The 72,089-nt window shown below is 42.0% G+C and overlaps 2 protein-coding genes and 4 long non-coding RNA genes across 9 annotated transcripts; 4 read left to right on the top strand and 2 right to left on the bottom strand.

Moving 5' to 3' along the window:
- The first annotated feature begins 9,827 nt into the window (after nt 1-9,827).
- Nucleotides 9,828-11,437, top strand: LOC112848061 (uncharacterized). The gene is made up of 2 exons (XR_003221980.1): nt 9,828-9,975; nt 11,263-11,437. It is a non-coding gene; the product is annotated as an uncharacterized LOC112848061 (long non-coding RNA).
- A 9,850-nt stretch (nt 11,438-21,287) lies between these two features.
- On the bottom strand, nt 21,288-34,189 carry LOC109203768 (uncharacterized). Of its 3 annotated transcripts, none has more exons than XM_019363470.2 (3): nt 33,936-34,189; nt 33,338-33,620; nt 21,288-21,516 (listed from the first exon to the last, which is right to left on the bottom strand). In XM_019363470.2, exons 1-3 carry the CDS (start codon nt 33,992-33,994, stop codon nt 21,364-21,366), a joined length of 495 nt encoding a protein of 164 aa, XP_019219015.1. In that variant the 5' UTR covers nt 33,995-34,189; the 3' UTR covers nt 21,288-21,363. The 3 variants fall into 3 exon arrangements, with proteins under 3 accessions (XP_019219015.1, XP_019219013.1, XP_019219014.1); XM_019363468.2 differs by having other exon boundaries at nt 21,290-21,516; nt 33,898-34,189; XM_019363469.2 differs by having other exon boundaries at nt 21,292-21,513; nt 33,898-34,189.
- Nucleotides 34,190-35,187: 998 nt separating this feature from the next.
- LOC109203786 (uncharacterized) lies at nt 35,188-36,381 on the top strand. The gene is made up of 2 exons (XM_019363498.2): nt 35,188-35,393; nt 35,573-36,381. The coding sequence occupies exons 1-2, from the start codon at nt 35,319-35,321 to the stop codon at nt 36,233-36,235; spliced, it is 738 nt and encodes a 245-aa protein (XP_019219043.2). The 5' UTR covers nt 35,188-35,318; the 3' UTR covers nt 36,236-36,381.
- An 8,273-nt stretch (nt 36,382-44,654) lies between these two features.
- On the top strand, nt 44,655-45,168 carry LOC102082845 (uncharacterized). Of its 2 annotated transcripts, none has more exons than XR_266503.4 (2): nt 44,655-44,964; nt 45,049-45,168. It is a non-coding gene; the product is annotated as an uncharacterized LOC102082845 (long non-coding RNA). The 2 variants fall into 2 exon arrangements; XR_266502.4 differs by having other exon boundaries at nt 44,664-44,964; nt 45,052-45,168.
- A 1,133-nt stretch (nt 45,169-46,301) lies between these two features.
- LOC112848080 (uncharacterized) lies at nt 46,302-46,859 on the bottom strand. Its single transcript, XR_003222026.1, has 2 exons — nt 46,546-46,859; nt 46,302-46,456 (listed from the first exon to the last, which is right to left on the bottom strand). It is a non-coding gene; the product is annotated as an uncharacterized LOC112848080 (long non-coding RNA).
- Nucleotides 46,860-46,892: 33 nt separating this feature from the next.
- LOC102082982 (uncharacterized) lies at nt 46,893-47,601 on the top strand. Its single transcript, XR_266506.4, has 2 exons — nt 46,893-47,031; nt 47,116-47,601. It is a non-coding gene; the product is annotated as an uncharacterized LOC102082982 (long non-coding RNA).
- Nucleotides 47,602-72,089: the final 24,488 nt, after the last annotated feature.

Below are 72,089 nucleotides of genomic sequence, written 5' to 3'. Positions count from 1 at the left end.
TCCTTCTGTCTCCCACCACCTGCACTGGGTCCAGGGTGCATCCCAGAACAGAGCTGGCCTTCCTGATGAGTTTATCCAACCTCTTCCTCTCAGCTGCCGATAAACTGCTGCTCCAACATACCACACTGTAAAAAATGACAGATGGCACCACAGAGTCATAGAAGGTCTTTAAAAGCGCTCCCTGTACTCCAAATGACCTCAGCCGCCTCAGCAGGTAGCGTCTGCTCTGACCCTTCCTGTAAAGAGCATCAGTGTTGTGGCTCCAGTCTACATGGTTTATGATGTTCACCGGTGTCAGTGTGGTGGGTCTGCGTCTCCGGAAGTCCACCACCAACGCCTTGGTTTTCCCGGCATTGATCAGTAGGTGGTTCGTGCCAGCAGAAGCTCTCTACACACTGTTGTTGAGCTAATCTCAAGGCCACATGAAGTTTGGAGGTGGAGGTTTGTAGTAACTGACTGCAGAAAGTTGACAACTCTGCTCACTATGTGCTTCAGCATCCACTGACCCCCTGGTTTGTGATTTTACATGACCTTCCACTTTGTGGCTCAGTTGATGTAATTCCCAAAATGACAAGTCATTCCCAATCACTTCCAATTTGTTATAGTACACTGATTTTATACATAACACCACTAACAGCTGACTGTGGAATATTTAGTAGTGAGGAAATATCACAAGTGGACTCGTTGCATAGGTGCATCCTATCATGGTAAATGGACTGACTGATTCTTATGTAGCGCTTTGCTACTCTCCTGGAGCGCTCAAAGCACTTCACACAGCATGCTACATTCACCCATTCATACTCCAATGAATGCATTGGAGAGCAACTTGGCTTTAGTATCTTAGTATCCTAGGTACTTGATTTTGTACACTTATTTTTTTTACATTTTATACACTTGTGTACATTCAAGTGATTAAAACACTTGTTTCAAAGATTCATATGTGTGAGTTAATACTTTAGGCAAAATATTTTTCTGCCTTTGAGCCAACCCTACATTTAGATCATGTTCTTTTTTTTTTTTAAAACTGAAGGCCAGTTTTACATCAAGGATGATAACGTTCAAAATGTTTACAGAGAACATCAGAGAAAAGGGTTTAGTTCTTGTCATATTAGAAAGATCCTAAAATGAGCATTTAATGCTTCAAAGTGAATTGGAATAGAGTCTACATGATTAGAATCAACTGGTGCTTTCAACTGCCTTTCAGTTGAATGTGTATAAAAGATAGCATGTTCATTTCAGGACATTTCAGGAGATCAGGCGCCACATTTCCCCTGGAGCTCTTTGACAATGACATATTCATTCATATCCTGATTAACCAGACTGACTAAGAAAAAAAAGGTTACACTGTATCTTATCTTGCTTGAGGCTAGCGAATGCCAATGAGGTGATTAAATCTCAAAAGCTGTTAAGTGAAGTCAAATTGGGTGTACAGCAGATATCCTTCACTTATATCAATCTGCATGACGCCCACTGGCCAAGTGCTTTCAAAGATGAGATGAACAGTAGTAGAAGTAATCATCTGTCTTTGTAAAGTCTCTAAGGGAAGACTGAGTTTCTCAAAGGACACGGAAAACCCCAAAATACCTAATTTAATGTGATTCTGTTCTTTCTGAATGCTTCTGGCACAGGCAATATGCGTTGCCAGCAAAAACCAGATCAAATTTAAGAAGGAAAAGAATTGTAGACATGTATAGAAGGGACAACAAAAGAATGGAAATATAGGCACCACTAGACTAGAGTTTGTTTTCCTTCTTTTTTGCTCTGCCTTAGCTTCAAAAACAGCAGACTGTATTGCATCAATGTCAGTTTTATTTCTATAGAAAATTAAAAGTAACAAAGTTGACCCACGTGCTTTACAAGTTAGTTAACAGACAAGTGAAAACAATCGACAAAAATGCAGAACCATAAGAAAGTGCATGAATGGACTCAAGCGCAGGACTCTGTTTGTGAAACGCTTGAACAGTTTATTTACAAAAGACACCAGGTGCTTTATAAAAATGTGCAAAGGAAGACAGGGGCTCCAGGGAATCCAGGGACGGGAAGGGAAAACCACACTCCTGTGGGTCACACGCACGAAATGCTCCTCTTCTGTCACACTCTACTCTCCTCTTCGGTCACACACGCCACTCGAAAACACTCACAAAAGCACTCCAGGGGAAAGGCAGGCACGGGTCCAGGAAGATCTGCTTACAGGGAGAACACGGTTAGTAGCCAGGAACAAAATCACAGGAAAAGGAGGAATTAACTAGAGAGAGCCGGGGCTACACTGACAAGAGTCATACAATGATCCAGCGATGAGAAACACCGAACCACCATCTTAAATAGTCACCAGAATATGGAATACACGTACCAGTGTTAAACTAAACTACTCAGGCTGGGCATACACTGTACGGTTTTTGGCCCATTTTGAGACGATTTTTCAGTTGTGCGACCATTTTGGGGATCAGCCCGAGTTTTGCCTTAATCGTGTGTCGTGCATCGTGTAGTATAATAGGGTAACGAGAAGCGATTACCAGCTCCCGATCAACAATCATTTGGTCATAAGAAAATCAAACCTGTTAGAGATCCTGTCGCCCACCATGAGGGTATCAAAGCAACCTCTCACACTGCGCACGTGCAAACACAGAAATGAAAGTGAAAAAGACAGAGTAGCACGGCAGTGCAGTGTGCGATCTGGACACAAGTGATGGAGGCACAAGTTGTAGAACTTTGGCAAGCTCATCCGAGCCAGTCGGTTAAATCCAATAACAGACCTTTATTCATTGACAGCAACATAAGACCATACAAGCCAGGTCTCCACGGCTCTACTCTGTCCGTACATACATGTGCGGGGATCGGTAGTCGCCGTCGCCAGTTGGTCACAACGGTAAGGTTTCCTTTCAGAGAAAAGAACATGAGCAGCATGGAATGGCTGCCGCTAACAACAGCACACTAGGCACACTAGGAGACTCCCACAACTACTACAATAGTAGGGCAACCCCCCTAGTGGTGCTATAACCCAAAAGGGTTGTTACAGTGTGGATGAGAAATACGGAGTTCGTCACGCAACTTCAAAGGTATGTGCCTTTTGTCACATCACACTGTGCGCCACGTTATTGTTTACATGAGATGAATTTCTGTAATGACAGATAGAGACAAAATACTATTACCGTTAATCTGACTATCTGCAGTTTTTACACGCTTACATGTACACACGCAGAGCGGCACAGAGGCCCGGCTATAGGCAGCTGGCTGAGGCGTCCGGAAAAGGAGAACGGGACCGGAGATTGCGGACGACCGCGCACTGGAGAGAGTGATCGGGGCTGAGCAGAGAGGTCTGTGTTGGTGCTGAGGGGAGGTAGGTTAGCTCATAGATTGCAGACTGTTAGACTTGATGGATAGCATTAACAACCTGCTAGCTGCAAATAATCATGTGCAGTTCTAAAAGCAGTACCAAAATGATTAACAGTAGGGTGGACATTAAGGTTGGGCCATATGTAAAAATTTTCCAACCGACAATCGTCAGTCTAATAAATGACGATAGGCGATAAATGACGATAGCTACTTTTTGGATTATTCATTTATTTGTTTATTTATTTGATTGAGATGCACCAAATTACACAAAAGACTTAACTTTACGTCAGGGATTTTTTTTTTTTAATGTTCGCTGGAAGAGACATTTTAATTTTTAACTTGTATAGGGGAAAAAAGAAGCCAGTTTCTCTTTGTTTCCCTCCCCACCATTGTGTTTTTTTTTATTTAGATAAAGTGTTTTTGTTTTCTTCTGAACATAGGCTGCTGCCTTTCTTTCTTCCTGTTATGAGTTTGAGTAAATGAATCGCTGCATTTGGGCACACTCTGAGGCGGGTACATTTGCTCATAGCTGAAGAGGGTGCCGTTAAAACAGCGCTATTATTTTTCCCATTGACTGTTTCTCTTAGCTTCAACCAGCATTATTACCAAATTTACTCATGGGCAAATAACTCTTGTAAAAACAATTGGCGAAAGGGTCAACCTATCCTTGATAGTCAATATATTCGTCCGTTCGCCCAACCCTTGGACATTAGGTAAGGCTGCACTTTTGCAGTGATTTCGTATAGAGAACTATTTCTGTATCAGTAATATGTTTTCTTTTTGTCTGTCTTTCTATTTTTCCAGAGAATGCATCCCAGGGTCATGCATAGTTTACTCAACGCAAACACATTGGATGATGGTGATGAATAAAGTGGCAAAGACACAACCCCCCCCCTCTCAAATGAGCCATCCTTAGCACTCCAGCCATCACCCAAAGGAAAGTAAATTGCTTGGTATTTGACTTTATAGTCAACGAAATGCAGCCCGAAGTGCAGCCCTTTTCTACTGTTAAGAACACCTCATTCTGTAAGATGGTTGAAGGACTAAGTGGGGCAGGACTCCTGTGTGAAGAAAAACATTCATGAGACACATTGAGAAAACCTTTCCAAAAATGAAGAAAGCAATAACTGAAATTCTTCCACATGCGCAAAATGTGTGCACAACAGCAGATATCTGGACTTGTGTGCCACTGGATGAAGTCAGTCACCTATATAGGATCGCAGACGATCTGATATCCTCGTGTTGGTGTTGTTCCCACATCATCATAATTAATGTTGTTCCAGGTTCAACATTGCAAGTGACCAATCACCTTCTTGTGACGTCATAGTTTTGCGACTTCGAAAAATACCCGCCTTAAAAAAAACGTACTTCACTTGCGAGAAACCGTCTCTGTCTGCCGATCCAGCAATTTGAATTCCTTTCAAGATACTTTTCTTTAATAAACGGTAAGCATTATACGTATTTTCCTTGCAACATTGAATTCATCGCCAGGCTTGCTGTTTGTTTGCTAGTGATAGGCTACTTGACAACAGCATTAGCTATCCAGTGTTCTCTAGACCAGCAGTCCCCAACCCAGGGAAACCGAGTTAACGATAAAAACGTGAAAAAAAAATAACGATAAAAACCCTGAAAACCATAAATTTCTCACCCGAGCCTCAACTCTTGTGCCCGGTACCAAATGACTCCGGTCCGTGGCCCAGGGGTTGTGGACTGCTGCGCTAGACAGAGAATTGAGTGTCAATGTATTATGATAAAGTACAGGTAAATTTAGCTGTCATAAAAATGTTGTCAGGCAAAATCGCAGTAGCTTTCTTGATCATTTTACAAACATAAGTAGAAAGAAATTGATCTAAATAGCCTAGCCTAATGGTTGTGTGCTGAATCTATGAATAAAAATATCAACTGTAAACATAATTAACTGGCCCATAGCTGTGGAAATTGACTTGAATTCTTCAGTCTATGGAGATTAACCATACATGCCAACCCTCCTGATTTTTCTGGGAGAATCCCGAATTTCAGTGCCCCTCCCGAAAATCTCCCGGAGCCACCATTCTCCCGAATTTTTCCCGATTTTCCACCTGGACAACAAAATTGAAAAACCATATTCCAGAATTCATAGCGCGGCCCAGCCAATTCCAGTTTCCAACAATGGTGGCAGCTACTTAGTTTTAATATTACTCTTATTACTCTTTTTGGGTCGCAAAATAAACTTTTGACATATTTTCAAGCGAGAATGTAGCTGTGTAAACTTCAAATATCTGGGCCGACAGCAAACTCCCGGCACATCGTTTTTAAGACCCCCCCACGGTCTTTCGCTACATGTTAAACATGATATATAAGTCACGTAGATAACTTAGAAATGTTATTGTTTGGCTTTTTTCAATGTTTTATTTGTTCATGAGTAACAAGATTAGCTGAGATTGGCTGAGAATAAAGTTAAGAGATTAGATTAGATTAAATAAACTTTATTAATCCCTCGGGTGGGTTCCTCCGGGGTTTTCACACAGCTGAATAAACGTCAAACAGAAAACTGATTAAACAGAAGTGTGAGATGGTTGAGAATTTACGCCAGTGTCCAGACAGCAAGGAACAGACGGCAGAGTTTCAGTCCACCGAGAGAGCTCGTGACGTAATTCTGAAGGCTAGACCGTCCAATTTCACAGCCGCTCACTTCCAGCCTACCCAGCTTTTGGAGGACCCGGCCCACTTAGACCGCGAAGGCCGGGTCCTCAGCTGGATGCAGCCTCTGAATTTGGACACCCCCGCTGTTTCCGGCCGGACAATAATAACGGTGACATTTAACTTATTTTACCTGATATATAAACACTGTAAAATTCAAGTTTTTTGTATATATGTATATGTATACCCCCCCCCCCCAGCCCTTTTAAATGTCTCCCTAATTCTGAGGTCTCAAGGTTGGCAAGTATGAGATTAAGAGTAATTTAAAAAGGGCTAAATTTGTCTTGCGCCATCATGTAAAAGTTGGCAGAGACGCACCATATGGAAGTTTAGGCATTTCTTTTGCCCCTGTTTGTTCAAATTTAATATTTACATTGTATTGAGAAAAACCCCAAAACAATTTAAAATGAATGCATATCGACTAATCAAACTTATGTTATTTTTCCACCAGAAATGGACGATATCATTAGAAGAACTGTCCTGAATGACGAAAAAAAAAAAAAAGAACTGGAAAAGATACACAACTTTTTGTTTTCATGTGTCAAAACGCCAGGAGGATTCAGTGTTGTGTTGGAAAAACTGAACTCATTAACCCTTCATGGCCATTACAAATGTTTCAATGTGGTCTCAGGTAAAGACAAGTAAATAGACTATTACAAATTCAACTGCATCAGAGCTGGAAAAGAAAGTCAGAACGGCTACAGAGCAGTGGGCTGTAATCATCCTCTGGAGAAAATGAAAACCTTTTGGAATACAAGACAAAAAAGAGAAGGGTTAAAGCCAAGTATAAGCACAAGTACAAGTAGACTCTGAATCTTGTGTAGACATTTCAAAGGGACTGCTTCAGTTACCTCCCTTTATTAAAACCTAAAGCTGAATAGCGCCTTAACTTTCTGCCAAGCAACAGATGAAAAGAAATCGTTTGGTCTCTGTCAAGCAGGCTTTATTTGTAATGTGTTTTATTCATTACTTTGGGTTGGTTGCTGGTTTTTATAGCACTTCTTCTGTGCCCGTTGTCTTTAATATTTTTAAATGTTACTTTTTTTTATATTGCTATGTATTATAAATAAAGGATTACTTATTACTATTAGAGGTCTGCTTTTGTAATTGTTGGTATTATTCATAAAATATGCGCTGTTAAGTTTTTTGCTCCATAAAACAGTACTTGTCAGTTTTTGGACATGGAGTATCAGCGGTTGAGGTCCCTTGGCTCATCCAAAATGGAAGTAAAAGGTTTCAACATCCAGCCTTTTTATGATTGAATACAAAGTATAACAGAGTTATTGGTAAGTGATTTTGCTAATAGTTAATCATTTTTAATTGTAATTAAGAGTATGACTAAGTATAAGTTTAACAGTAATAATGAATAAGAAAATACAGCCAGAGTAATGAAATGAGTCTAATACCTGACCTCTCTCTGAGATACAGTAAAAAGTGGGATGTTTGTGCCAATGCTGACCCTGGGGCTCAGAGTTTCTCTGTGTATGTATTCAGGAATATTAACTTAGCCAGTGTCGAAGGGTTTGACTTTTTTCCTGTTGGATTGTATCAAACAGAATGGGGATAAGTGCACCAGTGGCCAGGCCGTGCCCATCCTCCTCTCTCTCCTTCACCCCAACATTAATATTGGAAACCAGCATAAGCTCAGAGTAGATTTGTCATGGTCCTGGGTCATTTTGACCCAGCGTTTTGTGTTTCCTTTTGGTATCACCTTGTGTTTTGTGTTAATTCTGATTTTGTATTAGTTCTTAGGGTTTCGTTCTGGTGTTTAGTGTTTTATTGTTCCTACCTGTGTTTTCCCCCCTCTGTGCTCCGTTTGTGTCCCTGAGTTTGTGTTTGTAAAACAGTTTGTGAGTTTCCTGTTTTACTTTATTGGTCTGTGTCTCGTCGTGTTTAATTTGGATCAGCTGTGCTCCCCTCCTGTGTGTCATAACCTGATTACCTTGTGTGTGTATATATGGTGGGTGTCAGTCTGTGCTCTTTGTCGGCTTGCCTGTGTAACTCTGTGTATTTCTGTGTTGTCTTTGTCCTTTAGTCTCCGTGCTCGCCGTGTTTGTATGTTTTCAGGTCTGTTCTCTAGTTCTCCCCAGTTTAGGTTGTCACTTCATTTTGTGCACACTTCTGTTCACTGTCACTCACTGTAAATAAACTCACTCGCATCACCGCCGTTGTCTGCAACTTGGGTCCTCCTTCACAACACCGCATGACTGCTGCCCCAGCCGTGACAAGATTAGATTTTAGTATAGTGCAAGTGATTTGGTTTTATGATTATTTTATGATTTGATTTGATTATTGATTTGATTTTTCCTGTGCTCCAGCTAAATTACTTAAATAAAATATCTGGCATTCAAAAATTATAAACTGTGGACATTACCTTTTTAACCCTTTCTGAAACAATACAGGTAAAAACCCGCGTATAAAAGTTTACATAGGTATAAATAGCTCTTTACTCTAGCCTTTAAAATGACCAGATCCCTGGGGCCTGTTTTCCAGGCCACTAAATTAAACCCAGTCAATTACCAAGTGCACAGATCAAAAACCTAGGAGGCCTACTAAAAGTCCAAAAGACCAAATCTTTAATAGAACAGACAGGCAGAACTCACACATTGGGAAGTCAAACAATAATCCAAATGAGTAGCATATGTACACTCAAAAGTAAATAATTATCAGATGGTTATTACACCAGACAGACTAAAAAAAGGAAAACTAATAAGGGAAGACAAACAAACAGGAAATAAAAATGACAACAGTGTAAACATACCAAAACTCATAAAATAAAACAGGAAATTGACTAAAAACCCAGGAGTGTGACAGAAATACATTTATATGAAAACATATGTGATTTGTTTCTTTCTTTGTAACATTTGTGAAATATGTGTTATAACACTTATTATGCTGTGTGGATTAGGAACCAAACATTCTGCAAAATAGTTAACTTAATAGTGATGTGTCGGTCGCGAACGAAACGGCTCTTAGAGGCGACTCTTTGAAGTGAATGACGCGAGCCGGCTCCTTATTGGGTGCCTGCTTTTTAAAAAAATTTCTCTCACCCTCCAGTGTTGCCAACTTAGCGACTTTGTCGCTATATTTAGCGAGTTTTCAGACCCCTTAGCGACTTTTTCTTCTAAAAAGCGACTAGCGACAAATCTGGCGACTTTTTCTGGTGTTATTGGAGACTTATTTATGACGACTTTTTGACGTGAAAACGCGTATCGCTCTTACTCTCAACAAGCAGCGGTGCTGCCATGGGCACTTCACCCGTGCCAAAGCACTCACAGGCAGAGGATAGTCCTCCCCCAGCTGCTATCAGGGTAGGAAATGTTCACATCTATGCCTCCAAACGGCAAATGAATCGCGCATGAGCGAAGCCGCTGCTCCCACACTGACTGTAACGCAGTCAGTTCTTTTACTGTTATGCTGTTTTGTGGATCACAAGGTTTAAAACTACTTATAAACACACACTCACACACACAAAGTAACTCCACCAGAGTGCCAATTTCGGGTCACTTTTGCCGGTCCAAACCCGGATAAAGGAGCAGGGTTGGAATTTTGACATTAAAAAACAATAATTACTAAAAGAAATGTAATTTGTAGATCTAAATAAATTCTAACTGCATTTATTACGTTTTTTACTCACTTTATGTCTCTTCCACGATGTTATTTCTCTCTCCAACAACGTAGGTTACAATTACATTAGCATGACTAATTATGCAAATTAGGCGATGACGTCATTTAGAGACTTCTAGCGACTTTTATGACAGCCAATAGCGATTTTCCTTACTGAGGAGTTGGCAACACTGTCACCCTCTCTCTCGCACTTTTTTCTGCTTCACTCTGCACGTGAGCCTTGTGCTTGCGCTGAGCAGAGGGGGGAACGGCGGTAGTCACACTCGCAGTAGCACAGGAACAGCGGAAGGAAAGACAGAGAAAGAGAGCCAGGGACAACAACGTCACATTAGAAAGGTAATCATCCACAACTATTTTCGGTTGCAGATGATAAAGGATTCAGAAAATTTATTCATGCAGGCCCACATGACAGAGAATGTGCATCTTCTTTTTGTTTTGCATATTTTAATTTATATTTTATTGTGTTGTGGTTTGCAGTGTTTTGTGTTGCTTCACTTTAATTTTTTTTTAAAGGAAAAAGCTGAAAATTTAAATAGTTAAAAGTTGAAATGTAAATAGTTGGTTTTTCTTTTATATAATTTATTTATTACATTTTATATGGAGTGAATAAATCAAAGTATATTGAAGGTGGCCCCTAGAGACAAAGCACGTACAAACTCCAAAACACGTACAAACTCAGAAGCACGTACAAACCCCAAAACACATGCAAATTACAAAACACGTACAAATTCTGAAGCATGTACAAATTCCAAAGCACGTACAAACTCTAAAACACAACGGAAGTGCTCCAGGATGCTAGGGGCAGTGTTGAGCTTTTGTTACCTAGTGGCTACACAAGCCAGGAAGTACCAGCGACCAGATTTCATGTGTGTTAGTAACAGGTAAATGAACATTTTTTATTTTAATTTTTTTCTCTATTTGAATATATATGAGTGTTTGTGTATAAATACACAAACAATGCACATATGCTTTCAATTGTGTAATTTAAGTGATCTAGGTAGCTCTGCTTTGGAAGTTCAGTTAACGCTAGCAATTTGTTTTGGAGTTTGTACGTGCCACCGTATATATTTATATATAAACATATATAAATAAACCATGTTTTTTTTTTTTTCCTTTTGTGCATATTTTTATATTGTTGTTGATAATAAATTAATTAAAGCAACAAAACAACCTGAAGAGCCGGTTGGGAGCCAAAAGAGACGGCTCTTTTTAGAGAACAAGAGCCGGAATTCCCATCACTAATACAAACTTTAAACAACAGTAAACAATTTTATAGATTCTGTTTTACAGATGATATTGACAGCAAACAAAATTCAAGAAAGGTTTCATTATTTAAGAGATCCAGTTTCTCACACAGGAAAGAAATTACAGAATCCACTGTTGCAGGACCAAAGGTATGTGTCAACAAACTAGAGGTTGATGAATCAGTCAGTTTCTGTTTCAGGTTTTCTTGGATTTTGCAAAGATTCTGTCTGTTATTAGAAAGTTAAGTGTGTTAAGAATATTAAACCAATAACCCAGATAAGGGGAAATGACTCGTAATACCAAAAAGGGTACGATTTTCATATTAATCTACTAACTTACTTTGTCATATCTGCACTTAAAGGATCAATGCCTTTACAGACCATGTTTCTGTCAGGGGTCGTGTGCGGAGGCGAGGAAGAGATGACCCACACGCAGGACTCTTGGTGCAGAATGAGGAGGTTTATTGGAAACGGGGACAAAAGATGACAGGATGGCTGGCGGAACTTAATGGACTGGTAGACTAGCTGGCTTACTGAACTGGACACGCGACAGGAACAACATCACAGGAACATCAATGACACGACACTGGACTGGTTGAACTGAGGAACATAAATACACAGGCTAAGTGAGGAGTGATTAGAAACTGGTGAGTACACAGCTGAACATAATGAACTAATGATAAATGGGAAGAGGACTGAACATAATGCACATGGACCAAGGTTAACACAATAAAACAGGAAGTGAAACAGACAGAATATAAACAGTGAACAGGAACTAAGAATACTGGGTCAACGACCCAGAAACCCTGACAGTACCCCCCCTTCAAAGGCCGGCACCCGACGGCCAAAAGAACGAAAAACCAGAACAGGGAGGGCGGAGGGGGCCCAGGATGGAGGGACGGAGTCCGAAACAAAAACAGTTCAGGTGGGCGGCCACGCGGCCAGTGGCTTAGCCCGGACAGTTCAGGTGGGCGGCCGCGAGGAAGGCGGCGGCGACGCTGAAGTCGGTCCGGTGGGCGGCCGCGAGGAAGGCGGCGGCGACGTTGAAGTCGGTCCGGTGGGCGGCCGCGAGGAAGGCGGCGGCGGCGGCCGCTGAGGAGGTCCGGTGGGCGGCCGCGAGGAAGACTGCGGCGGCCGGTGGGCGGCCGCGAGGAAGACGGCGGCGGCCGCTGAGCTGGTCCGGTGGTCGACCACGCTGGCGATGACATCCAGCTGGTGGCCTGGAAAGTGGCCAGCGATTCCGAGGTGCAGGCTCGGGCGGCGGCGTGGCAGCCGCACGACCAGGCGACGCTGAAGCAGGACCAGGCGGAGCAGAAGACGAGGCCAAGGCTGGGCCAGGCGACTGCATGGGAGCCGGCAGTGATGGAGCAACAGCTGCAGAGTCAATAGGCGCGGAGGCCTCTGGCTGGAGACAGGCTGGGCCAGGAGGCGCGGAGGCCTCTGGCTGGAGACAGGCTGGGCCAGGAGGCGCGGAGGCCTCTGGCTGAGGAGCGGCCGGGCCAGCGGGTGCGGAAACCCCTGGCTGAGGAGCGACCGGGCCAGCGGGTGCGGAAACCCCTGGCTGAGGAGCAGGAGAGCTCACAGCTGGCTCTGGATGCTGTGGCTTCGGGTCCGGGAACTGAAATGGATGGTGAATGAGTGAGTGGACTACAGAAGACTGGACTACAGAAGGTGAGAGAACGGGTGACTGAACCACAGGGTGCTGGATGACAGACTGAACTGACTGGAGGACGGGCGACTGGATGACAGACTGGACTGGCTGGAGGACGGGCGACTGGATGACAGACTGGACTGGCTGGAGGACGGGCGACTGGATGACAGACTGGACAGGCTGGAGAGGACAAGACTGGAGGACAGGAGACTGAGCTTCAGGGGCCGGAGGAACAGGAGATGACTGGACTACGGGGGCCTGGAGGACGGGAGCAGACTGGACTACGGGGGCCTGGAGGACGGGAGCAGACTGGACTACGGGGGACTGGAGGACGGGAGCAGACTGGACTACGGGGGACTGGAGGACGGGAGCAGACTGGACTACGGGAGACTGGAGGACGGGAGCAGACTGGACTACGGGAGACTGGAGGACGGGAGGAGACTGAACTACGGGAGACTGGAGAACGGGAGGAGACTGAACTACGGGAGACTGGAGAACGGGAGGAGACTGAACTACAGACTGGACTGGAGCCGCCTGAGCTACAGGTGACTGGACAGGAGCCGCCTGAGCTGCAGGTGACTGGACAGGAGCCGCCTGAGCTGCAGGTGACTGGACAGGAGCCGCCTGAGCTGCAGGTGACTGGACAGCAGGAAAGTGAACTGACTGGGCTGGAAGCTGAACAGCAGGTGAGTGAACTGACTGGGCTGGAAGCTGAACAGCAGGTGAGTGAACTGACTGGAGTGGGGATGCTAAGGGATGAATAGAGGTGGGTGAGGCTGACGACGGAGCTGTGGTTGGTGTGGCTGGTGGCTGAGCTATAGACTGTGCTAGTGAGGGAGATAAAGCTACAGCCTGGGCTAATAAAGCTGGTGCCTGAGCAGGGGACACCTCAGCTAGCCTAACCAGGGACAGTGCGAGGGCGTGAAAAGCTGGATCAGGCGGTGGATGAAGTGGTGAACTGACAGGTGGAGAGGCTAGCTCTTTCGCGCTTCTAGGGAGGTCAGGCGGGGTTCTGGTTGCCCTCAGCCTGGGCGATGGAACAGGCACAGGAGGTGGCTGGACACCAGTCACCCCCACCCGAGAAACAGGAGCGGGTGTGGAGGTAGACTGGGTCGCAGCTGCCCTCCTCCTGGGAGCTGGCACAGGTGGGGGTGTAGGCTGGCTGATAGGAGTGGAAATAACAACTGGGTGAGTGACACTGACAGGTCTAACGGGTTTTAGTCTGGTCTCTCTGCCATCACTATTTACAGTCTTTGGGGGAGCAGAACAGAAAAAATCTTCCCAGTCCACAGAATCCTCCAGGAGGGAAACATCGGTGGTTTTAAATGAGGAATCGAATGAGGGTGGAAAACAGTCACTGGAACTCACCACCGGGAATTGCTGGAAATAGTCCATTTTATGGCGGCGTGTGCGCCGCTTTCTCCGGGAAGAGGAAGCGGGCGGGGTACACATCCGAGCCTCTGGCGCGGGAGCCTCTGTTGAGCCGAGGTGGGAGGCGGAGCCGCTGTGCCGTGGCGAGGTTGAAGGTCCGGTGAATGAGGCAGATGGCGTGTGAGCGAGGAGCGGACCCGCGAGAGAGGGAACGGCCGCAGCGCGGTGTGAAACGTCCACTCTCCGCGGCGAATGCTCCGGTGCAGGTGAGGCAGCAGGTGGGGGAACGCGGCGTCTCCAAGGCCCGCCCAGAGCCAGGCGAGTTCCCTCGAAGATGTGCTCTTGCTCCGCGAAGAGCCGCTGTTTCCCCTTGAGCTTCTCCGTCCAAATGGAGAGCGCTGCCTCCTGCCGCTCAAAAGCGGGTCGTGTCATTCTGTCAGGGGTCGTGTGCAGAGGCGAGGAAGAGATGACCCACACGCAGGACTCTTGGTGCAGAATGAGGAGGTTTATTGGAAACGGGGACAAAAGATGACAGGATGGCTGGCGGAACTTAATGGACTGGTAGACTAGCTGGCTTACTGAACTGGACACGCGACAGGAACAACATCACAGGAACATCAATGACACGACACTGGACTGGTTGAACTGAGGAACATAAATACACAGGCTAAGTGAGGAGTGATTAGAAACTGGTGAGTACACAGCTGAACATAATGAACTAATGATAAATGGGAAGAGGACTGAACATAATGCACATGGACCAAGGTTAACACAATAAAACAGGAAGTGAAACAGACAGAATATAAACAGTGAACATGAACTAAGAATACTGGGTCAACGACCCAGAAACCCTGACAGTTTCTTGTGACATCACAGGCCAATCTTCCAGCAAAGCCAAAGGCTAGCTCCCCAGCCTCTTCTTCGCTCAGGACACTAAACACAGTTTAGTTTTGGCCTTCTTGGGCCTGTCAAGAACCATTGCAGGTAGTTTGGCTTTATGACCCTAAAAAAGAAAAAGTACAAACACCAAAAGAGCACATACACAAATATAAGTTAAATGGTTTTGTTCACATGGTGTAACTGTGTATACGTTGCAGCAAATGCACAATTTCCAGCCACATTGTCATATCAGTGATACGAGTAACCTGGATTTATTTCAGGTGACATCAAAATCACAAAATTTAAACCTACCCCAACCAAACCTCTGAAAACTTGAGCTGACATGTTCTCTGCTTGGATTCTGCGCTTGAGCTTGTCTTTTGTTATTGTGTATGTTATTTTCACCGTTTTCTTACCTCCCTACCTGTTTCCGACCCGTCTTCCCAATGTGATGTTTGTGCAATGATTGTATGGTCAAAAGGGGGTCAAATTTTCACTGCAGGTTTATGTGTAACATTGCATTTGACAAATAAAGGCTTGATTGATTGATTACTCAACATGAGCTGGCATTTACCTGACATTCTGAAGGAGTCACAGTTTATGCAAGGACATAAGAACATAACATTTGGATGTGTTACACTTTTTTTTCACAAGTGAATACAATCATTAATTTTCATTCCATTATTAACAAGCTATCATATAATGTCCCAGGCCCAACTTTTACACGATGGCCCAGGACAGATTTAGCCCTTTTTAACCCTCTACTGCATGACTTTTTAATTTTGGGGGGAAAAAATATTTCACCCTATTTTGGGGGAGCTTTAGGGTCCCTAATAATATATCAGTCATAAAATTTGACACCCCCCCTAAACAGATATTGGTTTGTTGCTTCAAGGCAACATTGTGCGACAAGGGTAGTCAAACACCAAGTTATTCTATAATAAGTTTTATTAGTACAACAAGGATGAACAAATAAACAAACAACAAATAAACAATGTAAAGATTTCACAGAACAATAAAACACCAAAATACATCCAACATTTGATCAGGGATCTGTCTTGTTCATTCAGTGTGGAACCTCAGGAAGCAGTTGCGGTCGGGGGTGAAGCAGAGGTGCACATTGCATTTGTGGCACATTGCTTTTGGTATACCATTGCACCCTGGCACCCTGCATCGTCCCTTGTCCCCAGTCATGATCAGCCAGTGGGCTGTTTGATCCAGGCGGACATCTTGGACTGGAATGGGAGCTGTGCGTCCTTTCTTCCTCTTCTCCTTATATGCGCCAGCAATGGACTGGCTGGGACGACCTCTCTTCTTCTCCAGGCTCTTCCCACACATGCAGAGGCCCTCTACAATGTATGATTTGAAGGTATAGAGCCTCATTTGGTCTTTCTGCTCCATGCCAGTGTTTTCACAGTCTCTTCTGTAGAGCAGTCAGGTGGTGATGATGATCATGTCCAGGAAGTGGAACACCAGCAGGTGGTACCATTTCTTGGATCTAACAATGTGAGTGTGTAAACAGATTTGTGTCCCCACAACAATAAGTAATACACATCCACACACAGACACACACACACAATTACTTTACCAACTGACTGACCAACCATATGACTATGATCATAAAAATGCACACAAACAGATCTCTACACACATATGCTTAATGCATTACATTGCCTGAAAAAAATTAGGCTAACTGCACAGTGTTGCCTTGAGGCAACGAATGAAAATTAACAGTTCTACTGTATAAATAAATTTTAAAAAGTAGAACAAACAATCAAATATACTTCTTAACATATTCATTCACATGCAAGTATTTCTTATATACATTTATTTCACTATAAACATGTAAAGATCTTTATCTTACCTCCTACTGGAGATGCCTCTCATGTAGTGCAGCTTGTAGAAAGGGATGTCCACCCCCCAGATGAAAGTCACACTACCTTCAACTCATCATTTTATTGGACAGAGATGTGCCTGGTAGCATTATTAAAAAAACAAGTTGGGTTTGTTTGATGGGCCAGTGTGAGGCTTGAAAATGTGGTTTGTTGCCTCAGGGCAATGCTATGCAGTAGAGGGATAAATTATTGGTAATCTCCATAGACTCAAGAATTCAAGTCAATTTCCACAGCTATGGGCCAGTTAATTATGTTTACAGTTGATATTTTTATTCATAGATTCAGCACACAACCATTAGGCTAGGCCAGGGGTGCCCAATCCTAGTCCTCGAGAGCTACTGTCCTGCAGCTTTTAGATGCATCCCTACTCCAACACAGCTGAATCAAATGGTTTGATGACCTCTTCAGCATGTCATCAAGTTTGGCAAAGGCCTGATAACAAGACATTCATTTGATTCAGGTGTGTTGGAACAAGGATGAATCTAAAAGCTGCAGGACAGTAGCTCTCGAGGACTAGGATTGGGCACCCCTGGGCTAGGCTATTTAGATCAATTTCTCTTTACTTATGTCTGTAAAATGATCAGGGAAGCTACTGCGATTTTGCCTGACAACATTTTTATGGCAGCTAAATTTACCTGTACTTTCATAATATATATATACATTGACACTCTATTCTCTGTCTAGCGCAGCAGTCCCCAACCCCTGGGCCATGGACCAGAGTCGTTTGGTACTGGGCACAAGAGTTGAGGCTCGGGTGTGAAATTTATGGTTTTCAGGGTTTTTATCGTTATTTTTTTTTCACGCTTTTATCGTTAACTCGGTTTCCCTGGGTTGGGGACCGCTGGTCTAGAGAACACTGGTTAGCTAATGCGGGTATTTTTCAAAGTCGCAAAAGAATGATGTCACAAGAAGGTGATTGGTCACTTGCGATGTTGAACCTGGAACAACATTAATTATGATGATGTGGGAACAACACCAACACGAGGATATCAGATCGTGCTAGGATCGCAAGGCTGCTGTACTGCCATGTAAGAGGATAAGAGGCTGTCACACCTATTGTGGTATTGTAAGGAAATATTTGTTTATATAAATATATATACGTGTTTCCAGAAAATTATATAGGAGTGCAAAGGCAAAATGTGATGAGATGTGTTGTACCTTCAGTGAATGGGTAGAGTACCATGAGAGAGAAAAACAACAATAGTGCAGTGAATGGGAGAGATTGCCATGACAAAAACAAACAAAAAGCAAACCTGATGGTACTCAAACTGAACTCAAATTAAAAGCCAACATAACAAAATGAGTTTTAAGATGGGATTTGAAAAACTGTATAGACTCTGAAATACAAATATCAAGTGGCAAGTTATTCCAGAGTTTAAGCACTGCAAGCACTTACAGGATCTCGTTTGTACCAAGAGCATCTGGCTAGACGATCTCTGTGCTCTTTGGGGTTATATATGTTTAGGATTTGCTTAAATAGCTGGGCGTCATACCATTTAAAACTTTGAAATTAAGTAAAAGAATATTAAAATCAATACAATAATGGACAGGGAGCTAGTGTAAATTTGCTAAAACTGGAGTGATGTGATCAAACCTAACACCTGTTAAAAGACCTGCAGCGCCATTTTGGACCAACTGTACATGATGGACAGACGTGTTTAAAACCCAAATTAAAAAAAATGCAGTAGAAGAGATGGAGGCATCAATATGTTTTGTCTAGGTCTTTAGGACAGAGATAAGGCTTTGCTTTGGCAATTTCACATGACTTGGATCTCTAATTTAAAAGAGCTATCTAAAACAAGTCAGAGATGTCGTACAGTCTGGGAATAATGACAAACAAGAGGTCCAAGAGTACCAGTTGGGGGCATGACTTCCAAAAACATGTTGAATGTTGTATTTCCTGAAGATTTATCCCAAAGGGAGCATGTATAAAGAGAACAAAGTGGGACCCAAAAGAGACCCCGTGGTCAATGTCACCAGCAGCCCTTCCATCGAGGGCTGCTGGTGACATTGACTACGTATCGCGCTGTTGCTTAGACATCACAGAGGGACACTGAGAATCTGACACAAACAGCGCATTTGAAGGTCTTGAGCTTGTTGATGTCATGCTTGAGGATGACCCAGGTCTCGGATCCATAGAGAAGAATGGACAGTACCAGTGTGCAGTACTGTGCAGACGGATTTTGAAGATGAGGGTGACGTTTGTCTTCTTTCAGATAACCATTGGAAGTAGGCGAATGCCGCCGTCACTTGACTGAAGTGTATTTCCGCCATTGGTGCCACTGAGAGCCGAGGTATTTGAATTGCTGCACTTGTTCGATTTGCATGCCTTCGAGATTCATGGTGGCTGGCGACCCGTCAGTAGTAAGGTCTTCTCAGCACTGGGCGATGTTGTATAGGATGTCTGTAGCCTCTGGGTCATCTTCTGCAAAGATGGGGCTGAGGTTGTTAAGGGTCCTGCAGATATGCATCGATCAGAACGTTGCAGAGCAGGGGGGATAATGCATCACTTTGCCTGACGCTAGTTCTTATTTTGAATTCTTCAGATAAGTCGTTTAGTATGTGCACAAGGCTGGTTGAGCCGTGGTTGGCTGATTTGAGGAGGGTAATTATCTTCTTGGAGATGTGTTTGGCTTCTAACATTCTTCACAGGGTGGTCCAGTCGATGCATTTGAAAGCGGATTTGAAGTTGATGAAGACAATCACTGTCCACATCAAAATCTTTGCTCGATCAGCTGGCGAAAAACGAAGATCTGATCACAGTATCCCTGCCCAGGTCGAAAGCCGGCTTGCTCTTCTCTGCTTGACTGCTCAAGGTGCTTTTGTAGGCACGACTGAATGATTTTCATGAAGATCTAACCAATGATGGAAAGGAGACTAGTTCTGCAGTAGTTCTTGCACTCGAGGGTGTCGCCTTTCTTGTGAAGTGGGAATGTTATGATCAACAGTTAAAAGGACAAAACAGCAGACCAAGAAAGATCATGAAAAACTCTTAAAAGTGCTGTTTTAAAACTGATGAGATTTAAAACCAGATTAGAACTTTTCACAATTGCCAAGAGTATCTAAAAAGGTCTGGACACAAAAATGATTTCTACCTTTCTGTAGGTAGAAAGAACATTTGGATCCTGATTTTCCTTTTTAATAATGGGTTGCACAACAGTATGTTTGAAAGCACCTGGAAAATAGTAGGCCCAACAATGTGAAGAGTTTCATTGAGAAAGTGGACGATATCCTGAGGGGAATTAGAAGGTCTTAATGATCAACTACTTACTTTTTCTGTTTTAAAGGAACAGACTCAAACTGCTAAAAAACAGCAGAGCATTTTGAAAGTGGATCTAGGTTTAGGAGTGCCTTTGAATGTGGAAACCTTAAAGCGGATATTTTTTTCAACAAACTATTTCAAAAAGTGCAGATGAAGCCTTGACAGGAACAGTGGCACAGGGGTTAATCAAAGAATTAAAATATAAAAAAAAAAAAAACTTGGGCTTGTGACTGTTGCTAGAAATTAGGTTCGACAGGAAAGCAGATTTTGCAGATTTAACAGTCATCTGATATTTTGATAAGCAGCATCCATGTAGGATGCCTAGAGGCACCTGGAGTTTATGATCCTTCCACTTTCTCTCTGTGTGTCAACATTCGTTGAGAGCGTGGGTGGTTTCATTCAGCCAAGGCTGATGTGAAGATTTTGTGTGTTTAGTCCTGAATGGAGCAACAGAGTCAAGGATACCAGAGCATGTTGAGTTAAAAAGATTAGCTAGCTCTTCAATGGGTAATTCTGCACAAGGGTTGGCATTATAGAGGGCAGAGTTAGTGAAAGCGTAAAAAAACTGAACAGATTGATGGATTTATCATGCGCAACTTGTTGTTCAACTCCAGGTTACACACCACCATGTTAAACATCACAGGGAAATGATCCGATATCCCACAGTCTTTGATTTCCGTAATACAAACATCCAGACTGTATGGCAGCACCAACTCATAAGTTAGATCCCTCACCCACTGAGTGAGATTAAATGATTTAATAAGGGTGAGGAAGTCTTACAGCAAACATAGATGTTACAGTTTTTCTCAGTTGCTTTGGTGCATTTCTCACAACAGAATTGATCTCTGCACCACTACTAAGGCTCTTCACAAAACAATTAGTGCAAAATGCAAAACATGGTGGATAACTTGCAAAAGTGAGTCACTTCATCAAAAAGAAAAGTCAGTTGTTCAAAAGCAAGTCAGTTGCTCAAATAAGTAGTCAATGCTTCAAAAGCAAGTCCCTTAATCAAAACAGATAATATATTAATCAAAAGCAAGTACTTATATCAATCAAAGTGTCTGGGCTGTCACAATTACAAGTCAGTACACCAGCACCTTTGGTCACAAAATCAAATGGTGTGAACATGTTCTCATTGTGACGGATTTCTTTGTAGGTGCTTCCCAATGACATGTCAAGTCTGGACAGCATGCATGGCATGTTGAAAACCATAAATTGTAAAGGAAACTCAAGACACTTCATATGCACTCTTGATAATATCCAATTGAAACTGTGCACAGCATTGTGCAACTGGGGAAATACAGTAAATCAAACATCTTACAGCAAACATAAACTCACTTAGACAGTAAACCTTACTGCAGTAGTTATGAAACAAAAAACCCCCCTGAAAAACAGACACTGCTGCATATCAATCATTGATATCTAGGCGCTCCCGTCTGTCTGCCCACATATTTGCATCAACATCACAGCGAATGTCAGTTCTATCAATGCATCGGGGAAAGTATCTTCTGGAGTGTCGAATCCACCCTCTGCAGGACTCTGCTGTGATGTCATCACAAGCTGCATCCATAGCTGCTAGCAGGGTCATTTGGGTATGTGGATGCCTGTCATATACCTTCCACCTCCAGGAAGAGGAATGGAGTGTAAGGAGGAAGAAACTCCATAAGCATCCTGTCGTGTGCTGCAAACCACTGCCTGACTACAGCAGAGTGATGGAAGCTAACATTATCCCAAACCACTACATACATTGTCCGATTGTCACCAGGATCATCCCTTTCATTTTGTGGGATTAGGTCCCTATAAAGAGCGTCCAGAAAAGCCAACAGGTGTTGTGTATTGTATGCACCAATACGAGGAATATGGGTGTGAACGCCATTTCCTGAGATTGCTGCACACATTGTAATATTTCCTCCTCGTTGGCCTGGGACATCAATGGTGGCTCTTTCTTCAATGTGATTTCGTCCACGCCGTCTGCCTTTTGCGAGATTGAATCCCGCTTCGTCAAGATATACAAACGTGTGCAGGGGTTCCCTGGCCTCCAATTCGTTGTCGCCCGAGAAGGAGACGTTATCGACCATCTCTTCCTTCAGTAATTATTGGAAATGTAAGATCTTTGCCCAATAAGATGGATGAGCTCACGTCGCTAACCTGGTCACAGAGGGAGTATCGGCAATGTAGCATCATGATGCTAACGGAGTCGTGGCTAACACCGCTAACTCCGGACACAAGCGTGACACTACCGGGATTCCAGCTGCTGCGAGCGGACAGGACGAGAGACAGCGGTAAGAGGAAAGGAGGGGGACTGGCAGTGTTTGTGAATGACAGATGGTGTAACCCCGGGCACATCACTGTAAAAGAACAACTCTGCAGCAGAGATGTCCCCCCCTCGGCCAACGTGGATGCAGCCTGTGACTCTCTCCACTCTGTGGTCAGCAGACTGCAAACACAATCTCCGAGAGCCCTTCTCATAATATCAGGGGACTTCAATCATGCCTCACTGGACTCCACACTGCCCACCTTCACCCAGTATGTGACCTGCCCAACCAGAGACAATAAAACACTGGACTTACTGTATGCCAATGCAGAAGAGGCATACAGTTCATCACCTCTCCCTCCCCTGGGCAGATCTGACCATAACCTGGTGCACCTTGTCCCTGTGTATGAGCCCTTAGTGCACAGGGAGCCACCAGCCACCCGCACAGTGCAGAGATGGTCAGAGGAGAGCGAGGAGGCTCTTAAGGATTGTTTTGAGTCGACTGTGTGGGAGGTGATCTGTGACGACCACGGAGAGGACATCGACAGCCTTACTACATGCATTACTGACTATATTAATTTCTGTGTGGATAACACCGTACCTACCAGGACTGTACGGTGTTTCTCCAACAACAAACCCTGGATTACCCCAGAAATTAAAGCTGTCCTCAAGCAGAAGAGGAGGGCCTTCAAATCCAAAGACAAAGAGGAGTTGAAAAGGGTGCAGAGAGAGCTGAGGGGACTGATAAGGAATGGGAAGGACAGCTACAGGCAGAAGATGGAGAACCAGCTTCAGCAAAATAAAGTTGGTGAAGTCTGGAGAGGCCTCAGAACCATCTCAGGCCACAAACATCAGAACTCTCTGCCTGGGAGGGATGTGAGGTGGGCGAATGAACTGAATCATTTCTTCAACAGATTTGATTCAGCCATGAGGCAGTCTCCAACATCGGCTGCAGACTCACCCACCCCCACTGCTGCTGTTCCACCTCTGACACCTCAGACACTTCACACCTCCTCTATTCACCCTGCTCACCCCTCCCCACCCCCAACAACAGCATCCAATACACACTCAACACAAGGCTCCAGCCTGTCTCTCTCAACCACCCAGGTTAGGAGGGAACTGAGGAGGATTAAAGCCAAGAAGGCAGCGGGTCCAGATGGCATCAGCTCGAGGGTCGTCAGGTCCTGCGCGGACCAACTGTGTGGGGTGATGGAGCACCTCTTCAACCTAAGCCTGAGGCTGGGACGAGTCCCACAGCTCTGGAAAACTTCTTGTGTTGTACCAGTGCCAAAGACTTCACGGCCCAAGGACCTCAACAGCTACAGGCCGGTGGCTCTGACATCCCACCTGATGAAGACCCTGGAGCGGTTGGTCCTGTGTAACACTGATGAAGCGCTAATGAATTAATACAGGCTAGGTATTGAGTGAAATATTAAGTTAATCAGAAGATTTAGGAATGCTACTGGGGCTGATAGGCAGTAATTAATAAATACACACAACACAAAATGCTTTTGCAGGTACCATGTATTTAACCAAAACCCAAAGAAAAATAACAAGAAAAGAAAAGGAAACTTAAATAATCACTCCTGCTGCAGCTATTCAATTAATCAAAGACCCAGTGGGGGTGCACAAAGACAACTAAGCAAATTCTTCTGATTATGGCTTATACCAAGCAATATAGATTCTCAAAAAACAGTTCCCCATAAATAACACATGTTAACATCAAAACCACTGATCCACACTGAAGTCCATGAGTTTTATCTGAATGTTCATGAGAGATGTCCAAGCGCTATTGTCCATAAACGGGGGGAATGGTGTGTATGATTGTGGAAATCAGTGTATTTGGAAATGGGGACAGAGCGTCGTCTTTGATAGCTTCCTACCCAACCAGCGGAAGCTTCAATGCAGAATGAGTCCTGCTCCTAGCCGTTCATTGGCTCGCCATCCTTTTTCATACCCAAAAAGGTTCACCTGGCCAATTCCGTTCTGTTCAGTGCAAAACAACACTATGGCTCTGGCTCACAGTAATCAGCGTCTAAGTTGCATAAGTTAGTTGATGTTAAAAAAAAATGCATTAAAACGGGAAAAGCAAATGTTTGCCAATACAAACCTGCAACAGCTCTGTCACCTGGCTTGCCTCCACGCATCTGACGGGAGGAAGCCGGGACAGGCTTACTATGACCTTCATGCCATCCGATTGGCTGAGCAAAGTCATGTGGTTGGAGTCATGTGTTCAATGGCAGGAAATAAGTGCAGGAAATTACTAGATGCTAGTGAACAGATTTCACTCTGGGTTACACCCTCCCCCCTTGAATACATGCACGTTGCATGTTAACACTACACAATATGTATGACTGAAGAGTTAGAATCGGTGGTTGTGGTGGTTAAAGCATCTGACAGACTATGTAACAGAGACTGAACAACTGATATCAATGGATTGCCTAAGTGGGCATACTGAAGTCGCCTAGGTGGTGATCGGTGACGCGTTGATCGCCTCAGAGGGATGTCAATAACCGAATCTGAGCTATTAAGAGTTGGTAATGTCACAGGACTAGGCTCGGCTGTCAAGTTGTCAGAAACTTCAGGATCGGACAAGTCTGTAGATACAGTTTCAAGAATGAGTTCAGGTAAGATTTCAAGCAAATCTTCCTCAGATGTCTCATCAGCATTAAACTCCAATGGTTTTTCACTCTGAGATCCTAACAGAGCTTCCCCAGCTGATTCCATTTCTGGTGTAGGTGTTGGAGCAAGGTTTTCCTCCTCACCACTGGGAAAAGACTGTAGGGGGTTGAGAGACTTCTCCACCCTAAACTCCATTGGGAGCGGGGCAAGATGGACAAAGGTCTGTTCCAATTCATTCTCTTCAACAAAGTACTCCGGAGATTCCTGCTGTTTCTTGGTCTGTTGACGAGTTAAAGAGGGTGTGATTGGAATAGTCTCATCTGATGTTCCTGACTCTGTCGCAGGAAGAAACCCACACGGAAGGAGGAGATCTCTGTGCAATGTGCGAATTGGGCCGTCTTTGCATTCAGGTCTTACTGTGTAGACGGGGAGATCTTTGGCACATCTCAGCACTACAAAGACATCTGGTTCCCATTTGTCAGCAAGTTTATGTTTACCTCTCAGCCTCATGTTCCGCACCAAAACTCTGCTTCCAACTTCCAGCTTGGATGGTATAATACGTTGGTCAAATCGAGTCTTGTTCCTCTCAGCGTTTTTTGCAGCATTCTTTGAAGATAGCAGATAACTTTCCTTCAACCTAGCTTTTAAGTCTTGGACATACTGTGAATGTGGCTGATGTTCTTTCTCACGTATAGGAAGATTAAAAGCAAGGTCAATGGGGAGACGAGGACAACGTCCAAACATTAGTTCGTACGGGGTGTAGCCAGTGACTTCATTTTTGGTACAGTTGTATGCATGGACGAGTGGTTTTACAAACTGTTTCCATTTGGATTTCTGTTTGGGTTCAAGAGTTCCCAACATGGCCAGTAGAGTGCGATTAAACCTCTCTACTGGGTTTCCTCTTGGATGATACGGTGTTGTGTGACACTTTTGGACTCCCAACAGGGCACATAACTCCTTTATCAATTTCGACTCAAAGTCTGGCCCTTGATCTGTATGGAGTCTTTCTGGAATTCCATAATAAACAATGAAGTTTTCCCAAAGACATTTAGCCACAGTTTTTGCCTTTTGGTTTGGTGTTGGAATGGCAAGGGCATATTTGGTGAAATGATCTGTCAGTACCAGGATGTCTTTGGTGTTGCTGGTATCGGGCTCAAGACTGAGGAAATCCATACAAATGAGTTCAAGTGGACGTGATGTCCGAATGTTAACAAGAGGAGCAGCTCTCTCTGGCAAGCTTTTCCGGCGAATGCACCGGCCACAGGTTTTTATTTTATTTTCCACATCCACTGCCATTCTTGGCCAATAGAACCGAGTCCTGGCAAGGTCAAGGGTCCGTTCAACTCCCAGGTGGCCCATATCATTGTGAAGGTTGTGGAGAACAGTTTGCCGCAGTTCTGTCGGAAGGACGAGTTGGTATGATGGTTGTTCATTTTCATATCTCTTCCTATAGAGAATACCATCAATCAGCTCCAATTTATTCAGTTCTCGAAGGAGAAGAGGAATTTCAGGAAGCTCTTTCCTGGCTGTCAGAGGAACTTTTTCTCCTGTCTCCAACTGGTGAATAACCTCCCGGAGAGTTGGCTCAGTTCTCTGTTTTTCATAAAGCTCAGAATGGGATATGGTGGAAATAACAGGAAGTCCATGGGAATCTTCTGAGTAATTCTCAGGAAGCACTGCTGTGTTGATGGAAAGGGATTCGACCAAACTATTCTCAGCTTGGGTCCTGACAACACAGCTTTGGCAAATCGCATCGACGACTTCAGCTGATATTTCACCGTCACTGCTGCTTGAGAGATGTTGTTGAGTGAACTGATTAATTAGCTCCTCATCTTTTTGAGCAGGTTCACTAGAGGAAGTACCATCATGGGGCCGACGGGAAAGTGCATCTGCATCCAGATTTTGCTTGCCAGCTCGATACTGTATCTTGAACGAGAATGTAGAAAGAGCAGCCAGCCAACAATGGCTGGTAGCATCCAACTTTGCTGATGTCAAGACATAGGTAAGTGGGTTGTTATCCGTGACCACTGTAAAACTTGCTCCATACAAGTAATCATGAAATTTTTCTGTCACGCTCCACTTCAGTGCCAAGAATTCAAGCTTGTGAGCTGGGTAACAACTTTCACTAGATGACAAACCCCTACTGGCATAGGCTATCACCCTAAGTCTCCCCTCTTGCTCTTGGTAAAGGGCGGCACCCAATCCGGTGGTGCTGGCATCTGTGTGGAGGATGTAAGGCAGTGCCGGATCAGCAAAACCCAGAACTGGTGCAGTGGTAAGATTGTCAATGAGAGTATCAAAAGCCAACTGACATTCAGGACTCCACCTGGAACCAAAGGATTGCTTGGGATCAAACTGTGAGCTCTTAGAAGTCACATTTTTGGAGCTTTTGCGTGTGGATGGGTACCCACGTGTGAGGTTGTTGAGTGGCTTGGCGATCATGGCATATCCCTTAATAAAACGCCTATAGTAGCCAGCGAATCCCAGAAAAGATTTCAAGGTCTTCAAGTTGGTTGGAATTGGCCAGGATTTCAAGGTGGCAACCTTTTCTGGGTCTGTCTCAACACCATTTTCTGAAACGACGTGGCCCAAGTACCGGACGGATGTCTGAAAGAATTTGCATTTTTCTGGATAAAGTTTTAACCCAAATTCTTTCAAGCGATTCAACACTCTCAGCAAACGGTCTTCGTGCTCCTCAAGGGTGTTGGAGAATATGATCAAATCATCCAAAAACACCAGGACCTCTTTCAAGTGCAAGTCTCCCATGCACTTCTCCATGAGTCTTTGGAACGTTGAAGGTGCGTTAGTAACTCCTTGAGGCATTCGGTTGAACTCCCAAAACCCGATTGGCGTTACAAAAGCGGTTTTGGCTTTATCAGCTTCATCCATCTCTATCTGGTAATAACCAGATTTGAGATCAAGCACAGAGAACCATTTCGATCCAGTGAGTGCTGTAAACGATTCCTCCAAGTTGGGCAATGCATATGCATCCTTAATCGTTTGCAGGTTGAGTTTGCGGTAGTCAATACATAGTCGAATGTCTCCATTCTTCTTCTTGACAACCACTATTGGTGATGAAAATGATGACTCCGACTCCCTGATAACACCAGCATCTAGAAGCTCTCGAAGATGTTTACGAACAGCTTCTATGTCCTGGGGATGAATAGGTCTTGCTTTGTGTTTAAAAGGGGTATTGTCATGGAGCTTGATGTGATGCTTCACTTCCTTAGTGCAACCAAAATCCAAGTCATGATGTGAAAAAACTTCAGACATGGCATTCAGTTTTGTTGTGATCCGTTCTTTCCATTCTGCTGGTATTGGTGACTCACCAAAATTGAAAGTGAGGGGTGTTGACAACATCTCCCGATCTGGGGGGTTGGTCACACTGTGCTCAGAGACTATGCAGTCATAGGCTCCCAGCTCTGCAATGACACTCAAAGCTGGTATGTAGATGTCTTGCTCTGTTCCGTTTGATACAACAACTGGAACCTGAGTGTGTGTACCAGCTTTAAGAGCGACTAGACAATTACTGACACACAAACCACCCGGCAGGCCTGAACCCGGGTGCTGAATGACAACACATTGACTAGCTGGGCTGAGAAGCTTGGCAGAACCCTCGACGACAACTGTGCAGCCAGCTGGAACTAGCACAGGAGATTTACTAAGGGTGGTCACAACACCAAGATGATCATTACAATTCTGTTGGTACATCACTTGGAGAGTTTGCAGAACTGCTCTGTACCCGTAAGAGGTAGGCTGGAATGATGAACAGTTACTAGAAGAGAATTGTTCATAAAGAATTTCAAGTGTATTCATGCCAATAAGTACTGAGGTTGGAAAATCAGGTCTCACATCAGGAACAACAAGTGCAAGCGTTTGAACTGGGAAGTCACTCCCAAGAAAGTCTTTTGGAAATGTCATGGCAACTTCAACATACCCAAGGTATGGAACACACTGACCAGCAGCCCCCTCCACCTGAAGAAGCTCATTCAATGGGTGGACTGGCTGATCGGAGAGATGCTCGTTGTAAAATGAAACTGGAATTGTGGTAACCTGGGAACCAGTATCCAGTAAACACGGGCAGTTGCAACCTGCAATGTTGACTTCTGCTGTACATCTGGATCCAACTAATCCTGGCGGTAATCTAGTGTGGATCTTTGTCTGCAATTTTGCACACTTGACATGCTTTTTGTTCTTAGCGGGACAAGGTTGGTCCAGCTCAGCTCCTGTTTGCCCCTCAACAGGAACTGGAACTAGTTTAAATCCTCAGAAGCAGAGGACTTTTGCTTCTGCCACTTTTGTTTGTTGTCAAATTGTTTCCGCTTAGCACTTACCAATGCTGAATTGGGTGCATTTTCACATTGTGGCTTAATGTGACCATCTTCTCCACAGCGGAAGCAAAACCCTGGTTTAGGGCTGGAGACGCTAGGTTTCGGATTCTTACCAACCTTCTTCGGCTTTGAAGCTGGGCAGGCAGCAAACAGTCGTATAACATTACACTGTTGTGCTGTCAAAGCTGCAAGCTGCTGTTGTATAGCTGCCATCTGTTGTGAGAGCTGTTTAGTCAGAGTGGTTAGTGCAGTACAAAGGTTAGTTTCTTCCCCAGTATTGGCAAACTGGCCATTAGTGGTGGCTTTCTGTTTTGTTGGTCCCAAATGCTGTTTCATTCTTAATGTCTTTGCTGCCTCTCTGTCCTCTTCAGTTCGAAGAAGTAATAGAAGTTCAGTAAATTTGGGGGGGTTGTGTTTCTTTTGTTTAAGTTGGAGTTCCGATATTAAATTGTTGTCCCAACATCCCCTGCAGAATTGATTCAACAGTCGTTTGTCCATGTCTTTTTCTAAAACACCTCCTCTTTTTGCTGCATGCTGTAATGCCACCTGCAGACGTTGCAAATAGGCCGAAGGCTTTTCTCCACTGTCCTGGAAGGTGTCCATGAACTTGGCATATAACTCTTCCCCATCTTGCACAGTGCCATAGGCTGAGTCAAGTTGTTTCATATAGACTTCTGGTGGTGTGTCAAGGCTCAGATGTTTTACCATATTACAGGCAGGAGGCAGTAGACTGTCACAAATCAGTCTGGTGCGCTGCAGATCAGATATAGATGGATCTTTCAGGGCTAATTCAACACCTGACCGCCACGTATCATAATCTGTCTCTTGAATTGGCCTGGGCACTTTACCAGAAAACGCTCTCAGTCGATGGAATGCATGCAGCGAGCTGTCCCCACTCCGAACAACGTGTTCCACAACATAGCGCTGTACTCCAGGAGGGTTGAGATCAGCCGCTGGAATGGAGGCAGAATGCCTCTCTCCGCCTTGTGCTTCAGCACCACTGGCAGCAGAAGGGGACTTAGATGGAAGAGAGGCTGGTAGTGAAGGAGGAAAGACTGAATCGGGAGGTTTTGAATCTTCTGGTTGTTCTGGTTTTGCAACCACTGGAGTCTCCGGGTTGAGCTCTGCAAGGGACCGGCGTATCTGGGTCATCCCCTCACTGAGGACTTCTGCATAATCCCTCCCAGATAATTTGGCTATTCTTTTTAAGTCTGCCAAGTAAGTATTTGTCTTGGAACCACTAACCTTTGATGCATAAATTTCAGATAGACTTTCAATGTGGAATTTGTCACCTGAATCTGTGTTGGGTCTAAACTCAGACCCCGCTGTATCCAGGACTTATTCCCGTGAAAGAAAAACAAGGCAACAGCGATCGATCGATTACTTGCGCAAGGGAGGCCTCCTCTGTGTCCAGCACGAAAATGACCCCGAAGAGGGCCTCCTCTCGCTGGCTTTTATTGACAAACTTCAAACAATAGTTTACAAAACACCTCCCCTCGCAACCCCCTTTGGTTACAAAGACAAGGCACTGTATGTATGTATATGCAAGTGTGTGTGTGTGTGTGTGTGTGTGTGTGCGTGTGTGTTGCTGATCAAAGGGTCATAAAACATAAAAGCAGGAGGAACATCCTTGGTCATAAAGAGGATAGTGTCCCCCACACCCAATGTATGGTTTACCATAGATAACACAGTGAAACCATACAAAGGGCAGGAAGTTCTACCAAACATCAAAAAGACCTCCACAAGGATGTTCCTGTGATAAAACACTTCAGCCCCCCACCCAGAACCTCGAGAATCTGGGGAGGGGAAGAAAGAAAGAATTCCTTCACAGAGTTAAAACAATGTACAAATGGTAAACATAAAAATGACAAATATTTAACAATTCACTCTAACAATCTGAAATAAATGTGTGTGGTAACAACTGAGACAAACGTGTTAAAGATAAACCTGAAGCATACTCAGCGACAAGCATGTTATTAAATTCAGATTCTGGTGAATCTATAGTAACCTTGCGGCCTATGTCACCATACTGTTCAAGGAAATGCATAACTTCATCAACCGAGTGCTCAGTTACTCCGTCAATTAAAACCGCATTTGGGATCTTAATGGCAAGCGTCTCAAAAACTTCCATTATGGGGAAAAATAAATTGGTGAGTTTGAATATATATTAATTACTAACCAAATCAGCTCCTGGCTGACTCGCCAAGAAATGTAACACTGATGAAGCGCTAATGAATTAATACAGGCTAGGTATTGAGTGAAATATTAAGTTAATCAGAAGATTTAGGAATGCTACTGGAGCTGATAGGCAGTAATTAATAAATACACACAACACAAAATGCTTTTGCAGGTACCATGTATTTAACCAAAACCCAAAGAAAAATAACAAGAAAAGAAAAGGAAACTTAAATAATCACTCCTGCTGCAGCTATTCAATTAATCAAAGACCCAGTGGGGGTGCACAAAGACAACTAAGCAAATTCTTCTGATTATGGCTTATACCAAGCAATATAGATTCTCAAAAAACAGTTCCCCATAAATAACACATGTTAACATCAAAACCACTGATCCACACTGAAGTCCATGAGTTTTATCTGAATGTTCATGAGAGATGTCCAAGCGCTATTGTCCATAAACGGGGGGAATGGTGTGTATGATTGTGGAAATCAGTGTATTTGGAAATGGGGACAGAGCGTCGTCTTTGATAGCTTCCTACCCAACCAGCGGAAGCTTCAATGCAGAATGAGTCCTGCTCCTAGCCGTTCATTGGCTCGCCATCCTTTTTCATACCCAAGCTGGAGAACTCTGGAGTGGACCACCTCACTACCTGGATTTTGGACTACCTCACCGACCGACCACAGTATGTGAGGACTCAGGGCTGTGTGTCGGACAGGGTCGTCTGCAGTATGGGGGCCCCACAGGGAACGGTTCTGGCTCCGTTCCTCTTCACCATCTACACTGCAGACTTCTCCCACAACTCCACCCAGTGCTTCCTGCAGAAGTTCTCTGATGACTCTGCAATAGTCGGCCTCATCACTGATGGGGACGACAAGGAGTACAGAGGACTGACTCAAGACTTTGTGGACTGGTGCCAGCTGAACTACCTCCAGATCAATGCCAGTAAAACCAAGGAGCTGGTGGTAGACTTCCGCAGGCACAAACATCCTCCACTGCAACCACTGAACATCCAAGGTATGGACATTGAGGCTGTGGACAGCTACAGGTACCTTGGTGTTCATCTGAACAACAAACTGGACTGGACTCATAACTCAGACGCCCTCTACAGGAAAGGGCAGAGCAGACTGTACCTGCTGCGGAGACTCAGGTCGTTTGGAGTGGAGGGCCCACTCCTGAAGACCTTCTATGACTCTGTGGTGGCCTCAGCCATCTTTTATGGTGTGGTCTGCTGGGGCGGCAACATCTCCGCCGGGGACAGGAAGAGACTGAACAGGCTGATCCGCAGGGCCAGCTCTGTTCTAGGATGCCCTCTGGACCCAGTGGAGGTGGTGAGTGACAGGAGAATGGTGGCTAAGCTGTCATCCCTGATGGACAACATCTCCCACCCCATGCATGAGACTGTGACAGCACTGAGCAGCTCCTTCAGTGGGAGACTGCGGCACCCACGGTGTGGGACGGAGAGATTTCGCAGGTCTTTCCTCCCCACTGCTGTTAGACTCCACAATAAAGACTTTAACTGATCAAACACACACATCCACAAATGTGCAATAACACTAATGTGCAATAATCTTTTCTGGCATCGTTGTATTTTTACTCAGTTGTATATAGCATTTGTACTCTATTTTTATCTCATTGTATATTTTATTCTATTTTATTCTACTGTATATAGTATTTTATTTTATTCTATTCTGTACAGTTGTGTACTGTATTTATTCTTATTTTATTTTATTCTAATTTTTGCTTCATAACTTTTGCACTGTCCACTTCCTGCTGTGACAAAACAAATTTCCCACGTGTGGGACTAATAAAGGTTATCTTATCTTATCTTATCTTAATTCCAGGATACGCTATACAAAGGATGAGAATAAAAAAGTCTGTAATGGAGCATTTGGCACAACAGATTGTACAGTGTGAATTGTAAATAGGATTACAGTAACATGCATAAATGTAAGTGCAGTACATGGCCTAAACTTTTACAGTAAACAGAGGTACATATGCAAACATGTTTTACCTGTACATACTGGTGACGGAGCTCCTTCACTCGATCACTGTTCCGTTCAAATGGTACTTTGTACAATTGCTTCATGGACATTTCATTCCGTCTGAGGACTCTGTCTATGGTGGAAATTGATATTGACTGAATATTTCCGAAGATGGTGTCATCTTCTACGACAGTTCTTTGTATTTCTCTCAGTCTCAAAGCGTTGTTTGCAGCCACCATTGCACAAATTCTTTCCTCTTGCTGCGGAGTCAAAAGTGGACCTCTTCCACCTCTTCTAGGTTGTCTGGCAGTCCTTTTTGAGATGCAGATGAAAAAACACAAACATAAATAAGCGCAAACATGCTTACAGTAATTGTTACATGACTATCATTCAAAACTCCTTTCTTTACAGCATTACTGTATTGTACCAGAGCACACTATGCCACACCTGGGCCAAGTCTGCGCTTCAGTTACAGTACGTCTATATGTAAAGATCTATAAGGTCATGTCCGAATGCAAGTCTCCTGTATGACTATGAAAGTGCAGAGCAAATTAGTTTGTGCGGAATAACTACATTACAGTATGCTCACCTGTTTTCCCGACGAAATGTCTGAATAATAGAACTTACAGTAGTTCTCCCAACATTTGGCTGCACCCTTCGACCAGCCTCGGCCATTGTGAGGCCATGGTTTATCACATGATCCACAAGTGTTGCCCTGATTTCGTCAGGAACGTGTCTATGTGGTTGGCCTCTTCTTACCCGGTTTTGTCCTCGTCCTCCACCGATCCTCACCCCTCTTCCACAAGGCTGACGTTCCATGTTCTGCAGTTTTGTAGATTCAGTATGCACCTCATGCCAATCCTGTCTGTTGGTTTACATTACAGTTTTTCTCAGTCGCTTTGGTGCGTTTCTCAGATCAGAATTGAAATTCTCATAACTATTAGTTCAACCTCCACAACACTCAGTCATTTGTGCACATCATAGTAGCAATTTCTCCCCTCTCTGAACAAACTGCAAATGATCTTGGACATGAATCAGTTGCTTCCATACATTTCCCTGCTGCTTCCTGACATTTCCATTTGCTTATGTCATGTCAGTCAAAAGTAATCATACCTATGGATGCTGAATAGTCGTTCCCAATAAAACTAATAGTCATACATCCATTGCTTGAGTCATCACACACAAAATTGTTGAACTAGTTATCACATGCCAAATATTGGCCATCTGTCAAGCAAATCCTATACCTTTCTGTATCATTTTTCCTGGAAATGGCTCCGAAATTGAACAATTGATCTCAGGTGAATTACAGCTGTCACTCATGAGGAGGCGTGTGAAAGTTCAGTTGTAACCAATGACAAACAACTTGTTCACTGTCAATTATGGATGAATCCTGTGAATCCCCAATTGGCAAGCATATATAAACTGCGCAGGAGCTAGTGTGTACCATTTCTACACTTCTGTGACACAAAATGGAAGGTCAGCACCGTGGAAGAGGGGTGAGGATGCGGGGAGGAAGGGGAAGGGGAAGAGGGAGAAGAGGCAGATATAGGCGGATTCCTAATGAAATAAGGGCTACAATTGTGGACCATGTTGTCAATCACGGCCTCACCATGGAGGAGGCTGGTCGAAGGGTGCAACCCAATATTGGAAGAACTACTGTCAGTTCAATCATTCAAACATTCCGTAGGGAAAACAGGTATGCAAACAGTAATTCACTGTACTGTACTGTGCCATCTCAGACACATCACATGTTACTGTACTGTATTTGCAAATTCACAAAAAGTCCACTCTGCACCACATAGGATTGTCAGACAACCTCGCGGAGGTGGAAAAGGGCCCCTTTTTACCCCACAGCAAGAAGAAGCCATTTGTGCAATGGTCATTGCAAACAATGCAATAAAGCTGAGAGAAATACAAAGCGCTGTCATAGAGAACTACACGGTATTTGGCAATATTGAATCTGTTTCAATTTCAACAATTGACAGAGTACTCAAGAAGAATGAAATCCACATGAAGCAATTGTATAAAGTGCCATTTGAACGAAACAGTGACAGGGTGAAGGAGATCCGTCACCAGTATGTGCAGGTAAAGCTGGTCTTCTATGTTCTGCACTGCAAACTGTTTTACAGTACTTCGTAGTTTCATGCAGTACACTTGCAATTCCACAGCACATACTCTACAATGTGTTTTACCAAATGCATGCATTACTGTTTGTTACTGTACACAGGCATATTGTGACATTGCATTTCTGTCTCTCTCTAAAGCGTGTACTGGAGCTGGAAGCCAGGGAAACACTGCACACATTCATATATGTTGATGAGGCAGGTTTCAATCTGGCCAAAGGCAGAAGGCGTGGAAGGAATCGCATTGGACAGAGGGCAACCACTGAAGTCCCTGGTCAGCGCGGAGGGAATATTACCATGTGTGCAGCCATCTCAGACAACGGCGTCCTCACCCATATCCCCCTTCTTGGTCCATACAATACCCAACATCTCCTGACATTTTTAGACACTCTTTACAGGGACCTAGTCCCTGAGAATGAGAGAGGTGGAGGCCAACTCAGCAAGTATGTTGTTGTCTGGGATAATGTCCGTTTTCACCACTCCCATCAGGTCAGAGAGTGGTTTGCAGCACATGACAGAATTCTGGTTGAATATCTCCCTCCATATTCCCCATTCCTTAATCCAATAGAGGAGTTTTTCTCTGCCTGGAGGTGGAAAGTTTATGACCGGCATCCACATGAGCAAATGGCCCTGCTAGCAGCCATGGATGCAGCATGTGACGACATCACAGCAGGGTCCTGCAGAGGATGGATTCGCCACTCCAGGAGATACTTTCCTCGCTGCATTGCGAGGGATAACATCTGTTGTGATGTAGATGAAAATATGTGGCCAGACAGACAGGAACGTCTGGATGTGCCAGAATGATTTACTGTACTGTTACATGTGCTGTTTATTGTTCACATTAGTGCACAGCTCTACCAAATGGGTGATTTTATGTTTACATGTATTCTACAGTGAACAAGTGACTGTAGCATATTTTTCTTTTGCACAATTCTGTAGGATTACAAACACTTCTACGCAATGGAAATGTGAAACATACGTATTCAGTGTCTCAGTTACTCCCAAGACTCCCATAACATCTACAGTGACTTCACTGCACATTTCAGATGGCTGTACAGGTAGGCCATAGTGCTGTCGTCAGCATTTTCAGGTGTCACCAATTGTTTTTGCAATGGGAAACACTGAAATTATAAACTGTCATAGTGGAAACATGACAATGCCATTTGACTATCTTGTTCATACAGATGGTGTCAAGACTTTTCATTTTGATGGCACTGGCAGTTTCATTGACATGGATACTTGCTTTTGCGGTATGGATAATCAATTCTGTGCATGTGACGTGCTTTTGCAGGCTATCCACTAGGTTTTGCAGTTTGCACTAATTGTTTTGGGAAATGCACTAACTGCTGTGCAAATGTTGATGGTGTTCTGAGAAACGCACCAAAGCGACTGAGAAAAACTGTATATATATACTTGTAGAGGAGGGGATACTGTAACGCGATTCACCTGTGACTGGGTAGAAGAGGCTTTTCATTGGTTGCAAGTAAGAGTAACACACACCAATTTTCATTAGTGTGAGATAAGGTTCACCTGAGAAAAGTAATTTATGGAGATTTTCATGGAAACTCCTTAAAAATAGGGTTTTCAAAATGGGTGTACAAATTGTTTGACAAGATGTTCAACAATTTTGAGTGCACTGACACAAGCAATGAAATGAAGACTATTAGTTGTATGGACAATGACTATTCAGCCAGTACAAGTATAAATAATTGTGACAGTCATGATAAAAGCAAGGAGATAGTGATGAATAGCAAGTCAAAAGTGACCATTCTTTAGATATTTGTACTTACTCAACTGCTTCATGTCCAAAGGCATTTGAAATGAACATGAAACCGCCACAAGGTTGTGCCAAAACGGCTACATGTTGTGGAGGTTGAACTAACTATTGTGCAAAGTTTAATTCTGTTGTGAGAAATGCACCAAAGCAACTGAGAAAAACTGTAAAATCACCAAGAATTAAAACATGGTCATATCGTAGCATAAGACTCCCAGCCTGTTTTCCTGTCTTTGTGAGCGCTTCCTTGGGGAAAAAGTAAAGTACTTACCAAGGAGATGCTCTGTCTACCCTGCTGTTTTCCATCAGCCGCTCAGTGAGATCTTTACCAGTAGTGGCTACAGATACCAACTACGAATCGACCAATTGTTAGACAACACCTCTACATTGATGATATCAAGCTGTATGGCAAGAGTGAAAAAGACATCAATTCACTGGTGCACACCACCGTTTGGACTGGAGAAGTGTATTCAGATGGTAACAAAGATAACTATTAGAAGGCAACATTGAGGATATTGAGGATAGCTATAAGTAAGTGGGAATCCCACAGGCAAATGGAAATCATGAAGAGGCTGCTAGAAAAGCCACATATTCCCAAATACCTGCAAAGGGTAAAGTAAGTCCTCAGGAATCAGCTGAATGGGACGAACAAGATCCAGGCAATCAATACCTATCTATGCCCTACTTATTGTCAGATACTCTGTTGGGTTAATAAGTCGGCCGAAGCCACTGACATCAAGACAAGAAAGCCCCTTAACATCCATGGAGGGTTTCACCCCATGTCCAGCACCCTGGGAATGCATATTAAGCAGAAGGAAGGAGGCTGAGGACTAGTGAGTGTCAGAACCACAATCCAGGATGAAACAATATCCATGAGTACATAAGGAAGATGGACACAATTGATAGTGTGCTTAGTGAATACCTCAGGCACCAGAAACCCGAGAAAGTAGAGGAGCAAGAACTGTCAGAAGAACAGGCTGATATATCAAGAAATCCTACTCAATGGGGATGTGATGCTTTGTTGTGTGATGCCCTCTGCACAGATTTCCACTGATTCCCTTTTCTGGAGTGTGCTGAGCTTGCCCTGAGTTTGAGCGAGAGTGTTGTGGTGTGGGTTTGGGTTTTCCTTCCTCCTTGAAATCCCTGAGGCACAGGATTTCATCTTTATCATATTGTACAACATTTTGTTGAGTCATATCAGATGATTGTGTAATAAATCATTAATAAGTAATAAATCACACAGACACAACATTGTTACATCTTTCATTTTGACTTGATTCCAAAATTGTATGTACAACATGTATTTTGTCACACTTGTGTTATGCTCTAGTTGCTAGTTTGTACGCTCAAGGCTGGTTTTCTAGTTTCTGAGAAACTATCAGAGAAAAATGGATTGGATAATGTGTAAGTAAATATGGATTGTAACAATGTCTCTGGCACTTCTTACAGCACTCTTCTACTCTACCTGAAGACTCAAAGCACTTTATACAAGATCCATCATTCATCACTTCACACCAGCACTTATTTCTATACTTAAGTGCTTTCTATCTAACATTCCGATGGATGAGCAACTTGGGGTTCAGTATCTTGCCCAAAGATATTTGGCATACAGCCTGAAGCAGGCATGGCATGCATTTTAAATTTCTCTTTGTCTTTAGAATCATCAGGTCCCAATCAGCCCAAATAGCAAAGAATAACAGCATTTTTTTTTTTTTTTTTACCTGATTTTTGTTTCTGAGAAAAATGAGATCCACATATGAGGACATTCGCTTTAAATTTCGATAGGACAGTGGCAGTACAATATCCTCGTAAGTGGATATCAGGCCCTTGTAAAGCAAAATTTTGCAGACTGGGTGGAAAGAGAAGGACGTAATCTGTTAATGTTATGTAGATGGAAATAGGCATTGATGTGAGATTTAAAGGATAGTGAACTGTCTAGGATGACACCAAGGCTCTTAACTTGAGGAGAAGGGAAAACTGTGGAGTTATCGATAGTGAGTGAAAAATGGTTTGCCTTCAATAGGTTGGATTTGGTGCCAATAAGGAGGATTTCCAATTTATCCTCACTGAGCTTTAGAAAATTAGAGCTAAACCAGGATTTTAATTTGGATAGACATTCTGTAAGGGAAGAAGGTGGGAGGGAGGAATCAGGTCTGCAGGAGAGATATAACTTGTAGAGCAAAATTTAGTATTTTGGTCTAGACAACCCAAAATGTGATGTCCACATACATGGACGCCAGGTCCTAGGAGGTTAAAGTTACTTTTATTCAACCAGCAGGTTTTTTTTGACCGGAGATGACACAGGTGTCTCCCAGAAGATAATAAGACTATGTACAAGAGGCATCATTGTAGAAAGAAATTGCAGACCGGCTTTTTGCATGTCTCCACAGGTATTTTTGCACATTCTCCTTAGCAATGAGCACCAAATCTTTCAGGTTGGAGGGTCTTCTTGCCATCACCCTGATCTTTAGCTCCCTTCACAGATTCTCAATTGGATTCAAAACGTTAATGTTGTTTTCTGCTAACCATTTTTTCACCAATTTTGCTGTGTGTTTTGGGTCATTGTTGTGTTGAAATATCCACTGGTGGCCAAGGCCAAGTTTCTCTGCTAATGTTGTTGTTGAGAATCTTCATGTATTGCTCTTTTTTCATGGTGCTGTTTACTGTGATTAGGTTCCCTGGTAATAATGCCTCTTGTACATCGTCTTATTATCTTTTGGGAGATGCCTATGTCATTTCCAGTCAAAAAATAACTTGCTGGTTGAATATAAGTAACTTTAAGTCAAAATTTGCCAGGGGTATGAATAATTATGGGCTTGACTGTAAAAGTACTAGTAATGTGAGACACACATGCAAAGACAACTTGAGTTGCTATGCTTGGCTGTATTGCTTCCTTCTATTCCACACCTTCAAGTGAAAGTGCAACTTTGAATATCAACGAGAGACCTAAAAACGGCATAGTCACCCTGAGGCAAAACTGAGGTGCAGAGGTGAATGAAAAGGAGAGGTGAGGAGGACGAACAGAGTGTCAAACATAATCTGTGACCCAAAAATGTGTTCCAGCTTTGTCACAAGTAACTAGTCAAAAGACTGAAATGGATGATACAAGAAAGGTTTTCATGTTTCAGGAGACTTGTGGTAATTGCAAATATTTTGCAACCAGTATCATTAATATTATTATGATTATTCCTAGTGATTGATTTTATTTTAAATTTGGATTTCTGTTGTCCATTAATTAATATAATGACGGCTGGATACTCACAGCATGGATGGATTGTCTCACTATATAAATAAATACATACATACATACATACATAATTCCTACACAGTAAAAAGATACAAGAGAATATTTTACTCTACATATATGCCTAACAAAATATATATTGAAATGTAATCATTTTAGAATAAACAACATTTTTTCTGAGTAATGAAATATTTTGGTATGGGTATATCTTGTTATGTTTAGTTATTGTCCACCTCTAAAATAATTATTCACACACATCATTTTATGATACTTGGTTGAATGAGTTAGATGTGACTAATTTATATAATTCTTTGTTTAAAAGAACATTTGTTTAGGTAACATGTTTTAAACAGCCTCATAAAATCTACTTGGAGTCGTTATTGTAGTTTAAACATTTCATTCTTAAGAAGAGTAATGACAGGAACACTATTGGGATAAGCGTATTAGTCATTGGCTCTGTAATACAGTAATGAGCATAATGTTGTAGTATGTGGATTTACTCAGATTATTATTTGATTAAAGGGGTAAACATATCAGCTGACAGATGAATATGTTCTGAGAACACAACAGCTTGCACAGAGAATGCAGCTTATACTGAAGCCAGATGGTAACCAGTGGTTAATTGCTCAATAATCTTCACAAACACTGGATTGTGGTGTTTTAAGTGTAAGCTAGCATTTCCAGACTGCATGCTGGGAGATCAGAGTTTAAGTCTTATCTGCTGATTAAAATTATCTCTGGGATCTTCACTGTCCAAAGGCAGATTATAATTTCTTACTGTGTCTTACTGTTGTTCTCTGTCTTTGCTGTTATTGACAGAGTTGTGTTATGAAGCATCAGTGGAAAGTACCAATAAATACATATACAATACTTTTACTTACAAGGACCGCTCACTTTAATGATGATCTCACTACTGCAGAAGCTACTATTTTCTCTTCAGAGGGCTTAACTAGTTGTGACTCCTCTTTCTTTGCCATAAATAGAACCTCACTATTTGTTTGCATGCCGGATATGAAGGACAGGTACCTCTAGATTTGCAAAGCAGATGCTATTTGACACTCTTCAGTAAAGGTACCCTACAGAAAGACAATCGGATTGAATGCGAGCATGAGAAGCATCTAAGGTAAGTAACATTGATTTATCACCTACAGTGGCTTCCCCTGCATACAAATGACCCCAGCTGGATTGGCTCTTCAAGGGCACTGAGGAGTAAGGAGGTGGGGTGGAGAAATATGTCCAAATGACCCACTACCACACAAGAACTGTGACTCAGTACTAAGAGTGTACTCCTGCCTTCAATTTAGGCCTGCTAACCTCATTTACATGATTGAAAGAGTTTGGGCTACACGTGAATGATAATACAGGATGCATAAGGATGAGTCGAAGCATGTTATAGCAAATTAATATGGATCAAACTCCACTAGTTGAAAAAATACCATCTAATGAAGACAATGTCTTATATCTGTGTGTGTGCAGGAACTGAGTGCAGTGAGTCAAGCAGGAACAAAGTGGCTTATGAATGAAAATTTAAATTAAAAGACAAATTTTCAGCAAAGGGTAAGCTAAAGAATGTAGTCAGAATATATCTTTCTGCAGCAGTCTTTAGATTTTGTCATTGTTTATTTTTATTTTTTTTAATTCGCCTGCCTTTGACAAGAGGCCTAAAAACTGCACAGTCACTCTGAGGCACAGCTGAGGTCTATAAAGAGAGGGGAGAAAGAGTAAGAGAACAAGTGATGGCTGTGCCACAGAGAGAGAAACAGCCTCAGAAGACATATTCTGGTGTCCATCGGCTAAATCTTTGGTACTCGCTTTTACCCTGTGACTTACCATATTCCACTTGTGCTCCAGATCTTTTTGTGCACCAGCTGCTTCTTGTCCCAGTCAGTCATCTCCATGTTGTTAATCTGATCCTGCCCACCCACTCTCCCGTGGCTCAACCTGGCTAAGCCTCGGGATATTTAGATGTTTATTTTCTCATTGCATGCTCAGTTGTTGAATAGACATTTTCTTACACTTCTGCTCTGTCTCATTCTGTTGTGAAGCCCACCTCCTTTGAGTTTTATTTTAACATGTTCCATTTCCAGTGTGCCTCTCCCATAAGAATGTGCCTCATTGTTGTCTTGCATTTTAAGCTTTGCTCCCACAAATCATAAAAAAAGTGTTTCAAGCAAAATTGAATTTACTTAAATTTATAGAAATTTACATCTTAAGGTATGATATCGCCACAACTTTCAAAATACCTCTTTAAGAATTCCCCAAACGTTGGAAAGGCATGTTGGTGATAAAGGTTTAAACCAAAATGCACTTTTAGTCCAGTAAGTAACACAAAACTGAAACTGTTTTTGACCCATAAATATGAAATCTGACCAAACAAAAAAAAAAAAAAAAAAAAAAATGCTGACATTAATTATGACATTTTGATTAAAAGAGCAGACAAGGATGGCCCTACAGTCATTTGGAGCCAAGATCAATATAGACAAAGAGCTTGTCGCCAGCTGTATAATTCCATAATTCATAATACTATTTAGACCTTATGTCTAATCTTTTGTAGTATATAAAGTGTGTGTTAGAAGGTATTTTGAATAATGCATTTCAGAAGGAGTGGCTCAAAAAGAAGAAGGAGCAAGATTAAGAAAAAAAATAATCCCACTGTACCTGGTCTATATGTTGCCTTAAAAAACAGGGTCCCCAAGCCCCGGGCCACGGACCAGTACCGGTCCGTGAGTCGTTTGGTACCAGGCCGTGAGAGTTGAGGCTCAGGTGTGAAATTTATGGTTTTCCGGGTTTTATCGTTTCTTTTTAATCGTTTTTATCGTTAACTCGGTTTCCCTGGGTCTTGTATGTTATGAATAAATTTTCTTTTTTTAGGTACCGGTACTGGTTTTATTTAGTCGTATTTATCCGCGGCACCTTAAAGGCGGGTCCGTGAAAATATTGTCGGACATAAACCGATCCGTGGCGCAAAAAAGATTGGGGACCACTGGCCTAAAACACACAAAAATGTCTATAACCCTTCAGGTGAACCTATGATTAGTGGCAAGGATTAAATTTCTTATTCCAATTAACACCAAGACAAAATCATTTAGTATGGAACATATACTGATGATTTGCTAATGTTTTATATGGGCAATTTTCCTTAATGCCACTCTGTCCAACTCCTTTAGAATTTATTTCAAGTGAAATTAACTTGTTGGACCTGAAAAATCACTAAAACATCTTCTGGAGAGCTGCATAGCATAATCTTTGAAAAGTGTACACCATCCTTCATGCCAAAGGTTCTCATCTTCCTCATTTGGTCAACAATATTCCTTTTGGTCAGTTTCAATGTCTCATAAACGTGGGTTTATGAGAATGAATCATTTGTTGGATGACGCGTTTCAGATCAAAATCCTGCTGTATAACCCAACTGTGCTTGGGCTTCAGGATGCAAACTGATGACATGACAGTATACTATAAGGTCATTAAGATAAGATGGGGTCTGATTATTCAAGACCTTTTATCCGAGGAACAGGATTTTGAATTCAATTTATTTAACAGAGAGCCAATGAAAGGAAGCCAATATGGGGGGAAATATGCTCTCTTTTTAGTCCCTGTCAGTACTCTTGCTGCAGCATTTCGGATTAACCGAAGGCTTTTCAGGAAGTTTTTAGGACATCCTAGTAATAAAAAGTTACAGTAGAATAAATAAAATCATTATTTACAAACTGCATTTTGTAATTCTTTGGGTTAACCTTGTAAAATATTTAAATTTGTAAAAAGATGAACCAAGTATAACATCAGTAACCACAGACACGACAAAGATAACGACAGTGCCCAGTATTTCATACCCATCACTGGCCCCTCTTGTCTGGGTTAAGGTCCTGACAGGCCTGGGGTTGACTCCTTTTTTCCTCCCTCCTTTCTCTTTCTTCTTTCTATAATAGGGGTGTCCAAATTCATAGGCTGCATCCTCCGGATACACCCGACCCATCTCTCAAATTCGGGGAAAAGGAGGAAGCATTTGTCGGCTGCATTCGGAGGAGTCTACGAAGTTGGACAGCCTTTGTCACGTCGCTGTGACGTAATCGGCCTACAAATGCGGCCTCAGGAGGATGCAGCCCATGAATTTGGAAACCACGAGTCTCTCTCATGTTCTTTTTCTGCGTCTCTCTCATTCTCAGGTGGAGTTGTGAGCCAATATTCCTCCCTGGTCTGCCTGCAGGTGGCATTTCTCCCACACCTGTTCTGTATTAACTCATTGGCTCAGGGTATTTAGGGACCGTCTGGCACTGCTACTCACTGCCAGATTGTTTATGCCGTTATGATGCCGCTTGCCTAAAGCCAGTGTGATTACCCTCTTGTCATGAAATCCTGTTGCTTGGAGGAATTTAACAGAAACTTCCAGTTACCTGAGACGCCTAGATGGTTGCTGCACCTGCAAAGAGACATACTCCCCTGTTAGCTACCTGCCTGTCTACTCTTCATCAAAACTCTCTGCTCCTTTGGGAAGTTCTCTTTGCTAGATACAAACAAGTAAGGTATCAAGTCAAACCACAAATACTGCTGAATTTTGTCAAACTCACCTTGGCTGTTTCTAACTTCTCCTATTCTCTCTAGCAGATACTCCAGTTCTGTTCCTGTTGGCAAATCTTCCACCCATGCCACTTACCTATTTTCAATATACTCTCTATTATTATTACTATTCCCATTTTACAATAAAGACCTGTAAACTTGTCATTTTCCTGAGTCTGCTCTTTGGGTCCAATTTATGGACCCAGGCTGGACAATCTGGCCAACCTTTGGACCCTGCAGATTCAGCAGCTATTCAAGCAGCTGTCTTCCACCAAGGTGTTTTATTACACGAACAGATTCTCACTTCAGTTGATGAAATGCTACAGGCAACACATCAGAGGCTAGAACAAATGAATAGCATCATTTAATCAGTTAATTCTCCCTAAGTTGGCTCCCTTTATTATACGTTTGCTGAAGGGTCAGGCCCTCCAGTGGGCTGAGTCTTATTTAATTACAAATCTAACTGAGTCATCCACATATGATAAGCTTGTAGAGGAGTTTACAAGAGTGTTTGATCATCCCCTCCAAAGAAGAGACGGCTAGACAGCTCTTTAATTTATGAAAGGGAAATAGGAGTGTGACTGAGTACTCAAGTGAATTTCTAGTTCTCGCAGATTGCTTGATGACCAAGTAACTCGGATGCCTGTTGGTGTAGCAAGTCTCTGCTCTCAATGGTCAACTGATGGCAATAATCACTCAAACTAAACCAGTTTTCCTTGTCATTTCTGGGAACCACCAGAAAGTACCAGAGTATTTTTCTTACAGTGTATATTTTGGTACATCTCTTCATGGGACAACACTCAAGATTTGCTACTTTGATACAATGTAAAGTTGTCAGTGTACAGCTTGTATAACAGTGTAAATTTGCTGTCCCCTCTAAATAACTCAACGCACAGCCATTATTGCCTAAACCGCTGGCAACAAAAGTGAGTATACCCCTAAGTGAAAATGTACATGAGTAGATGACCACATGAGGGAACACCAGCGCCACTGGGACAGCAAGCTTGAGCGGTCTCGCCCTGCAGGGATACCACCCAACCAGACGGTTGGCAGGACTCGTTTAACTCCAGAGAGGTGCAATGGGAGAATAACAGCTGTGGAGTGTCTTTATTGCAGGGGTGTCGAACTCCAGGCCTCGAGGGCCGGTGTCCTGCAGGTTTTAGATATCACCCTGTTTCAACACACCTGAATCAAATGATTAGTTCATTACCAGGCTTCTGGAAAACTTCATGACGTGTTGTTGTTAGGTTCATTTAAACAGATGGATTCAGTGGCAGAAACACACACAGGCGCAGAACAGCAGTGAAGCAGATTTATTAACCGTGATCAGGAAATATTTACAAGGGGACAGGGCTATATACAATAACCAAATAAATGTGCAAATGAACAGGGCCGAGGGGGAACGGAACGGAGCCAAGGTACGCAGACAGATAGATGAGCAAACCAGAGCTACCTGAGAACGAGGGACAAAACAAAATTAACGAATACCCGGCGAGAATCGAGAATGAAACTAAAATACACGGAGAGAGTTGGAGAGCTTACTTGAAACACCAGGATACAGGAGTAACAACGATCGCAAGCCAGCGCCAGATAAGTCTCTGTCACAGATCCAAAAAATGGGCCAGCGCACAAAGAAACAGGCAGGCGAGCAGGCGGCGAGACAGGCACTTATGGGAACGACAATAATCCGACATCAGACGTCCATCACTCAGCTCCCTAAATGCTCCCACTGATGACGTCCGATGCGCCGCAGGTGTGCCGGCATGTCGTCAAACACCGCCCCCCGCCTACCTGTGCCGAAAAAGGAAAACAAACCCCAGAAACACCAACACACATACCACCAACTCCTAATAGTTGTGGAGGTAATTTAGCCATTTAAATCAACTGTGTTGGATCAAGGACATCTAAAACCTGCAGAACACCGGCCCTTGAGGCCGGGAGTTCAACACCTCTTCTTTATTGTGTTGAATCTGATCATTTCCTATATAAGTGTGAGTAGGCCGCTGGTCAAAGTTGGAATGCTGGCAGGTAGGACAACAGTTAACTCATTCCTACCTCCTTTAATGATTCCTGTCACAGTTTCTTATGATTATCATTCTGTTCAACTTTAAGATCTCATTGACTCTGGGGAATTGCAGAATTTCATGGATTCAAACCTTGTTAAACAACTAGGTACTGCTCTGGTCCCACTTCGTGAATCTCTTCGCATGTCAGCTGTCAATGTTAACCTCCTTGCCAGCATCACCCACCAGCCTCAACCCTTCTCAATCCTGCTTTCCCGAAATCACCATGAGTACATTACTCTATTCATCTTCGACTCACCTAATTCACCTCTTGTTCTCAGTTTTCCCTAGCAACAAACACACAACCCAACAACATAGATTGGATAAACAGTAATAGCTCTTTTCCACTAGCACCTGATGTGCATGAGGTTGTTCTAGCAACACGGCCTAAAATCCTGTGACGTCATTTGTATGCAACACAAACACCACAACCATGGAGGACGCCAATGCGATGATATACCTGCTGCTTGGAGTATGGCTTTTTGTCAGACTCAGCTCTTATCTCTTCCTCCTGTTCTCTATTAGCAGCAGGATTTTTCTTTGTGGTAAAAGAAAGATAAGACAATCTGACCTTGTATAGATTACTATGGGCTAAACTGAATAACCATTAAAAATAAATACACATTACTTTTGAGAGCCTCTATATTCTCCAAGCTTACCATCTCATCTAATTTGGGAGGACGAGTCATCCCCGATATCTTAAACCTCTTCATATTCATTTACCTGGACGAACAGAGTCTGTCACCTCCTGCAACGACTCCTGAAAAACAGGCTATTTGTCAAAGTAAACAAATGCAAGTTCAATGTTTAGCGAGTGTCTTTTCTGGGGTATGTGACTGAGACTGGCCAGGTTTGAGAGGATCCTCCCAAGATTCAGGCAGCGACCCACTTCCAGAAAGCTGCTCCAGTGATTTTTGGCTTTATCAGAACTTAGAGTTGTTGCTCCTAAAGCAGGGGTGGGCAATCTCAGTCAACGAGGGCCGGTGTCCCTGCAGATTTTAGATGTGTCCTCGAACCAACACAGCTGATTTAAATGTCCTGAAGTTCTCCAGAGGCCTGGTAACGAACTCATCATGTGATTCAGGTGTGTTGACCCAAGGTGAGATCTAAAACCTGCAGGGACACCGGCCCTCATGGACTGAGATTGCCCACCCCTGTCCTAAAGTGTTTGATCTCCTCTAAGGTTCCTTTCCTGTGAAACTCCACTGCCCAGGAAGCATTTGGCAAACTCAAGCAATCAGTTGCGTCAGCCAGTGAGCCAGTCCTGGCTCAACCTGCTTAAAGTCATCTTTCCTTTCTATCCTTTCTGCTACATTGGATGTTCTTTTTTGTTACAGTTTACTTAAAATCAGATGTGATACTTCACTAACCATATCAGACTAATAAGGACATTTTAAGGAAACTTTACTGTGCTTAGGAAGGACACTTTGATGTATTTTAGATTTTAGCTTTACCAGATATGAAGATGATTTTCATACTTGTGAACAACTACTACAAGTTAAAGTTAGGTTAAAAATCCATGACCTGATATTATGGAAAATGCACAGCAATAAATCTGAAAACATCAATATGCTTTCTTAATAATGAAGACAGTTTCATACAAAAAGATTAAGTGAAATATAATTATATAAAATCGCCAGTTCCTAAGCTTTGATAACATCAAATATCTATCACTATGTATATGATTTCATCTGCAGGACACATGCATACATCCATCCCCCATGCTGACTCGTAGCCAGCGTGGAACTTAATGTGACTCAGCAGCTGATATTTTCATGTGTGGGCTCTAACTATGAATAATCCTGACTAACATTAATGACCTTTATGGTCCAGCCAACGCCATCTATCATGCGACCGGAGCAGGCTTTGTTCCCTGTGACGACGTCTGCTCAGCAGCCACCCACCAACACCTGATGCAAGCGAGTCTTTGCCTGCCACCATTGTCCTTGGAGCATAGTCATCAGGATACTGGCTGCCATTCACCCGCTCACATGTCTCATTTGTCATGTGTGTTTGTGCCGAGCGGGCAAACCGGAAGAGAACATCTATGAGTCACCCACCTTTTTGTTCCCCTCGTCTGTTCCCACACAGTTTTTGTTTATTTCCCTCATTTTATTGACAGTATAAGTGAAGGGGAGCTGTTTTTTATTCCCTGGTGACTCACTGCTGCTGAAAATCCAGGTTCAGACTCCCACTGGGCCACTGAGTGAGCAGGTACACAGTCAGGCAACATTTGTGACTATGAGTCAAGGTTCATTTATGTTGACAGGAAGTCAGTTTCACACCATTTTTTTAAGTGAAATGATATGAGTAACGTTATATATCATTTACATTTCAGCTACATAATGTATTTACATATTGTCACAAACATGAGCAGTTTTCTTCTGATTTCTGCTTTATAGATTTTTGGCAGGAGATGCATCAGTAGGCCTAGTCCTACTCATATTTTTTTCCATGGACTCTACAGGATCAGCTGTGTATGATTCACCTTACAACAAAGTGCTTATATATCATAAATTGAGAACAGAAGGTTAGAACAGTGGGTGGAGCCTGTGCTTTTTTGCGAGCTCTGAAAGGGACATCATAGCTGCCGGCCTATGTTGCACTGGTTTGTTTTGCTATGGTTTCCAGTCTTATAAGAACCCCCAAATGTTGTTTCTCCCCCTCTGTATGTGTTTCGGTACATTCAGCTGTGAGCCGCCTACACCAGCTCAACTTAAACTTGTGATGCTACTCTGCAGTGACTTTTTAAGCTTGAACTCTAATATGTCAAAAAACTGTTTTTATAGTTTTAAAAACTGGTTTTACGTAGACATACAGCACTTGTGTTGTATATGATATTATAGCAACATAAAATTGTATTATGTTGGCTGCAAATACGCTCCTGTCTTAACTCAGTGATGCAAACAGACCAGACTTAACACACACTAATGCAAAACTGCAAATTAGTGAGTTAATCACCTTGAGTTTAGTCTCCATATTTGACCTCTATTCATTATCAAATCTAAATTAAGAAATTTACAATTCATTGTCTCAAACAATTTGCTGGTTTATAATTAGGTGAGGCAGTGTAATTTAGTTGTGTAATTCTGTTCTGGTCCAAGCCAGCTGAGCATGGACTGACCCTCATGTTAATTCATTAGCTTTTCTTGGCAGCGCTGATGGCAGGTTGCAGTGGAAAGAATGCAAACATACAGGATGATTTGGGCGACAGTGTCCGTTTAAGTTCAGTTTAGCAGGTGGCTGCAGTCAGTGTTCTGACACTAAGGTAAAGGTTGCGCCAGTTAGTTCATGTGTTCGCAGGTTCAGTACCTACGCACTCTGGCTCATGCTAGGTGAGAAATGATGCTCGTGAGAGCTCACTCTGTCATGTAATCACAGCTTTCAGAGCTAATTGGTCTGAGGTTCTTTCATTGTGTTAGTTGCTGTGGGGTGCAGCAAAGTGAGAGGTTTGTGTGAGAAGCTTAGATCAGGTAGTAGGTATTAGATTTATTTGTTAGTACTGTGGTAACAGGAACAGCAAATTGGTATCTGTATGGGCTATACCATCCAGTGAAGAAACTGCGGTTTAGAATACTAAACAAGAGACTGGGGTCATTTTTAATTAGTCTCCATTTTGTCATCCATCGTCCAGAACGCACTCTCAGTTATGAATACATAGTTTATAATGTAACGAGGGATTGCTTTACTTTTTTTTAAAAATTAAATCAAAACAGTGAATGAAAAAGGAGCACTGAATCAACAGTAAAGGTATGATGATTTCATTACTTAACAAAAATGTATTGGTATTCTATTTAAATGTATTGTATTTTACTTAAATTATATACAGAGTCATGGAGGCAGATTGTATTGTAGAACCAAGATTTACAGAGACAAAATTATTGCTCTGTGACATTTGTTGTTGAAAATGTGTCAACTGTGATACAAGTATTGGCAATCTTATGGAGATTCCTTTCTATAGCAACATGATTATTCTCTTAATTGCATTTCACACTCAGCCATCATTATAAATAACTTTAAAATATGATTGTAGCATGAAATAACATGAGAATGTGTGTCTAGTCTGATCAAGTCTACACAAAGGTTTTGCAGACCGACATGACTCTGGATTGTGTTTATGAATTCTTACAATTCTATGATCAAATGTGGTACACCTGTATAACCAGTAGATAATAACAAATAGTACTGTCCAAAAGTCTTGTTGGGCTCTGTGTCAGGGCTTTTTTTGTTATTTCTTAAGAACATGACTGTCAGACACCTGTTGTAGACAGTTCTCCACATGCCCAGTTTCTGTAAGGACATACTGTGAACCATGCTGAGAGATATCAACATTTTGGCTAATACTCAAAACCTTGGCTGTTAGCCTACACACCTTCTGTGTGTAGGAGACCAGGTGGAAGGGAAGCACTGGAGGTGGATTCAAACTGTTCTACTGTGATGTGGGCAGGAAGAAAAATGGAGTGGGGGTAATCTTGAAAGAAAAGTATGTGAACAGTATTGTGGAGGTGAAGACAGTATCTGGATCATCAGTTTGAACCTGGAAATTGAAGGGGTGATGTTGAATGCTGTCAGTGCATATGCCACATAGGTTGCTGTCACAAAGAAAGAGGAATTCTGAAGTATGTTGGATCAAGTGGCGGAGAGTGTTCCCAGAGGGGAGAAGGTATGATTTGAGGAGACTTCAATGGAACAGTGCTGATGAGCAGGTATAGAGTTAAATGGACCAGCTGTTATGTTGCATTTTTCTATTTGACCACTGAAAGTCCTTTATGCAGCATGTCTCGTTTACCCATTCACACAAGCAAACTCCGCTTCAGGTCCCAAAGTCAAATGAACACTGCGGCATCACTGAGAGTTAAAAACTGTCTAAATTGTTTCATCTTTAATAAAATGATCAGTGTTGCTGCTTTACCAGGTGTAACAATTAAGTTTAACATCCAGGAATCCATGAAAACAGAATTTAGTAAATTTAACGGAGTTAGAAGTTAGCAGGAAGTTAGCTCGCTAGTTTCCACCTAAACATGATATAGCATGTTCTGACTGAGAGATTTCTGAAACATTCAAACGTACAGCTCTGCTATCACTTCCAACATAAATGAAGACAGAAAACTAAACAGCAGTGATGTTTGTAGGTTTACTGAAGTTGGGCTAGCTGCTATATAATGATGTGCTACGTGATCGCTAGTGACACAGCTATGTTAGCATAACTTAAACACTGTGAAGCTGGAGGATGAACGCTAACTTTTTTAACTTGAGGGTTCCCGATGGTCAGGGACAAATACAGAATGCTGCCATGCAATTGCAAATGGACCAAACTTCAGTCAGGAGAACAACTGAGATAATCCATCCACAATACGAGGTTAGTCATTAATATACTGCAACAATATGGAAACAGAGCAGCTGCCAGAGAATTCAACATTAATGAATCAATGGTACGGAAGTGGAGGAAGCCAGAAGAATGAGTTGAGTAAAGTTTGACTTATCTGACTGTTTTGTTTTGCTTAATGCACCTTATGGTCCGAAAAATATGGTAACCATTTCTTTGTTGGATTGTCTAGCTAATATGTATGTGTAAAAGAAAGTTAAAAGTTAACTGTAATACACTTGCAATTAAAGCTATCCTCTTTACATAACAGCAGCCTTAAATTGAACAGCTAAGGTGGCCACAAGACAATGCATCATGTATAGAAAAGCCAGTATGTTTTATAGCCCACAGTAAAAAGCTTTTTTGTTTTGAAAATCCAAATACCTGGCCCTTTACCCTAAAGCCACATTTTGAGTCTCAAAAATACCTTTATATTTGTGAGGACCAGGATTTGGTCTTCACAAGTGACTGTTAGTCATACAATATATTTGCTTGACAATTTTTGGTCCTCACAAAGATGTTCAAACAAGTACACACACACACACACACACACACACACACAGGTTGCTATGGCAATTTCAGTCACTGACAGGAGGGAGGTGGGAAACCCCCTGCTGCCAGCATGAGTCAGATACAGAAACACAGGTAGGCTGGGAAGAAAAGTGAAAAGTACAAATCATATTGGAAAAATTCCTCCATCGTGAGTGGAAACACCTTCTGCTGGAAAGACTGACCTCTTCATTGAGCGTAGCGTGTATGATATGTTTGATTGTTGAGAGATTGAGGCACCCTTCACTTCAGTTTTCAGCTGAAATTGAATTGTTCTATTATAGTTCTCTGTGTGAGGGGCACTCTACTCTGGGGACGTCTGGGTTAAAACCATATATCCTATCACAATAAGAAAGACTGGATTTAGGATTCAGTGTATGCAGAGCCAGAGGTCCTAGCATGAAATACTCATTCATCATTAAAATCTAGAGTGAGTGATGTCATTAGTACTGCACCAGGGAGATGACAAGGAAACAACTACATTTTTCTGTGAGTTAAACTGTTTTTTGTGATGTAATCTGTTTTAGCTGTGTAGTTTCCACTGGAGAAACTGCTGTTCTGTTTTACATGTAAAACCTTACATAAAAATGTGTTTTATGGCACTGAGACATTTAAATCATTACTACACAGACATACTTTAAACTACACATTTTGTTTATCTGTTTAGAAACGTCAACTACTTTTTCTGTTTTGAACTTTAAGGGGAAAAAAACACTGTCCTTGTTGGCGGGCAGATAATGTGACTGTCACTGAGAGCCAACAGTTTATGTGTCTGTGCACGTACTCTGTTGTGTGGACTGGTCTGGGCCCTTTAATTTGAGGTACATTCAGGAGGAACCCAGGATCTCTTTCTGTTTTGTGGCTTAACCTAAAATCAGTAGCAGCCAAGCAGTCACACAAAGGTGTTTATTAGTTCACTAAGGTAACTCCAGGTTAACTTGGTTAATCTAGCTATGAGCTGTAGTATTAAAAACACTGTAGGAAAGGCTTTATGCACTTTAGTCAGCAGGACTTACTACATTACAGTTTAACCTGTTTGAAGCCACAAAGGAAAGTCTGCAAAAACCCTGGGTCATAAAGATATGAGTATCGGGATTGGAATTGGCCATCTATGTTCTGCTTCCCCGTTCAGAGTTCCAGGGTTACTGGATATCTATCCCAGCTGTCATGGGGCAACAGGCAGAGTACACGCTGTACAGGTCACCAGTCTGTCATGGGGCTCATGACACAATATATTTGATAGTCATAGGCTCAAGTGCTGTCACAGAAGCTGGCTTCACAATGAGTCAATGAACAATAAAAGAAAAGAGAAATGAATAAACAGACAAAAAAAACGTTAGTTTATCTGTGTCAGCAAGCACAAAGCAGTCAGCTTAGTAGCGAGGGACACTCCACAGTACCCATACACTGTTTTGAAATTTTAAAGCAATTCAGCTTGCATTTTGGCACTCCTGCATGTAGGCAAGCACTCAGAATATGTAACAATTTGCCAGAACCCTCTGTGCCTGACTGAATACAGACTGTCTATAATTGGACTGGAAGGAGAAGTCTCACCTTCATGGGAAACTCTACCAGACAACAGCTTTTTGCCTACACAGAGAGATTACCACAGCAATTTCATATATATTTGATGCTCTATAATACAGCCTGATATACTATTATTATTATTATATTTCTGGTCAACACCGAGCACCCTTAGCCTACATAAAAAAAATAAAGCCTTTACTCTAAATGAGAACACAGATTATCAGTGTGGTCATGTCAGTTGAAGAGGTTGAGACAGTTTTAGTTTTTATTCTTTCAGTGGCAGTGGTGTTTAACAATGAGTGCAAGAAGAGAATAAATATAAAAACAGATTTCAAAGGTAGAATAAACTGTGCAAATTTGATTTGTCCAAGCACAAATAATTGGCCTTTTTTTTTTAGGATCCTATATTTAGATGTATAAAACAAAGTTGTAAAATAATAAAATAAAATCATCAAGTAATGAAGCTGTTTCTAAGAATCTGCATCTCTAAATAGTGGTCATGAGGTCAGTCATTTACCTGTTCCTCTTATCAAGATCTGATCAAACCAGCAACCTCAGCTGTTGTTGGGACTTGCAAAGGCCAAACCAAAAGTTCATTTATGTTACACACTTTTATTTGCACCCTTGCATCTTTTGGCCCCCACATATGGAGGCATTTTGCATGATCAAAAAATTGTGTCATAAACATGATAACTGCACTAATTAATGGAAAGCAGGCATTTAACAGCACTGTGAATAAAGCCCAGTAAACTTTTATTTCTTTATTTTTGTATGCACTGCAGACCTTATGTGTTCACACATTAGATGAATGTATTTTATTATATGAATATGTGTGAATACTTTAAATTTAAAGAGGCTGAAAGGCCTAGAGATGCACTTCCTACTCCTAGCCACCAGATGTCATTCTGTACTGCTTGTGCTCTCACCTTTGGGCCATTAGGCAGGACAAAACCTGTGGCCAGTCAAATTATCATGTCCATTCAATAACAGACACCTGTGGCAGATTGCTACCGGAGTGAATTGATGGTAAAAGACGTATTAGTGGTAGTTCAAGTCAAAATCAAAGAAAAAACAAAATAAATGCAACAAAATACTTGAGTGTTTACATCACCGGAAATCTAAGCCCTCTCCTCTGAAAGACTTCCTCTGTACACCATAATTAAAGCAGCTTTTCACTGACTTCATTGTTCCTGCTTGCAAGCAAAACAGTCATTTCCCTTTTCGGCAGCCTCGCCTCTGTCAGTGCAGTACAGTACAATGTAGCTTGTCATCACCAGTGTGTGAATGGGTGAATGACTGGATGTATAAAGCGCTTTGGGGTTCTTAGGGACCAGAAAAGCGCTATATAAATACAGGCCATTTACCATTTACCTCTTCTCCGCCAGAGTACATCGTGTAGTAGCCGGGTCTTAGGTGAGCTCTTTTTCTGGAGTGGCTGATTAAACATTCAAATGTTTATGACTGTCAGTGGCTTCATGGGAAGTCCATCACTACCAGTCCTCTCTGCTTCTATGTGGAGATTAGGTGCTGAATCTGTCTGGAGCCAGTGATGATGTGCACAGACCCCAGAGGCCTCTGAGAATTTGGGCAGCGACGTTAATGAAATATCGCTTATGTTCATCCCTCGTGTTAAAGAATAAAGATTAATTAATTTTTTTTAACAGGTTGTGACTGGAAATTCTACATATTTCATTAACTTACCGACTCCTCCTGATACGGGCCAAATGTAGCAACTTGTGGTGTCACTTTGGGCTTCTTGGCACAATGACTGCGTGACCTTATTTCAGCCTCTGTCTTCTGCCTTACTACAGTTTAAAACAATTATTTACAGACTCCTTTATACTAATTAGTTAAAGGTAACTGTTCATTTAAATGTTTTTCTTAATTTCACCTTTATTCATGTCCTTATGATCTTAACAAAAACAGCACAGTCATTTTCAGTTATGTGCTCCACAATGCCTGTCACCGATCTCCAGTGACAGGCACACATAACTTACTTTCAAGTAATCTCAAGTACTTGAGATTGTAGATGAGGAACCTGCAGTCTCCAGGGTGCTGCTCTCTTTTGGGAAGTCCTTTCTGGCAGACCTCAGTACAGTCCAGCAGTCACGTGGTGCTAGATAAAACTTGGCTGTCAACATGTCATGCGTGTATATAAAAGAGAAAATATATGAACTTATCATAATAGTACTTGCTACCCTACACAAGTAACATGGATTCCAGTTAACTGCGTGTATACAATTAAACTTAGCTCCTAAACTTTCGTGGAGCTACAGTAGCAGCTTGCAGCTTTTCTAAAGAGATCTGAAGGCAGTGAAGATCTTTGAGTCCTCAGAGGACATCAGTGTCTCGGGTTGCTCCTGACAGTGTGATAGAGGAGGAATCTGACATAGTATAACATTAAAGCTCAGTAAAGTTTTGTGATCTTCACGCATTTCCCTCATGATCACCAACAAATATAAATTCTTAGAAGAAAGTTATTTTTTTCTGTTGCCTACAATGAATTTTACAATTTTGTTACATTAATGTAGAATCCTAAAAGAGAGGACTTATTTTTGAGCTACAGCAACCTGATTCAACTAAGATTGAACTAATTTTTGTCAAGAACCGTAGTTCAGCACACGAGCTGGACCCAGAAGCAGAGACAATACGCCAAGGTGCACGCAAAATAAACTTTATTTCTAACTAACGGTGTCCCGGAAGGGTCAAAGGAAAACACGCCGAGTAAATGGGAAACAAAGGGACCGGGAGATAAGCAACTCGGTAACGCCGTAAAAAGGACCGTGGGAGGCTGCAACAGAAAGGGGAAGAGAGTTACTTGGGAGCGGGGAAATAACAGCATACACGGGGTAGAGTTATTAATTTTACGATCAGGGCTGGGCCGTGGGAACCGGAGGGAGGGGTGAGGGTCCACGGGAGAGCTCCAGGGAAACAGAAGAGATGATGACCGGTGGTGATCCGAACTCCAGGCGGGCAGGAGGACAGGCAGGTGAAGGCTCAAAACACGCCGAACAGTTACCTGAGCACACAATGAAATGATTAGCGTTGTTCAGAACAATCAGAATTTCACAACCACCTTCACCTGGGGGCAAAGTTACCACTGAAAGGTGACTAACGGACTGGCGTGAAGCAGCTGGCTGAGCGGGGTTAAATAGTCCACCTGATGATCGCCTGGAATGGGATGCAGGTGTGGAGTCGACAGCCACACCCGTGGGCGTGGGCATCCCATCAGCTCCTCGGACACCGGGCCGCGGACCCTGACAATTTTTAAGTCTGTTTTGATATTTATTCAAACTGTTAAACTACTGAAGCTGCACCTGAGAGAATAAATCTAAAACTTGATAATTAATTTATAAAATACTTGATTATAATCCGATATGTTCTACTGTGTCTTAGTGATAGAGCTGTGATATTGAGTCCGCTTGCCAGTTTCAAAAAGGCTACATTTTATTAATATAGTAGCTCTTTCTTAGTCTTACTGACCAAAGTCTGAGGTGCATACGTTCATGCAGCGCCATTGATACTAAACTGTACAGTGATTCTCGTCTCTCATCTCTCTTACTGATTTATATGGAGCATCTGTGTTGCTTTTACTTAGTATTTTGTGTGTAACCTCTTCATATTATCTAAAACTATACTTTACTGTTCCTTTGTGAATTAGCCATTTAGTTGCGATTGGTCAGATGTTGCCAACGCCACCCTTTTCATATGAATGCACTTGATCATGAAACGCTGGGTTAATTTAGCCAGTTGATAACCACCTTTGTGTGACCTTTTGTCTTCATTGCTAATGTTAGGTTACAGAAAGATGCACTTGGTACACATGTTGTGAACAGTACTCACTTGTCTGCCTTCACAAGCATATGAATGAGTCACATCCCATTCTCAATGCATAGGGTTTAATATGACGTCAGTACACCCTTTGCATCTATAACGGATTTAGTTCTCTCAGAAGGTTTTCCACAGGATTTAGGACAATGTTTATGGGAATTTTTGACCATTCTTCCAGAATTGCATATGTCAGGTCAAACACTGATGTTGGACGAGAAGGTCTGGCTCGCTGTGTCCGCTCTAATTCACTCCAGAAAGAACAAAGGTGTTCTGTCAGGCTGAGATCAGGACTCTGTGCAGGCCAGTCAAGTTCTTCCACACCAACTCTTCATCCATGTCTTTATGGACCTTGCCTTGTGCACTGGTGGGCAGTCATGTTGGAATGGGAAGAGGTCATCTCCAAACTGATCTTACAAATTTGGTAGCATGAAATTGTCCAGAATATCTTGTCCTGTCCTGAAAAACAACCCCATATCATAATCCCCCCTCCAAACTTTACACTTGGCACATTGCAGTCAGACAAGTACTGTTCCCCCGGCAACCGCCAAACCCAGACTTGTTCCTCAGATTGCCAGATGGCGAAGCATGATTTATCACTCCAGAGAACATGTCTCCTCTGCTCTGGAGTCCAGTTTTAGCATTCTTTACACCACTGCATCTGATGTTTTGCATTGTGCTTGGTGATGTAAGGCTTAGATGCAGCTACTCGGCCTTTCATACTACGGCACTGGAGTTCCTGATAGCAACTCATTCTTTCACAAATGTTTGTAGAAGCAGTCTGCATGCCTAGGTGCTGATTGGAATTGGTGAGTGAATACTTCTGAAAATATAGTGTATAGTTTTCTAATACAGAGCCCAGAAGTGGGTGTCAGAATCATACAATGACTAAGAAATTTTCAGCCATAATTCTCAGCAGTGTTCATGTCAAGTCAACAATCCAGAGGTGGCATCCTGAAGCCTAAATTGAAGCCCAACTTGAATGTTTCATTCTTTAATTAGGAGAACCTAAAAACATTTTGTGCCATTCAGCTTTCTTTTTTCCTTTTTCATGTCATTCTTACTGTGCTGATATCTGGATTTCTGGATATTCATTTTTATGCAGCAAGTGTGCTCACTAAAACTGCGTCAGCGGGGACTGCGCGCTCCGTTCCCATCTATACACCGGACGAACATCAGATCATTGGGTAGTAAAATGAAGTAACTGCAGCTCGTGTACTCTAAAAACTAGGATCTTTGCGGAGTCCTACTTTTCAGAGTAGTAGAGTTTTGGAAGTTGTTTCCATAAACTCTTAGGTTTTCAAACTGTTCCAACACCTCCCTCTGTATAACAAGCCGTGGGTGACTAAAGACACAAAAGCCCTCCTCAACAACAGGAAGACGATCTTCAGAATGGGTAATAGAGGGGAGGTGAGAATGGTTCAGTTATTATCGGGTCCCCTTCAGTTTACTTACCAGCGTCGCCTTAGTTTCAAGTTTCAAATTTCAAGTTTTATTGTCATGTACAGATAAACAGTGTAGCCACATTTACCCATAATGAAATTCTTTGGCTTGTGCTCCTCAGCTTTACATGAGCATATAGAAAGTGTGCAGTTAGATGAAGAAGAAATTAACAGAAAATATCAGTTATAATAATGATAAAGAGAAAAAAGAGAGAAAGAAAGTATTAAATATTTACAGAATTTAAGACAAGCTGGTATTTACAGTTTGTGCAAGAGTATTTACAGGTTATGTAAAACTTGTGCAATGAGCATTTAAGTGGCATTAGCTGAGGTGACAGTGTGTAGAGTCCTGTAATTTTAGTGAGTGTGTAATGATGTGTATAAAATGTCAGCAGTTCAAAAGCCTGATGGCTTGTGGGTAAAAACTGTCTCTGTGACTGGTAGTGCAGGTCTGAATGCTCCTGAACCACCTGCCAGATGGCAGGAGTGTGAAAGGTCTGTGGCTGGGATCAGAGAGGATCCGCTGCATCTTCCTCACGCAGCGCTGTCTATAGAGATCCTGCATGGCTGGCAGTTCAGTCCTGGTTGATGCGCTGTGCAGAGGACACCGAGCGATGGCAGCCATCCTCACCGGCGCCATCTTAAAAAACAATTTAAAAAAAGAGCTGAGGATGCCATCATCTACCTACTCAATCATGTGGATGTCCATCTGAGTCATGTTTTTTTCTGAGTGCCATTTTCCCCCCCACTGCATTCAGTACCATCACACTGACCCTCCTAGGTAATAAGCTGACAGCGATACAGGTGGATGCCTCTGTCATGTCCTGGATTGTTGATTACTTGGCAGGATAACATAAAATAGAGAGGTGCATGACTCGCCAACGTGCCACAAAGATTGTGTCGTGACATCAAAATCAGCATGCGACACAAGCGACCCAGTGAGCATAACGGCACTGCTTTACACTGCTTTAAATAATGCCTATCACGCTATTCCCCGTGCAGCTCTTGGACCTACAGACAGAAATTAAAAATTTCTAGGTCTCAGGTTAAAGTGATGAAGAAGGAGTCCCAGGAGGAATTACAAGCCTACTTCCACTGCACGGATTGGATGTCATGGTGATGCTGTGGCAGACAGGATGAGGACCCAAACGCAGGACTCACAGACACAGAGGGATGAACTTAAGGAGGCAGCTTTATTGCTGTGCAGACAGTCAGTAAATAAACTCACAAAGACTAAACCAAAGTAGAAACTAAGACCTTAAAGACTAGGAAAACTAGAAACAGAAACACCAGGAAACGAGGAGCACGGAGCTTGGAGCGATGGAAATCAGAAATATGGAGAACTTCACACAACACATGGAGGTATACGAAGGACACGACAACGGACAGAGGAAAACACGACTGGCAACTGACAACCTTAATATCTTCTGCTGCAGATTTGAAAAACAACTTTCACACCACCCTCACCTCACACCAACACAAAAAGACTACCTGCACCCCTCACCCCCCTCCCCTCTCCTTGTGTGCATACCTGACAGCATCGAGGTATAATTAACTAACACCTAGTGAGACGACAGGTCCTGTGCAGAGCCTAAATATCAGAAATGCACTCCACTTTTCATAGATTTATCAAATGCATTTGATTCCATAGATGATGTCATTTTATTAGAAAAATTAATCTCAGGAACCAGTTGATGCTGATGAGCCTCTACTTAACATCCAGTACATCTAAATGACCTGTAACGATAGTTTCTGCTAATTAACAGTCAGCAGTGATATTAGCTGTAATCCAATGGATTCTCTTGTGTCTGAGTGATAGAATTTTTTCCAGTTTTGCTGAAAAGCACCTAAAGAACACAAACATTCATGCAGTTCTTTTGATACTTTGACTTGCTGTGCTACACTTTTGCTAATAAATATTGTGCACTTGCCTGGATTATGTCTTTTACTGCTCCAGCTTCAGTATCCAGTGTTTTACTAGATTCAGGTCAGGATATCCGATTGAACAACCTCAGCAGGCTCCTTTCAGTTCTGGCCTGGACTTTTTTCCACAAACATTTATAAAGATGGATGAAGGTTCTGATTTCTGGGGGAGGTTGAAAGATCTTCAAAAGGAAGCAAAGTAAGAGTGGAGTACTTTCAAAATGTTTTCTCATTTTCTTTGCATGCGATACAGTATTATATCAATTGACCATTTTCAAAATTTGTTTTCATATTCTAAAATATTGTCCAAAAAATATGTTTTTATGGTAAAATGTTGCAGAAAATAACACGATGGTGGTCATCTCTAGTGTCCCACTCAGAAGGATGCTACCGGACAATACTCTTCAACAGGTACATTCATCTTCCTACCTGTGTGTGTGTGTGTGTGTGTGTGTGTGTAAGGAAGAAAGGCTGTGATTGTAACACATTGCCAGGCCAGTTACTAAAAAGTTTAAGTTATTTTGAAGGAGGTATTTTGGTAGATATTTAGGTCAGATTTAAATTGTCATATGGATTTTACAACCTCCAGTGATTTACAGATCTCATGAAAACATGTTTAATTCACAATAGAACATATCAACTGTTTAAACTGAGAAAATGAATCATTTTGGAAAAAATAAGAGATCAGGATTAATTTATTATGGTTACTACTTATTGTTGTTCCAAGGTCCCCACAGATAAAGGGCAATCTGTGTTAATTATGTAAATAAGGTCTCCACCAGAAATGTTCACTTGACTTTTCATAACTCCTATTAAGCACAGTACAGACATGGCCTCATCAGTTATGATGTTTGAAGGCATGTATAAGTTAACAAAACCACATTTAGTTAACCTGATTTGTTTCATCCCTCTAGAGCTCTTAGAAACGGTTGTCCCCACAAGGGAAAATTAAAAAGTTGGTCCCAGATAGAAACCTATGTATGGGTGTTTTTGGTGGAGAGGACATTTCTCTTTCATTCTTAAGTACACAGGGAAGGTGGTCCCAGTGACAAACTGGGCTGTATCAATTGCATTTTATACTGTGAACCTCCATCTACCTCTGTCGAGATAAATATAGAGAGTTTCAGAGGTTTATAGAAGTCAAGTATTATTTTCACCAGCAGCAGTCAGAGCATGCTTGCATGTACTTCTAAAGATAGGGTACCCCGAACCGTGCCCAACGAAGACGGTGTCCTGAATTCTGTCCAGAACAGAAACAGGGACATCCAAAGAGAATCCATTAATTCTGTCTGCTGATTATAAATGAAGAGTAGGAGCTGTTCTAAAATCACTCTTTTTAAAAAATAGATTATGTTTTGCTTTGTAGAATTTGGAGTCTTTTGAAACTTTTCTAACAATACTTTTTTTTCACACCTGTCCTGTCCTGCAGTTGTAGTAAGTAGAATTTGCTTTCCCAAAATGAGCATTATGGACACAATCCTTTTGTTAATCCTATTATTTATTTGATTTTATTACTTATATCATTATCTGTGTGGATATTATGCTGAAGTGGACAAAGAAGAAAGGAGAAGAATAGAAAATGATAAGAACAGGAGCGAACCAGAGATTTAACATGAGTGTCCAAAGTCAGAGCTGAGCCAAAAGTTGCTCCAAGATTCCTAGTAGAGGATTTGGCAAATGTAGCAAGAGGACCTAAATTTTCCATAACCTTGGGCACAAATTTATCAGGAGCACAAACAGGGACTTTGGTTTTCTTCTCATTAAGTTGAAGAAAGTTATCAGCCATCCAATGGCGTCTATGCATCTATGCAAAATCTGTAGCTTGGAAACATTTTCGGCCTTAAAGGAGATATATAACTGAATATCATCTGGATAGCAGTGATAAGAAATGTCCTTAAAAGTGCTCAGAAGGTGCTGAAGAGGGAGTAAATGCAACAAAAACAATAAAGGTCCCAAAACAGAACCTTGTGGCACACCATAGGCAAGAGAAGAAGAGGAGGACCTGTACTTAGAAGTAGCCACAGAAAAGGATCATTCAAACAAATACGATGCAAACCAATCCACAGCAGACCCAGATATACGAGATATATGTCTCAGCCCATCTAGCAAAATGTGATGGTCAACAGTATCAAAGGCACAGGTCAGGTCCAACATCAGCAAAACAGAGCATTCTCCTGCATCACATATCATCAAGATGTCACTGGAGACTCTAAGAAATGCAGTTTCAGTACAGTGAGCTCTACGAAAGCCAGAGTGGAATTTATCCAGAATGCTGTATGCATCCAGAACAGCTATCAGCTGCAAGAACCAAAACAAAACTGGACTGTTTTGGTTCTTGGTCGTGTAGTTTATGCAGCTGCAGTGCAACTGTGGTTAGAAGTGTGAGCAGTCCAACTCTGACTCATCTGAAGATGAGAGTGGAGAGGAAATGGGGACTCTTCCCTCACCATATTTTGGTCATCCCTATATGTTGTTCTCCCACAAAGACTGCAACACTCTGCCATGTCCAGCAGTTAGAGGCTTGATCCTAGGAACTACATACTATGCCAACAGCTCCTGACAGATGAAATCTTGCTCCAAATAATGGCAAGATCTGGACACAGAGGAACTCAGGCTCATGTGGGGTGTTCATTTAGCCTAACAGGAAACAACAACTTAAGAAGAAGAAGAAGATCTCAAGAAGAACTCAGATCCTTAGATGCAGTTGTGTGGGTGTAAAGGAGACTGATCCCACAAGGTTGTCTTTGTGCTGCTCTGTCTCTGTTATTCTGATTCTTGTTATTTTAATGGTACTTGAAGTACCCAGCCTTAGCCTTAGAATTGGAAGCAAGTCTCCGCACCATGGGACGAACCATTAGCGATGGCAGCTAGCCCCAGTATAGGCAAACCTAGCAGAGTCCCTGTTAGCTGTCCTTTGCTAGTAGGGGGACATTAGGAAGAAGGAGAGTACAAAACAGATGCTGACCCATTCATTTTGACGCATACACTAAGAAGCAAACCCTCAGTGGCAGCTCCACAGTAAGAAGCATAATGAGGGACTTTAGGGACAATTACATGTGCTCCAGGGGCCAGGGAACAAACTTTATCCTTCCACCAAGCTCCATCAATATTTTTGTTCTGTCTGGGAATTAATTCCAAGAATTTGCACTCGAAAAAATTATCTCTTTTGATTTGAAATCTAGTCTGTTGCCACAGACAATTGTGTAACCTGAGCTGAATGTTGAAAGGAACAAGCTTTAAATATTTTCTTGCTCTGGTACAGTTACAGATGTTGGTTGATCACAAGAGGGCAGCATTCTACCACAAACTGGACAGAACAGATACAGCATGTTTATTACTAACAGACTGGAAGAGTAAAATAATTGCGTGAAAAGTGCTGAAAGTGTATGTTAAACTGTTCTATATTTTTAGGAATTCTAGGGGGGTTGGTGAAATCCAAATTTTAAAATGCATGAATGTGCAGAAGTCAGACTTTTACTGTCAAGTAAAAGTGTTCAAAATACATAATCTGCTTTCCTGTCCTTGTGCATGACCTTACAAAAGTATGTAAGGAAGAGAAATGAGCAATTCGAATGATACATATGGATCAGGAGCAGCTTTAAAATGAGACAGTGCCTCATAGTAGCAGCAGCAATAACACTAAAGAGGCAGAAAGAACCAAGAGCAGCAGTAAATCTGGAGGGATATTACACTGTGTCAAATGCTGGCTGCCAGTAAACTGCAGCCTGGCGCTTTTCTTCAATGATTCTTAACACTGTCAAGTCCAATTTACACGGACCCTACACAACCCTGTTTCATTTCACTGAGGACTGACCGCCAGTGATTTGGCTGAGGGCAGGTGTATTGCAGGTAGCCTGTGAGTTTCCACTGACATGACAGAGCAATTAAATCACTTTCACAGGGTTTGCTGTGTTTACCCATGGGCTATGACTGTCATTTGCACATTTAGCAAAAGGAGAGTGGATATTCTCTGCTCAGAGGGAGAGGGGAGGGGGAGCTGTGGCATGGTTTGCTCTCCGGCATTCAGGCAGTGAGTGGTAAAAACAGTGGATTAAAAGAAGGGTCATGGCCTTGCTGACGGGATTTTTCTGAAAACATAGCCGTGCCTGAAAGCATTGTTTTCATTTAAAAAAAAAAAAAAATCAGCATCATAGGTGCATTATTACCAGTGGATGTAGGCTCTGGCACACATTAAAACCTGCTTAAAATGAGATTCCCTCTCTCTATCCACCCCCCTTCTGCAGTACCAGACCTTGTAATAGTTTGGATTTTGCTCAGGAAGGAATTTAAAGCTTTGGTTAAGCATAAATATTAAAATTGAAAATTGTATCTATCAAACAAGGAGATTATATTGTAGCAAACTACAACAATACAACATTATAATGTCTATAAAATGTATTTGATGGCAAATGGTAAAATGCATGTGGGTGGATGGCTGGGGAATTAAGTGTGTTTACATAATTATGTATCACAATTTAAATTATTTTAATAACACTGATTTTTACATTGTAAGGTTTGATGTAACCTACTACGCTGTCAGCTAGCTCACTTCATAAACTGCTTACATAGAGGAGCACATTGATGCACTGAACATAGATACCTGTTAAAACTTCTTTTATACATGAATAAAATCAAATTAAAATGTCAGTGGATGATCTGTCACATTATTTTTTAGATAATCACATTAAACCACAAATGCGGCTGAAAAGACCAGTTCGGTGACTCATGCTAGTTGAGGTGAGGCCTGGCAGACAGCTAGTGCCTATAGCAGCCTGTCACACCCTTAATCATGCATAACTCTAAGCTTTAATACAACTGAAATGGACGAGTTGCATAGAACTAAACCCTCTCTCACATTTGTCACAAGCAGGAAAAATGAGCTCAAGAAACCAAAATCTTTTTGTCTTTTTAAAACTGGGATTTAAATGCATATTTCTATTGGAATTTTAGGAATTTTAAAACAGGACACTGTTTTAAGCAAGCCTTAAGGAGACATTTCAGGCATTGCAATTTTTTTTACATATACTTCAGACCGCCCAGTATCATTTGAAAACGTTAGCTAAACAATATAATAGTTACACCTTACTACAAAACTAGCACCACCTTCTAAAATACTATATTCTTCTTATGATAAATTTTGTAATACTGATAGACCACTGAATTATTTTTACTAATGTACAAGCAGCATTTACTATTTAATCTAGTCACAGCATAAGCCACAGCGTTTTGCTGATTACATTGCTTTATTGTGAAAGCTTATAATTTATTCTCTTGAATTTTTCGCCTTTGACGTGACACTACAAAGCTGTTTTCATATTCTTCTGCTCTTTATAAATGTTTGCATATTTATAGAGGCCTTATTTTTAAGGAGAAACAATATCAAACACTAGTTTTAATTAAAGCAGATTATTTTCGCATGTCATTAAATTTATATGGGACACTTTAGCAACAATCTTTTAGGGTATTTTTGAATATAATGGATTTTTTTTTTCATTTGTGACATTTAATATTTTAATCTGCACTGATTGTGTCATTTGTCACATGACTGACTTTAGTAATGTTTTAAAGTAGAATTGTTAAGGCTAAACCAGTCTCATGGTTTGCGCTACCTAATGTTATTGTAAAAAAATAGTGAGGTACACTATAGAGCCTATGGATAAAACTGTATTCGGTTCAGGGTAAAAGCTTTACTTGGGATTTTGTCAACAAATGCTGATTGTTGACTTTTCAAATGTTTAACTCATTTGCATATCATTTATATATTCAGCGACACAATTTCCTCCTGAGTGTCCTTTTGATTGTCACTAACAGAAAGTTTTCTAGCATCAAAACTACAGCTTTGTATTATTTGGGTAGTTTATAATCTCGTTGTTCTCTGCACATAAATGATGCTAATATGCACGAATATAGTTGCAGAATGATATAAAAATCTGACTACATCTTACCAGCAACAGTCATTTTATAGTCCGTGGTTGTTTGTCAGGTATTATACCAGCCATCTTCCAAATGAACTCAAAATACTCACTGGATATTTCTCATTTACACAGTGTGTAGTTACCCCGTTACTCCATTTGGGTTACAAATAAAATCTGTTTCTTTCCTTTCCTTTCCTCAAAACCTTGAAAATTTTACATCCCCACATCACATACAGATTTATTTTTCATACTAATTGCTTTAACCTCTTTATGAAGCCACTGTGGGAATTTTTTTGACCAACTCAAATTTCTGTATTTCACTTTCATGTTTGTCTTTTTTAAAAACAAATACCTGCAGTATTACAACTGATCCAAGTACAGGAAATTATTTAATCTGCATTAAGAACAATTTTATAAAATATCAAAATTCATACGGACTTTATCCATTAATTTTAACCTTGACGTGACTGATAAAATGGACAGTGTCTAATCAAACACACACACACACACACACACACACACACACACACACACACACACACACACACACACACACACATATATAGTTAATAGTACCTGTTGCAATGTTTCAAAAGGAGGAAAAGGCATGGAATGTGTGGTTGATCGTGCAGCCTCTGTTGAGACTGTCGAGAGCTAAAAATTGTACGGAAAAGCCTCTCAAGATCCGCAGTGGAGACTGGCCTGGACTGCCGGCATTCCTCCTTAATCTCAGAGCCGCACACACCCTCAACATTTGTTCATATTCACCCTTTCCTTTCTCATGCTATCACACACCTCTAACCTCAGGGTCCTCTCTGCTAATATTCAGTCACATTAAATACAGTCTGTTTTCTGACTCTGCTTTGTATAACAGCTCTCTCAAAGATAAGATGTTGTAATAGATTTCAGAATGCTGTCATGCTTGAGGGGACGGCGACCTCTTGACAAAAATAGAAAGGAATGAAAGAGGTTAGTGTTTGAAGAAAGTTTGGAAGGGCTTTCTCCTTCATATCACGATACATCTTTTTAGCTGTTTTCATTTTGTAAAACTTCAAGCAAATCATCGTGGGATAACATGTTGCGCTGAAAATTACTTTGTCCATTTAGGAATATATATTTAAATAATACTTTTCAAGCAAAACTGTCATTTTTATTTTTTGACCAGTCAAGTTCCAAAAAGCTCAGACTGGATTTTCTTTCTTTTTTTTTACATTTATACTAAATATGTTTATACCAGTGGTGTGTACTAATGCCACATAAGTTGAGGGAGATCCTTAACTCCCTAAAACATCATTGCCACTCAGAGGTTTTCCAAATCTGGATGCTTAAATCTGATGGTACTTTTCTACATTTATAATTTCATCAAATTTGATTCCTTGAAATTTGATCCAATTTTGGACACCACTGGCTGAAATTCAGCTACAAATCCCAAAAACCTCTGTTGTGTTTTACAGTTGTTTGTAGACAGTGTTCTGCCTCTTTTCTCGCCTCCTCCTTCATAAGACTTATTGCCACTGTCAGGTTCTTGTGTAATTTGAGATACCTCAGCTTTTTCAGTCTCTTTCCTTAGTTAAGAATGGCTTCTTGACAGCCACTCTCGGACTCAAACCATTTCTGATGAGGCTCTTGGTGCTTTTCAAAGCATTGAGACATACTATACATGACTAGTTCTGCAGTTAGAGAACCTCCACAAGAGTTCTATGACAGTGTATGTACAGCTGAAACCTGAACACTGTGCCATGACAAAAACTCATTGAAATTAACAGGCAATCAATGATTGAAGTGACTGAAGCCCCATCAGAAAACCCAGAGTTTAAATAGGTCACAAAGCTTTGAACTTTTAATACCTGAATCTGTATTTCTTGCTGTTTTTTCACAGTCGTGGTTTAAATCTCATTTTAAAAAAAGCTAATTTTCCTCTTCACTCTAAATTCCTGAGTAATGACTCATGCATGCTTAGTTGCCAGCCTGTTAATTATTCTAAAAATGTTTCATGCCCAGAAATTCCCCCAATATATACAAATCAGCGATGGCTCACGTTTTTTCTGATGTATGTTTGTCTGATGCTACACAAGTACACAGGCATGCCAACATGCATAAACATGCATATAGAGTCATTAACAGCCAATGAGAGTCACACAGAGTGGTGACAGAGCAAGGAGATTCTTTCCCACTTCAAACATGCAGCCCCAAAAACAATAGTTTATCAAGATAAGCATGTACCAAATTACCAAGTAAAAGACATCTCTCAACAGAGTATCAAGTATACCAGAGCAGAGTATACCTCATTCAGCAATAAGAAACAGGGAGTGGTACAACATGTTTGCTATTTCTTTGCATAGTAGTTACAACCCACCCAGGAATGTTTCTCTTACACACTGTAAATCCCAGTAGCTTTCCTGACTTCCATAAAATAGTTATTGGGTATGTGTGTGTTCCTCAAGCTCGGGTCATCTACCAGAGGGCTGGGAATTTGACGGTTCTGTACAACATCTTCTGGACAGAGACCTCTGATGCTGTGCTGTTTGTTTTTTAAAGTGGGAGTAACTAAACACCACTGCTGTCATGATCCTGGGTCTTTTTGACCCAGCGTTTTGTGTTTTCTATTATTGTGATTTTGGTTCTGTTCCTCCTGTTTAGTGTTTATTCTGTTCGGCCCATCTATTCCTGTGTTAAGTCCGCGTTTCCTAGTCTGTGTCCTTGCATATGTGTTTCCTGTTTTACTTTGAAGGTCTCTGTCTTATGTCAGCGTGTTCTGTTTACGTTTCCCCTGCCTCGTCAGCTGTTATGTCTCCCAGGTGTGTTTCCCTCCTGTTTCCCATCCCCTGATTACTGGTGTGTATTTATAGTGTGTGTTGTGTTCACCTGTCCTCTTTGCTGGTTCGTCTGTGTTATTCCCCTCCATTTTCCTGTGTATTCTGGCCGCATTACTCTCCCTGCATCTCCGTTTCATGTTTCAAGGTTTCAGGTTTGTTTTTGCTTAGCTTTTCCCAGTTTAGTTTACTCTTAGGTTTTGGTTTTTGTCCACCTCGTCTCCGTTTGTGTCACCCCTTTGGTTAATAAAGCTCGCTCACCACTTAAGCAGTCTGCATCTTGGGTCCTTATCTACACTCCACACGTCTGCCACACCGGACGTGACAACTGCTGTATTTAATCATTAGCAATAACTAAAATCTATCTACGGTTTGCCTTTTGTCCTGTCTTTCTCTGCTCTCTTATTTTTCCTCTCATCCCCAACCAGCTGCCCATCCCTGAGCTTTCTTCCTGTTAAATTTCTTCTCTCACCCCAACTGGCTGCAGCAGATGGCCCCGCCCCTCCCAGAGCCTGGTTCTGGCGGAGGTTTCTTCCTGTTAAAAGGGAGTTTTTTTCTTCCCATTGTTCTCAAAGTGCTTGCTCATAGGGGGTCATAGAATTGTTGGGTTTTTCTCTGTATGTATTAATGTAGAGTCTACCTTACAATATAAAGCGCCTTGAGGCAGCTGTTGCTGTGATTTGGCGCTGTATAAATAAAAGTGAACTGAATGGAATTGAATTTAAATTAAGGTTTTCCTTCCCGCTGTCTCAAGTGCTCACTCATGTGAGGGGGTCATGTGATTGTTGAGGTTTCCTTCTAATATTGTGGGGTCTTTATCTTACAGTGTAAAGCACATTGAGACCACTGTCGTTGTGAACTGGTGCTATACAACTTGAATTGAGCATGAAATCTGCTGCAGTGACTCTTCATATTTTCGGGTTACAGTTCTTAATACTGTTATTACCACTGGGACCGCTTTGGACAGTACCATAAACTTTTACCTGCTCCAGTTGTTTCTTTTGTCCCCAGTATTTCTCTATTTTCACATGTTGCTTTTTTCTGATTGCCACATCTATCTCAACTCCAGTCTGGTAGTTCCTTTTGTTGTTCCTCATCAATGTCTGTCTTCAGCTGCCTGAGACACTCTTAGGGTAGTTCATCCATACATCCATTTTCTCATCACATCCAGTTCAGGGCCTCAGATGGCTAGAGTCTGCCTAACACGGTGAGATACAGGCTGCAACATGTCATCAGTTCATCCCACGTTGTATGCCGCATATAAAATGCAGATAAATTAGCTTTTGAAATGGCTCATGCTTGTGATCATAAGTAACCTTATTAAATATGTTCTTTCATGATAGTTCATCTCTGTGAGACATGCAGAACACGTCTAGTCTTTCAAGGCGTAAGAAGCAATGAAATTTCAACAAGTGCATGCAGAAAACCAGCTTCAGCATTTCACCTGAAATATGTTTGTGGCTTTTAATTAACTTAGAGATTACTCTTGTTCCATGATTTATTTACATTCACACAAAAGTGGATGTAACAAAAATGATACACTATATCATTTCTGTCTTTACAGTTCTGCAACAAGTTAAATAGCTTATCTTTTTAGTGAGTTTTATGCCTTTTTTTATTATGATGTTCTTGTTTGTACAGTTTAGAAATCAGTTAGTTCT

This window comes from Oreochromis niloticus, linkage group LG10 (genome assembly GCF_001858045.2).
Source record: "Oreochromis niloticus isolate F11D_XX linkage group LG10, O_niloticus_UMD_NMBU, whole genome shotgun sequence".
In the NCBI taxonomy this organism is placed as follows: Eukaryota; Metazoa; Chordata; class Actinopteri; order Cichliformes; family Cichlidae; genus Oreochromis; species Oreochromis niloticus.
This window is presented reverse-complemented; position numbering and strand designations above follow the sequence as displayed.

Bases quoted from the DNA above. Each gene is read 5' to 3' on its own strand.
- LOC109203786 (XM_019363498.2), top strand. From the start codon at position 35,319: ATGAAGCAATTGTATAAAGTGCCATTTGAACGAAACAGTGACAGGGTG. The intron at 35,394-35,572 runs GTAAAGCTGGTC...CTCTCTCTAAAG, and splicing joins TCCGTCACCAGTATGTGCAG to CGTGTACTGGAGCTGGAAGC.
- LOC109203768 (XM_019363468.2), bottom strand. From the start codon at position 34,127: ATGGAACGTCAGCCTTGTGGAAGAGGGGTGAGGATCGGTGGAGGACGA. The intron at 33,621-33,897 runs GTGAGCATACTG...CATCTCAAAAAG, and splicing joins ACATTTCGTCGGGAAAACAG to GACTGCCAGACAACCTAGAA. The intron at 21,517-33,337 runs GTAAAACATGTT...TGACCCTGCTAG, and splicing joins TCCGTCACCAGTATGTACAG to CAGCTATGGATGCAGCTTGT.